The 72,089-nt window shown below is 38.1% G+C and overlaps 2 protein-coding genes across 2 annotated transcripts; both read left to right on the forward strand.

Moving 5' to 3' along the window:
* The first annotated feature begins 11,876 nt into the window (after positions 1-11,876).
* On the forward strand, positions 11,877-12,386 carry LOC138881516 (uncharacterized). Its single transcript, XM_070161749.1, has one exon. The coding sequence runs from the start codon at positions 11,877-11,879 to the stop codon at positions 12,384-12,386; it is 510 nt and encodes a 169-aa protein (XP_070017850.1).
* Positions 12,387-30,144: 17,758 nt separating this feature from the next.
* On the forward strand, positions 30,145-56,405 carry LOC104220671 (aldehyde oxidase 4-like). The gene is made up of 10 exons (XM_009771575.2): positions 30,145-30,465; positions 47,478-49,160; positions 51,248-51,513; positions 51,646-51,855; positions 51,993-52,211; positions 52,838-53,803; positions 54,073-54,168; positions 54,378-54,476; positions 55,397-55,586; positions 55,966-56,405. Exons 1-10 carry the CDS (start codon positions 30,315-30,317, stop codon positions 56,187-56,189), a joined length of 4,104 nt encoding a protein of 1,367 aa, XP_009769877.1. The 5' UTR covers positions 30,145-30,314; the 3' UTR covers positions 56,190-56,405.
* Positions 56,406-72,089: the final 15,684 nt, after the last annotated feature.

Here is a 72,089-nt window from a genome sequence, read left to right on the forward strand (position 1 = left end):
TATAATACATCATTCAATATAAATTTAAAATCTATTCTTAGGAATAGGAGAAAGAGAATAAAAATATTATTAAAATAAAAAGGAGAAGAAAAGTATAGTAGAAATAAAAAGAAAAAATAATAAATTAATAAAGGATAATTTAAAAAATATAAATTTATTGTAAGGTCATTTTTGTCTTGAATAAATTAATTTTTTGCTTCTGCTTATTGGAAGAAGAAGAATTTATAAAAAAAAAAGTTGGGTCAAACACTGTATATTTTCGTCAAACACCTTAAATTACTTTTTCATTTTGGCCAAATACCTTAAATTTTTTAAAAAGAACTTCTTTGATCCAAAAAAAACTTTTTGGCCTTCCAGAAAGCTTGGCCAAACAGGCTCTCAGTCCCATGACTTTGTTTTTTTGGTTATTTATCTTTCTAGACTTGACTATGCTCGTAATCGATTAAGAAATCATATTTTCTTAAACTATTGATAACCTAAAACTTTTTTAATAGTACTTATTTTTCTGTTTTTTGTATTGGTACTTAACGCTAGTTTCAAGAGGAAAAAAACTCTTAAAGCTAAAAAAATTAAAGTCTGTTTTCCAACAAATTAAAGTCACGTTCTTGCTTTTTGTATACGGTTAAAATGGGTTCGTCCCTTGCGTGATAAATCGAGATTGCTATATGATAGATTAAGGTTCGACCTCGAATTATACCGAACAAAGGTGCGAGGTTATATCGTTAAGTTCGACCCCAGGATTGAACAAAATCAAGATCAGGCGAGATCGAGGGAAATTTGTCAAGCCAAATAACAGAAGGATGAGATATCTGCAATCGATTGTAGATCACGGCGAAAATCTCGGCACATATCAAGGATGTGCCGATTAATTAGATAATCATGAGATTTCTTACATGATATAGAACTGTATCAAGAGCAGGACTCTCATACTATATAAAGGGGGTCTGATCATTTGTAAAATCATCATATTTATGCAACATAAAGCAATATACTATCATTTTCTAGCTTTTATTATCTTGTTACTCTGTTCATACGTCAGTTGAAACATCTTTGGTTCAAGGGTCATTGAACTCGAGGGCCAAGGTTATTCGATTCGTGTGGTTTGCATTTATTCTTTTATCGTCGATTTCAATATTAATCTATTCTCTATATTTGTATCAAGTTATATCGTGTATCCTTAAAACCACGTATAAATTAAATTGTTATCTGATTTTAGGGTAAACAGTTTGGCGCCCATACTATATGTGTTGTGACAACTTACCCATTGCGAAATATAATGCATAAGCCCAAACTCTTGGAGAAATTGGCCAAATGGGCCGTAGAAATCAGCGGGTACGATATCAATTATCGACCCCGGAGGACTGTTAAATCTCAAATTTTGGCAGATTTCGTGGCCGACTTCACGCCGGCCCTAATACTCGAGGTCGAAAGAGAGTTAATGGTAAACTCCGGGACGTATTCGGGAATCTGGACCCTTTTTACGGATGGTGCATCGAACGCAAAAGGGTCTGGACTTGGCATCGTACTGAAGCCAACCACGGACAATATTGCCATGACCCAAAACTCTAACTCGTCGTGATGGCGCCTATCGATGGTACTAGGCAAGCCGATTTTCAAAATACTTCAATATTTCGTAAAAAAAAATAAACCAAAAGCTTTTTCATAACAAAGTTTTCATGAAAATAGGAGTTAAACTCAAAATACAGTGCGGAAAGATAATCACAAATATCAGGGTGTCACCAAGTCATGAGGAACTAGACCTCCAATCTAAAAACAGTGTTTACAATAGTCTGTGTCTACATGTCAATATAGAAAAGAAAGATAGCAAAGAAGGAGAACAAGGACTACGAACGCCGGCGGCTACCTCGTAAATCTCCGGTAATCGACCACGCACGAGCTCAATGTCCTCCATGACTGGACATACCTGTATCTGCACATGAAGTGCAGGGTGTAGCATGAGTACAACCAACTCAGTAAGTAACAGAAACAAATAAGGAACTGAGAAGTCGTGACGAGCTATATAAGTACAATTCATTTCAGTAATTTCAGTAAAGAATAGACATGCTTTCAAATCCGGCAGTTTAAGTCAAGTGAGTTTTATACAATTTCAAGTTCAAGTAGACCAGATATAAAATCTTTTAGGAAATTCACAATAATGACAGATATCAACTAAGTACAACAACAAATTAAAGCAAGTACATCCTCTCAGGGCAACAGTCATTCAACTCAGCTCAACAGCTCAATCACACGGCTCTCATCCCTCAGTACTCACACTCAATAGGTACATGCGCTCACTGGGGGTGTGCAGACTCCGGAGGGGCTCCTATAGCCCAAGCGCTATAATACGCATGGATAACTCACGTGCTACACGGATAACTCACATGCTATAATATCAAATCAAGATCCGCACGGATAACTCACGTGCTATAATATCAAATCAAGATCCGCATGGACAACTCACGTGCTATAATATCAAATCAAGATCTGCACGGACAACTCATGTGTTGCACGGACAATTCACGTGCTATGGTATCAATATCTCATCATCAGGCCGTAGGCCTCACTCAATCATAAACCTCCCTAATCTCTCGGGCTCTTAGAAATCATATAAATTAGCACAAACAGAGATAATAACATGTATCAACAAGGAATAAGAAGAGATGGAGGTATGGTATGCAAGTAAAATCATGATTGAGTACAAAACCGCAAATAACAGCTAATTCAACAAGTACGCGATCTCAACGTCTCCCAACAGTGATATCATATGGCCTAAGCATGCTTTCTAACATCAATTTCAGTCAAAACTCCATAAAACAGAGGGAACATGTAGTTAACAGTAAGCTATTCGACATTACAGCCTCACGGGATGGACCAAGTCATAATCCCTTCGGTGCACACCCACATGCCCATTACCTAGCATGTGCGTCACCTCCAAAATATTTATATGACACAAAATTCGAGGTTTCATACCCTCGGGACCAGATTTATAACTATTACTTACCTCAATCCGAGCAAAATGCTACTCCAAAATGCTTTTTCCTCATGAGTCGGCCTCTGAATATCCCGAATCTAGCCACAAGTAGTACAATACAATTAATATAGGCTAAAGAGATCAATTACACAAGAAAACTACTGAATAGAGCCAAAAATCTGAAATCAGCCCGAACCCGGCCCCTGGACCCACGTCTCGAAATTCGATAAAAGTTACAAAACCTAAAAGCCCATTCACTCATGAGTCTAACCATACCAAATTTACTCAAATCCAATAACAAAATCCCATTCAAAACCTCAAAAATTCATCTCAAGAACACTTCCTCTTTTTCCCCAATGTTTCACCCCCAAATCACAAATTAGATGATGAAATTAAAGATATAATCATGGGATTTAGCCAAAACTAATTAAAAATCACTTACTCCAATGTTTTTCCTTGAAAAATCTCTCAAGAATCGCCTCTCCCCAAGCTTCAATTCGTCAAAAATGAAAAATGGGATGAAGTCCCCTTATTTTATAACTTAAAACTTCTATCCAGGTTGCCCTCGGTCCTGCCCTCGATCGCTACCCTCGATTATGCCCTCGATCATGACATTGATCATGCTTCGATCATGACCTCAATTTTGACAGATGAAGGAAACCAAAAGAATCACACCAGCAGATATCAGCCATCAACCAAAGTCCAAAAATAATTCGTTAACCACCCGAAACTCACCCGAGGCCCTCGAGACCTCAACCAAAAATACCAACAAGTCCCAAAACATCATACAAACTTAGTCGAATCCTCAAATCACCTCAAACAACATCAAAACATAAATTACCCATGGATTCAAGCCTAATGAACTTCGAAATTTCCGAATTCTACAAACGACGTCAAAACCTATTAAGTCACGTCTGATTGACCTCAAATTTTGCACAAAGTCACAAATGAAACCACGAACCTACTCCAATTTTCGTAACTCCAATCTGACCCCGATATCAAAAAGTCCACTCTCGATCAAACTCTCCAAAATTCTAACTTTCAGCAATTCAAGCCTTATTCTACTACGGACCTCCAAATCACAATACAGACGCACTCCTAACTCCAAAATTACCTAACGAAGCTAACGGAACCATCAAAATTCAAATGCGAGGTCGTTTACACATAAGTCAACATCCGATCAACTTTTTTAGCTTAAGCTTCTAAATAAGAGACTAAGTGTTTCAATTCATTCCGAAATCACTCCAGACTCAAACCAACTAACCCGATAAGTCGTAATAAAGCTATAGAACACCAAAGAAGTAGAAAATGGGGGAATGGGGCTACAATTCTCGAAACAACTGGATCGGTCGTTATAAATATAGTTAGGCAATCCATTATAACTATGAAATTGACTAACAACGAGGCCGAATATGAGGCCATGATTGCAGGTCTTGAACTGGCCAAGAGCTTAGGGGCAGAGGTGATCGAAGCTAAGTGTGACTCCCTTCTTGTGGTATATCAAGTTAATCGAACGTTTGAAGTCAGAGAAGAACGGATGCAAAGGTACCTGAATAAGCTACATGTAACATTACATCGATTCAAAGAGTGGAATATGCAACACGTACCTTGGGATCAGAACAGTGAGGCCGATGCACTTGCAAACTTAGGCTCTTCAATCGAGGATGATGTGCTCAAATCGAGGCAGTAGTACAGCTCATAAGATCAGTAGTAGAGGAAGGTCACACTGAAATAAACTCTACAAGCATGACTTGGGATTGGAGAAATAAATACATAAAATATTTGAAGACCGACAAAGTACCCTCAGATCCTAAAGAGTCGAGGGCCCTGCGTACAAAAGCAGCCCGATTCAGCTTGTCCAAGGATGGAACCTTGTCTAGAAGAATGTTCGAAGGCCCATTAGCAATATGTCTGGGACGGGGAGATAACGAGTACGTTTTGAGGGAAGTCCACGAAGGTACCTGCGGGAACCACCTAGGCGTCGAATCATTGGTTCGAAAAGTAATTAGAGCCGGCTATTACTGGATCGATATGGAAAAAGATGCAAAGGATTTTGTACAAAAATGTGATAAATGGCAAAGACATGCTCTGATGATTCATCAACCCGGAGAACTGCTGCATTCGGTCTTGTCGCCATGGCCATTCATGCTGTGGGGAATGGACATTGTTAGCCCTCTTCCATGGGCACCATGTAAGACTCAATTTATCTTATTTATGACTAACTATTTTCCTAAGTGGGTTGAAGCCCAGGCATACGAGAAGGACTTCATCGACTTCATTTGGGACCACATCATATGTCGGTTCGGGATGCCATCCAAAATCGTATGTGACAATGGGAAATTGTTTATCGGCAGCAAAGTGACCAAGTTTCTCGAGGATCATAAAATCAAAAAGGATCTTGTCCACACCTTATCACTCCAGTGGGAACGGACAAGCCGAATCAACCAACAAAACCACAATCCAAAACCTGAAAAAAAAGGTTGACAGACGCTAAGGAAAAATGGAGGGAAGTTTTGCTCGAAGTGCTTTGGGCATACCGCACAACCTCGAACTCCAGTACCTAGGCTACCCTGTTCTCGTTGGTTTATGGCCACGAAGCTCTAATATTTGTCGAAGTCGGGGAGCCAAGTATCAGATTCTGATATGCAATAAAGGAATCAAATGACAAGGCGATGAATACGAGCCTGGAACTATTGGATGAAAGGCGTGAAGCCGCCATTTTCCGATTGGCCGCCCAAAACAACGGATTGAGAGGTATTATAATTGAAGGACCAACCTTTGATACTTTAATGCCGGGGACTTAGTACTAAGTAAAGTCACGCTGAACACCCAAAATCCTAACAATAGAAAGTTGGGTCCGAACTTGGAAGGACCGTGCCAGATTCTCAAGATCACCGAGAAAGAACCCTATAAGCTCGAAATGATGATCGGGGAACAACTACCGAGTAATTGGAATGTAACTCACCTAAAACGATATTACTACTAAGGTACGACCCCATTCATTTCCTTTTATTTTTTTACTAACACTTGCAGTTGATCGACAAGAAATAACACGAAGTTTTAGGTCTGAAAGCATGCGTTGCACTCTTTTTTCCTTAGACCGGTTTTGTCCTAAATGGGTTTTCCGGCAAGGTTTTTAACGAGGCAACAGTGGATTGTGCTAACTTAGAATCAAAGGCCGATCACGAATCGGTGTCAAAGATTGTTTTACAGTCTCCGAGGTTTCTCTACAACCAACCTCGAATACTAGGGGGCATTACCCTCGTATATCGAATTGCTTTAGCAAGGAAATTACTTCGTAATGGAAGGGTCTCGATAGGTAGGATTTGTTGTAAGGGTCAAACTATCAAACGAACTGTGCCCACGTAGCTTGCTCGAGCCCTTTCATAAAACATGTATGCATGTATAATTGTTTAGCACAAGAATAAGAAGAAGTATTTTCCTTGCAGTCATCTTATGTTTATAAATTTCCTCATTACATCCCTTAAAGAGTTTCGTACTTTCGATCTCCTAAAAGAAACGAGACTAAGATTCGATTATAACTAGAATTTGAATTACCACTCCCTCACTCGGGGATTGCCGTCCTAAAACAAACTCAAACGGATCAAGCTATTAAAAATCAGAGACATAAGACCTATTAGGCAACCCCCAAATTTTAAAGGCCACAGCCATACCCACTCGGGGAGTATTTTCTTAGGCAAGCCTGGATAACTCGGGAAAGCATGCCCAAAGGGCTACACCCGAATTAAAAGTCTATGACCACATTAACACGGCTCGGAGATGTCCGAGAACCGTAATAAAAAATAGGCCTTCAAAATTTTCAAAACCGATTCTAAAGGCTACCCTCGGCAAACTATAATCTGGCTACCTCGAATTTTAGTCATTATCTCCATTTTGTCTTCACTATCGTGAATCACCCAAAATACCTGATCGGCCATCTCGACATGCTCACTTTGATTCGCTTCTAACTCGGCCTGAAGCATCTCACTCAGAAGCTTGTAAGTATTTGTCTTCTCGGTGAGCTCCCAAACCTCAACTTCGTGCTGGGTCAACTCTTCCCCGATTCGGAGGAAAGCCTCATGATGCAATATTGAGGCCTACAAGCACAAAGAAAGGTGTTGGGATTATTTACAACTTCAAATTTAAATAAGTAATAAAGTGACACTCGAAGTTACCCGATTCAAAGCATGTTGGGCCTCATTAAATAGGCAAGGTGCTTCCACCGCATCCATCACAGCCTGGTCCTCCTCGGTCACCAACCACCTGAGGTAGCTAGTAACCCCCACGAGGGCAGAGAAAACTTGAGCATCCTTCGAGAAAGAAAAAATTATTGACCGCCTACGGTTAGGGTTAATGCTTGGGTCCGGGAATTGATCCACCAGTTTTGGGCTCGAACAAGACCCAATGGCACCCGATGATGGTACCTACCTTGCCACCGGCAAGTCACCAAACCCGGTGACATCTTCCAAAGTGGTGGACTCTAATCCACCTAAGAAGTGGTGGATATCAGTCGCCCCCTAAGGCCCCTCGAAAGAACGGCTTTCTAATATACCTGCCTCGCAAATCATGGCATCTGAAATCTGAGGGGACCCAGTAATGTTGATTACCCTAAGCTCGTCTTTTTGGGAACATTCCTCTACTCGAGAAGCGTCAATCCTGGCCTCTCTCTCGACCCCCCTAGCTTGGGGTGGAGTGGCCTCAACCCCTTCTGGTTTGGGAGCTTTGGCCAAAAATTCCTCATCGACCTCCGGTTTGAAGGGCCCTTGTATCACGACACCTAACCGCATGTGGGCCACTAGCTTGGATTTCTCTTCTTCTTCTTCATACTCGTCCCTCAGCCAGTGGATTGAGTTCGAGGATAGAGCGTCGGTGTTTTCCCAGGGCTTGCACGACCTCTTTTTTAGTTTTTCTTTTCTGAGTCCGGGGAGCTCAAAGCCATATAATCTTCTTTTCATCACCCTGCTTTGGAGCAGGAGACTCGAGAGGATCCTCATAACCAGATGGAGGCCTCATAGCAACATCCTTGGGGAGATCTATAAGAGAAAATAGATAAGAATTCGACAGCAAAAGGAGGAAATCGAATATTATTACTTTAGGAAAAGAAAATTACCATGATTACGGTCCTCCCATTGACCCTTCGATAATTCCATCCAAGCACGCTTGGAATATGGTCTCTCTAACACAAGGCCCTCGACCCATTCCTTGAGTTCAGGAACTATGTTTGGCATCTGGACCACAACTACAATACCAAAAACATCGAAAAGGAAGGAGATAAGAGGTAAAAAACAAGATTAGATCTTCATGGCAAAGTACTACTTACGTTTCATGTTCCATTTCTCGAGAAATGGCATGTCTTCGGCAAGGATTAGGTCCAAAGTCTGTATTCGAACAAATCGACCCATCTAACCACGGTCCCGAGACTCATCTATACACAAGAATGGGGCCCTACTGGCCTGTCGAGCTAGCTTAGAAAACCCTTCACATGGGTAGTGATCGATTCCTCAAGCGAAGGTACCACCATATGCTTGTTGACCCAATAGCAATCCTCTTTAACCTTGGTGAGGAGATCATCGGTATTTTGCATATGTACCTCGAGAACGACTCACATCGACCCGGTACCGAGGAGGTCTTTTCAAACTTATAATCGGCAATGGTAGTGCACCCTGCTGGAATGAAATCCTCAGAATAAGGTTCCTCAACAGCCCCGTTGTCGGTGGGTCATGATGAAGAGGTGGCCTCCTTCTGCGGTACAGTCTTAGAAGTTTTCGCCATTGTATAACAGAATAAAAGGGAATTAGGATGGTATGCGATTTGCTAAAAGTTTAAGAAATTTGGGTGCAAGAGTCGCAAAGCAAAAGGATTTTTGAAAAAAAAAACAAGAATAGGAGGAGCTTTGAAAGTAAAGTTTGAATAAAGGAAAGTTAGGGTACTTATAGCTTGTTGGTGACAATTTAGAACCCGTAGTGGCCGACCAACAATTGACAGGCATTTAATGCCTTAGTAAGTGGACCAACGGGATTTCGGTATCCATTTGTCGTTTACATCATAGTCGGGTGTCTCAGTGACCGTTCGTCGCTTACATTATGGCCCATTGAGACGAGATTTGGAAGTTCATATTGTTTCTCGTCATTTTCTCTCTGAGAAACAAGGGGCCTATCTGTATACGGTCAAAATCGGGCTCGCCCCTTATGTGATTAATCGAGACTTGAATATGATAGGTTAAGATTCGACCTCGAATTATATTGAACCAAGGTGCGAGGTTATATGGTTAAGTTCGACCTCAGGACCGAACAAAATCGAGATCAGGCGAGATCGAGGGAAATTTACCAAGCCAAATAACAAAAGGACAAGATATCCACGATCGGTTGTAGATCACGGCAAAAATTTCGGCACGTATCAAGGATGGGCCGATTAATTAGCTAATCATGAGATTTTTTACCTGATATAGAACTGTATCAAGAGTAGGACTCTCCTACTATATAAAGGGGGTCTAATCATTTGTAAAATCATCATATTTACGCGACGTAAACCAATATACTGTCATTTTCTAGCTTTTATTATCTTGTTACTCTGTTGGTACGTCAGTTGAAACATCTTTGGTTCAAGAGTGATTGAACTCGAGGGCCAAGGCTATTCGATTTGTGTGGTTTGCATTTATTCTTTTATCGTCAATTTCAATATTAGTCTATTATCTTAATTTGTACCAAGTTATATCGTGTATCCTTAAAACCACGTATAAATTCAATTGTTATCCGATTTTAGGATAAACACTTTCTTAATCGTTATGGGAATTTATTTGAGTGGCTAAATGATAGTAGTAAAAAAGTTTCCTTGAATAAAAAATTCTAATTAAATTCAAAATCATATATGAAAAGTTATAAATATTTCAGTTTTATCCAACATGTTTAGAAATATAGTTTAATATTTTGAGGATATTTTGGTCAATCAATATTATATTTATGCTTTTATAATAATATAGATAGATAGAAATAGATTATATTGACAGTATGATATAAATCTTAATCTAAATTCAAAAGACAGAATGCAAAATTAAGAATGTATTTTTCTCCTTTTCCATTCTGAGACTGTAAGTTTAAAGTAGAAAGTTGTGGGGCTTGTTCTTTTGCGTAAAAAAGAGCTGCTAATTTAAATGACAGGATTACTCATTTAATTGACATCTCTTCTCATTGGACTCAATACGTCTAAAAACTCTTACCTTTTTTTTGGGGAAAGTACGAATGACCTCCTTCAGTTTGGGATTGTGACACAAAAACTATTGAAATCGAAAAATTTACACGAAACATCCTCAAAGCTATTGATTAAAATGCAATAATTTTTAATAGAAGATAACAGAGCTTACAAAAATATTTCCAGTTATTTATCTGTTACCTTCGTATCATTTCCATTTCCTCTACCCTTTATTTTTTCCTTCTTTCTCTTCCAGCCTATGAAACGCACAAAGTAGTGGATTAATGAATACTTTTTTTTCATGCCAGCAAGCACTTATCCATACCAGATATTTACTCCAAACCAAAAAATGTAATCTTAGGAGTTAAAATTTCAAGTGACTGTACCCTATTTTACTATTTGATCGAAACAAAGGAGTTGTATTGAGGGTAGCCTCGTAATGGATCAGACCCGAGCTCGAAGATGAGGAATCGAGTCCAAATATCAAAATGTCCATCGAGACTGAGACCAGCAGCAATTGAGACTAAGTATGACAGACTTCAAGTGAAATGCAATAACAGAAAGGCGAGATATCCGTAGTCGGTCGGAGATCACGACGGATATCTTAGAGCAGATCAAATCAAGGGCGGTTATTTGTTTCAATCATGGAATTTACTTTCATAATTAGAATTGTACCGCAATTAGGATTCCTCTAGTATATAAAGAGGGGTCCCCATCATTTGTAAACACCTTACATTCATACAGAAAAGCAATACACTATATCTCTATTGTTCATCAATTTATTATTCTTTGACTATTCTTACTTTACTACTCTCGAGGATTCATCAACTCGAGGACACTATCCAGATATCGGTTTGTTTTATATTCTTGTCAATTTTATCACTTATCTCTAAATTAATAAATTGGTATTAAGTGAAATCACTTATCCTTAAAACTACATTACAAGTTTAATTGATACTCGATTTTTAGGGTAAATAGTTTGGCGCCCACCGTGGGCTAAGGACAATATTTGTTGCTTAATATTTTAACCTTCATAACACACACTATGTTTACGCTTGTTCTTGTGAGTATTTTTTATTTCAGGAATCAACATGTCAAACTCTCAAGTAGTACCCACTCACACTGACACCGGCCTTGGTCTTCATGGTGAAAATGAGCACATAGTCGCCTCGGGAAACGGAATACCTCCAATCAATCCCGATACACCACAGGCCATGAATCTGGTTGATGTAAATTCTCATGTCGTGGAGATTTAGGCGCTTATCCTAAAAATAGCATCCGTAGAGACGCCCGAGCAGCCGATCAGAACACAAAAATGGTGAAGAAGGCGGAATTAACCTTCGAATGATATTTGACATGCTACAAACTCAGCAGGTCGCGATAGCGCAACTTCAAAATCAGAATCGAGCCCCAAGCATAATCAAACTCGATACATCACAGGAAGTTGCTCATAGGGTCGAACCCATGCAGGAAAAATTGAACGATAATGGATCAGGAACTGATCCCGCCATCATGAAAATGGTCGAGGAGCTCACCAAACGGATAAAATCAGGTGAAAGAAAATTGAGGCTAATGACAAAAAGATAGAAACGTACAACTAACGAGTTGACCAAATACTGGGGCACCCCCAATCCTAAAGGGTTTGGATTCAAAAAAGTTCGTGCAGAATCCTTTTCCTCAAAGTGCGGTTCCAAAGCCCATTCCTAAGAAGTTTCGTATGCCAAACATCCCCAAGTACAATGGTACCACCGATCCTAATGAACACATCACTTCGTACACATGCGGAATAAAGGGAAATGACTTAGAAGCTGATGAGATTGAATCTGTTTTGTTGAAAAAATTTGGAGAAACTTTATCAAAAGGGGAAATGAAATGGTACCACAATTTGCCGCCCAATTCCATCAATTCTTTCGTCATGCTCACTAATTCATTCGTAAAGGCGCACGCCGGAGCAATAAAGGCCGCAACTAGGAAGTCGGACCTCTTCAAAGTGAGACAAAAGGACAACGGAATGCTAAGGGAGTTCATAACTCAATTTCAGATGCAACGCATGGACTTACCCCCGATTACAGATGATTGGGCTGTCCAAGCCTTTACTCAGGATTTGAACGAGCGAAATTTGATAACATCACGTCAAGTAAAGCAGAATTTGATTGAATATCCAGTAGTGACCTGGGTCGATGTGGATAATTGGTACCAATCGAAGATTAGGGTCGAGGATGATTAGTTGGGAGCTCCATCCGGTTCTGTTTACCCAAACATGTCCAAAGGCAGGATTCAAAGGGACATCGACAGAGAGCCCCTATAGAACAGAGATCGATACCAACCATATAGCACAAATCGAAGGGATAACGGACTGAGACGTAATCTAGTTCGAAATGATTGAAGGAATGATCGAGGTCAAAATTCTAGAGGGATTATGAGTAAGAATGGTTTTGATAAACACGTTGAGCCTAAGGATGCACCGCGATTATCAGAATATAACTTCAACATCGATGCTTCAGGTATTATGTCAGCCATTGGACGGATCAAGGATACTAGATGGCCCAGACCCTTGCAAACTGACCCAGCTCAAAGGAATCCGAATAAATGTGCAAGTACTATGGAACCCATGGTCACAGAACCGAGGACTGCAGATAATTAAGGGAGGAGGTAGCTCGTTTATTCTACGAAGGTCATCTCCGAGAGTTCTTGAGTGTCTGAGCGAAGAATCACTTCAGCGACAGGGATGCAAATAGGAAAAATGAACAGGAGGAACCATAGCACGTGATTCATATGATCGTCGGTGGGGTTGATATCCCTTAGGGTCCAACATTTAAATGCACCAAAGTCACAATCACAAGGGAGAAGCATACCCAGGACTACTTACCAGAAGATACCTTATCCTTCAATGATGAGAATATAGAAGGGATCGAACAACCTCACAACGACGCACGATTAATATCTATCCTTAAGAATAAAATTCAAGTTAAACGTGTGTTGGTTAATCCAGGTAGCTCGACGAGCATTGTTCGATCCAGGGTCGTGGAGCAACTCGGCCTTCAGATCAAATTGTGCCTGCATCTCGAGTGCTCAATGCTTTTGGCATGGCGAGTGAAACCACTAAAGGGGAAATCATATTGCCAGTGAACGTGGCCAGAACTATCCAGGAAATGAAGTTCCACGTGATCGGAGGAAATATAAGGTACAATGCGCTGCTCGAAAGACCTTGGATCTATAATATGAGGGCAGTACCTTCAACGCTTCATCAAGTTTTGAAATTCCCAACACTGGAGGGAGTCAAAATGGTTTATGGCGAACAACCAGCAGCTAAAGAGATGTTTGGAATCGATGAGGTGATACCAGTGTCGGCTCTCACATCAACAAAGGGACCAGAATCAAAGGAAAAGTAGAAGGTCAAATAGCAACCATAGTCACCGGCTTCGACCAGATCAGAACTGCAGGAAATGATCGAGGACTATGACTGCATGATACCTCGAACCTTCTTAACCCCCGATGACTCTGATGCAACGAAATTAACAATCGAAGAGCTGGAACACGCCATACTGGTCGAGCACCTGCCCGATCGAAAGGTATACCTAGGCACGGGGTTAACCCCCGAGCTTAGGGAAAAACTCATTAAATTACTTATTAAAAATATGGATTGTTTTGCTTGGTTCCACCTTGACATGACAGGGATCCCACCGGAGATCACTACTCACCGATTGAGCTTGGACCCAAAGTTCAAACCAGTAAAGCAAAGGAGGAGGCCACTGTTCAAGGCAAAGCATGTATTTATCAAGGACCAGGTAACCAAACTTCTCAAAATAGGATCCATCCCGGAAGTAAAATATCCCGAATGGTTAGCAAACATAGTTGTAGTCCCCAAGAAGGGGAATAAACTTAGAATGTGTGTAGATTACAAAGACTTAAACAAAGCATGCCCTAAGGACTCTTTTCCACTACCGAATATCGATCACATGATCGTTGCCATGACCGGCCACGAGATCCTCAGCTTTCTCAATGCCTACTCTAGGTACAACCAAATACAAATGAACCCGGAGGATTAGGAAAAGACCTTATTTATCACTAAGTACGATACTTATTGCTATAATGTAATGTCGTTTGGGCTAAAAATGCCGGTGCTACTTATCAATGCCTAGTAAACCGTATGTTCAAAGAACAAATAAGTAAATCAATGGAGGTCTATATTGATGACATGCTAGATAAGTCTCTGCGCGCAGAGGACCATTTGACACATTTTCAGGAAATTTTTGACATATTGAGAGTTTGAGACAGTACAACATGAAGCTCAACCCCGAGAAATGTGCATTCGGGGTTGGTTCAGGCAAGTTCTTTGGCTTTATGGTATCAAATCTGGGAATTGAGATCAACCCTAATAAAATCAAGGCAATCAAAGACATCACAATTGTGGATAGCGTTAAGGTCGTACAAAGGCTAACATGATGGATAGCTTCTTTAGGTCGCTTCATCTCTAGATCTTCTGATCGAAGCCACAAGTTCTTCTCACTTCTCAAAAAGAAGAACAATTTTACTTGGACCTCGAAATGCCAACAGGCATTGGAAGAATTAAAGTGGTACCTTTCGAGCCCACAATTACTTCATACCTCGAAAGCGGGTGAGCAACTCTACTTATATTTGGCAGTCTCGGAGGTCATGGTAAGTGGTGTCTTCATTCGAGAAGAACAAGGTACTCAATTTCCTATTTACTGTGTTAGTCGAACTTTAGGTGAAGCAGAGACCCGGTACCCATACTTGGAAAAATTAGCGCTTGCTCTAATAAGCACCTCTAAGAAATTAAAACCATATTTTCAATGTCACCCAATCTTGTGTTGTAACCACTTATCCCCTTCGTAACATTTTGCACAAGCTCGAGCTCTTGGGCTGACTGGCCAAATGGGCCGTCGAAATCAGCAAGTACGATATCGAGTATCAACCCCAAACGGCCATCAAGTCTCAAATCTTAGCAGACTTCGTGGCCGACTTCATACTAGACCTCGTGCCCGAGGTCGAAAAGGAGCTATTGCTAAAATCGAGCACATCCTCGGTGGTGTAGACCGTTTTCACAAATGGTGCTTCGAATGTGAAGGGGCTTGGGCTAGGCGTCGTTTTGAAGCCACCCAAAGGCAATACAATTAGACAATCTATCAAAACCCCTAAGTTGACTAACAATGAGGCCGAGTATGAGGCCATGATTGTAGGTCTCGAGTTGGATAAAAGTTTGGGAGCTGAGGTCATCGAGGCCAAGTGTGATTCCTAGCTTATGGTTAACCAGGTCAATAAAACCTTCAAAGTCCGAGAAGATCGAATGCAAATGTACTTGGATAAATTGCAGGTGACCTTACACCGGTTCATAGAATGGACCCTACAACATGTACCTCGATAACAGAATGGTGAGGCTGACGCCCTTGCAAACTTAGGGTCATCAGTCGAAGATGATGAAATTAGCTTGAGGACTGTAGTATAGCTTTCAAAATTGGTGGTCGAAGAAGGCCACGCCAAAATAAACTCCACAAGACTAACGTAGGATTGGAGAAACAAATATATCGATTATCTGAAGAACAGGAAACTTCCCTCGGACTCTAAGGAATCGAGGACTCTTCGAACGAAAGTTGCACGATATACATTGGCCGAAGATGGAACATTATACAGAAGGATGTTCAATGGGCCGTTGGCAATATGCTTGGGTCCGGGAGACACCAACTACGTCCTACGAGAAATTCACAAGGGCACTTGTGGGAACTATTCCAACGCCGAATCATTGGTTCACAAAGTCATCAGAGCAAGATATTATTGGGATAGTATGGAAAAAGATACTAAGGAGTTCGTTCAAAAATGTGACAAATTCCAAAGGCATGCACCGATGATCCACCAACCCCAAAAGCAACTTCATTCAGTCTTATCCCCATGGACATTCATAAAATGGGGGATGGACATCATTGGTCCTCTACTATTGGCCCCAGGTAAAGCTAAGTTCATTTTATTTATGACTGACTATTTCTCTAAATGGGTTGAAGTATAGGCTTTCGAGAAAGTCAGAGAGAAAGAAGTTATAGACTTCATCTAGGATCACATCGTCTGCCGATTCGGGATACCCACTGAGATAGTGTGAAATAATGAAAATAATTTATCGGCAGCAAAGTAACAAAGTTCCTCGAAGATCACAAAATAAAAAGGATATTATCGACGTTGTGTCATCCTAGTTGGAACGGACAGGCCGAATCAACGAACAAGACCATCATCAAAACTTAAAGAAAAGGTTGAACGATGCTAAGGGGAAATGGGGATAAATTTTGCTCGAAGTCCTTTGGGCATACCGGACAACGACAAAATCCAGTACGGGGGCAACGCCATTCTCCTTTGTATATGGCACCAAAGCTTCGATCCTGGTCGAAGTCGGGGAACCAAGCGTCAGGTTTTGATACACAACGGAAGAATCAAATTACGATGGTATGAGAATAAGCCTCGAATTGTTAGACAAAAAATGGGAAGCCGCTCTCATTCGAATGGCCGCCCAGAAATAGCGAATCGAAAGATATTATAATCAAAGGGCCAATCTTCAACACTTCAAAATAAGGGACTTAGTTCTAAGGAAAGTCACCCTCAATACTCGAGACCCAAACGAAGGGAAACTCGGCCCAAATTAGGAAGGGCCATATCAGGTCCTAGGAAAGGATCTTACAAACTTGGCATAATGGAGGGCGAACAATTGCCAAACAATTGGAACATACCACTCCTCAAACGATATTATTGCTGAGGTATGATAACAACTAGGTCGGGAATCCAAATTAGAGTAAGAATTTGAGAAGTAAATGCGGAAGCAATAACAACAAGGAATTGAACAAATAGAATTAAAGAGACGAAAATAAAGGATATGAGACGAATTCAAGGAAAGAATTCCAAGAACTTCCAAGAACGTAAGTTCTATAGCCTTGACAAGATCAAAGTAACAACGTCTTGATTTATGAAAGAAATCAAACGCCTTTACTTAAAAAGCAAATCAAAACAATAGATTCGGATCTTGACCACTTTACGAGTAACTTGAGACAACAATTAATAACTAGTATTAATCGCCTTCTAAGAATACCACAAAGGAATCAAAGATATCATAAAAGAGAAGTAATCTTACTACCTTGAACTAAGAACTAGTAAAGGTTGAAAGATAAATCTCAAAGCACAAGTAACAAAGGTTCAAAAGAACTCTCAAAGTATGATATACTTAATCAATAAATGTTGTGTCTTATGAATGAGAAGAACTCCTTATTTATAGGAGTTAAAAGCACTTAAAATAATGTAGGGGGTTGCTAAAAAGTCATCTAAATTAGGTAGGGGGCTGCTAGGGGTCACAATAGCCATCAAACTTAGGTAGGTGGCTCCTAAGGGGTAACAAAAGCCATCAAAATTAAGTGGGGGCGGCCAAATCCTTTTGGGGCAGATTTGGGCCTTAAAACTATTAGTTTGGGCCATTGGTTTGGACTCCAATTGGGCTCCTTTTGAAACACCCCCTTTTGGACCTCTTTTAAGGTCATTTTGAGCCTTGTTGGTGGACTTCAAGGGCTGATTTGGTAACCCAATCTTCCTCCTCTTGGACTTCAATTTGGACTACCAAATAATTGTAAAACTTGGACAATTCATCTCCTTTGAGCTTGAGCTCTTCCTCTACAATTAAAAGCTTCTTTATTTGCCATTGAAGTCTAGCAACCTTAGCTTGCAACTCTTTAGCTTGAGATCTTGTAAATGGCCTTGGAGCTTCCAAAACTCTATCATCTCTAACATTGTCCTTAACTATATCCTTGTTCTTGATGCTATCATTCCCCCCTTCTTGAAAAGAATTCGTCCTCGAATTCGATCCTACATCAAACAAAGATAAGTCAGCAACATTAAATGTGGCACTTACTTGGAACTCACCAGGAAGGTCCAACTTGTAAGCATTGTCTCCAATCCTTTCAAGGACTTGAAATGGGCCATCTCCTCTAGGATGCAACTTTGACTTCCTTTTGGAAGGAAATCTCTCCTTTCTAAAGTGAACCCAAACTAAATCTCCAGGTTTAAAAATAACTTGCTTTCGTCCCTTATTCTTTCTCAAGGCAGTTTGCTCATTTTTCTTCTCAATTGCAAGCCTTGTTTGTTCATGAATTTTTTTCATCATCTCAGCCTTTGTCCTACCATCAAGATTAGCAATATCATTAGTTTGTAATGGTAATAAATCAAGGGGAGTGAAGGGATTAAAACCATAAACAACCTCAAAAGGAGACATACCTGTAGAAGAATGAATTGTTCTATTGTAAGCAAATTCAATCATAGGTAAGTGATCTTCCCATGAAGTTAATTTACCTTTCAAAACAGCCCTCAACATGTTTCCTAAGGTTCTATTAACTACTTCAGTTTGTCCATCAGTTTGTGGGTGACAAGAAGTAGAAAACAACAATTTAGTACCTAACTTCCCCCAAAACACACGCCAAAAGTGGCTCAAAAACTTAGCATCCCTATCACTAACAATAGTTCTAGGTATACCATGAAATTTGACAACCTCTTTTACAAAAAGATCAGCAACATGTGAGGCATCATTAGTCTTTAAACAAGGAATAAAATGAGCCATTTTGGAGAACCTATCTACCACAACAAATATACTATCCTTACCATATCTTGTTCTAGGCAAACCTAACACAAAATCCATGGAAATATCAATCCAAGGCGAAGTAGGAACAGGTAATGGCGTGTAAAGACCATGTGGTAACACTTTAGATTTAGCTTGTTTACATTCCAAACACTGTGCGCACATTCTTTCAACATCTTTTCTCATTCCAGGCCAAAAGAAATTTTCGGCCAGTATGTCTAGTGTCTTTGGGACTCCAAAGTGTCCCATAAGCCCTCCACAATGTGCTTCCCTTACAAATACTTCACGTAAAGAGCAATTAGGAATACACAACTTATTTTCCTTAAAGAGAAAGCCATCTTGGAGGTTAAACCTCTCAAAAGGACTCAACTTACAATCTGCAAAAATTTTGCCAAAATCAACATCATTAGCATAAAGTCCCTTGATTTGATCAAAACCCATTAATTTAGAAGTCAGGGTAGAAACTAAGACATACCTCCTTGAAAGTGCATCAGCAACAACATTTTCTTTCCCTTGTTTGTAAGAAATTACATAAGGAAACGTTTCAATGAATTCAACCCACTTAGCATGCCTTCTACTAAGCTTACCTTGACTCTTCAAGTATTTCAAGGATTCATGATCAGTTTTAATGACAAACTCTCTTGGCCACAAGTAATGTTGCCATGTGGCTAAAGCCCTTACCAAAGCATATAGCTCTTTGTCATAAGTGGAATAGTTCAATGTGGCTCCACTTAACTTTTCACTAAAGTAGGCAATAGGTTTAGAATCTTGCATCAAAACAGCACCTATTCCTTTGCCCGAAGCATCACATTCAATTTCAAAAGATTTAGAAAAATCAGGCAATTGTAACAATGGAGCAGAACATAACTTTTCTTTCAACAAGTTAAAAGCATCATCTTGTTCTTTTCCCCATTTAAAAATCTTATCCTTTTTAATAACTTCAGTTAAAGGAGAAGCAATGGTACTAAAGTCTCTCACAAACCTCCTATAAAAACTAGCAAGTCCATGAAAACTCCTAACTTCAGTTACACTCTTAGGTTTAGGCCATTCTTTTATTGCTTTGATTTTCTCTTCATCAACCTCAACTCCTTTAGAACTAACTACAAAACCCAAGAAAATCACACGATCCACATAAAAAGTACACTTTTTAAGATTAGCAAATAAAAATTGCTTTCTAAGAACTTCAAAAACTTGTTTTAGGTGTTCTACATGCTCTTCTAAAGTGTTAGAAAAGACCAAGATATCATCGAAGTACACCACAACAAATTTTCCATGAAAATCCTTAAAAACATGATTCATTAATCTCATGAAAGTACTAGGTGCATTAGTCAAGCCGAAAGGCATAACTAACCACTCATAAAGCCCATATTTGGTCTTAAAAGCAGTTTTCCATTCATCTCCAGGATTCATTCGAATCTGATGGTAACCACTTTTTAGATCAATTTTAGAAAAGATTTTGGATCCATGTAATTGATCCAACATGTCATCAAGACGAGGAATAGGGTGGCGATACTTTACCGTAATCTTGTTGATTGCTCTACAATCCACGCACATCCTCCAAGTTCCATCCTTTTTTGGTACCAATAGGACGGGAACCGAGCAAGGGCTCATGCTCTCTCTCACAAAACCTTTCTCAAGCAACTCCTCAACTTGCCTTTGAAGTTCTTTTGTCTCTTCTGGATTACTCCTATAGGCTGGCCTATTTGGGATTTGTGATCCAGGTACAAAATCAATTTGATGCTCAATGCCACGTAAAGGTGGCAATCCATTAGGAATATCTTCTGGAAAGACATCTTCAAAATCCTGCAAAAGAGAAGAAATACTACTTGGCAAAGAAGAAGTTAGCAACTCAGAATTAATCAAAGTCTCTTTGTAAGTAAGTAGTATTATGGGCAGCCCCTCTTTTCTTGCATTTAAACACTCTTTGATTTTTATATAAAAACTCTCTTTTTTTCTTTCCTTAACCTCTTTCCTCTCACCAAGACTGTCTATTTTTTCATTCAAACCCTTTTTTATCTCTTCTCTCAAATTGCTGCCCTCTCTCTCTTTCTCTCGGCCATCTCTCTTTTTTTCTAATTCTTGGCCTTCTTTCTTTTCTTTTTCCTCAAGCTCACTTTTTATCTCTCCCCTTGGTTTTCCCATTGTTTCTCTTAATCTCTTTTGATCTTCAAACACTTGAGAAGGAGATAAAGGTGCAAGAGTAAATTTCCTGCCATTTAGTTCAAGAGAATATCTATTCTTTCTTCCATCATGAAAAACATTCCTGTCATACTGCCAAGGACGACCCAGTAAGATATGACAAGCTTGCATAGGTATTATGTCACAAAGAATATCATCCTTATATCTACCAACATTAAATGAAATCATGCACTGTTTGTTTACCTTTAGTTCACCACTATCATTTAACCATTGGAGTCTATATGGAGTAGGGTGTTTCATGCATGCAAGTCCCAATTTTTCCACAAAGTATGAACTCACCACATTAGCACAACTACCACTATCAATGATCATAGAGCAAGTTTTTCCCTTTATCCCACACCTAGTATGGAATATATTCTCCCTTTGTTCTTCACTATTGCTTGCCAAATTGATAGTCATAATCCTTCTAACTACCCCAATCATGCCCTCATTAGGTAGTTCTACATCATCTTCATCACTCACATCTCCCTCTTCTTCTCCCTCACCTTTTTCACTCTCATATCCTCCATCTTCTCTAAGAATGATGTTTCTTCTACTTGGACATTCATGCATCATATGTCCCCTTCCTTTACATTTATGACATTGAATAGAACTAGAAGGTGTAAAAGGTTTAGGGTTAAAGGTTTTACCTCCCTCTTTGTTCTCAAATTTACCTTTACCCTTGTCTTCTTGAGGTCTAGAAGAACTCTTCATTTCATTATATGGCCATGGCTTCTTGGAGATGGTGCTTGTCCGACCTTTCCACGAGCTAGTCTGCTTTCTTTTATTTTGATTTTCTATCTTTACAGACAAATCAACTAACTCATCTATTGTTACATATTGCTGTAATTCTACTACATCAGCTATTTCCTTATTTAAACCATTTAAAAACCTAGCCATTGTAGCCTCTTCTTCCTCTGTACAATTAGCTTGGATCATAGCCATATCCATAGCCTTAAAGTACTCATCCACAGACATGGACCCTTGCTTCAATGTTTGAAGACGTTGTTGTAGCTCTCTTTGAAAGTGTGATGGCACGAATCTCTTCCTCATCACCCTCTTCATCTCAGCCCAAGTAGCAACTGGTGCTTGTCCTTCTTGCAATCTGTCCCTAGCAAGCTTTTTCCACCAAATAGCAGCATAGTCAGAAAACTCAACAACAGCAAGTTTAACTTTCTTACCCTCAGAGTAGTTATGACAATCAAAGATGGCTTCAACCTTTCTCTCCCAATCAAGGTACAAGTCTGGGTCCCTTGCTCCCTTGAATGATGGCATCTTCATCTTTATACTACTTATATTATCATCTTCTACTCTACCTCTTTGTCCCCTCCTATCTCTTCCCACCCTATCAAAATCAATATCATTAAAATCATCTATAGGGTTTTCTTGATTTACAATGGGAGCATGGGGTACATTTCTCCTAGCTTGGGGTCTAACATTATTTTCCCTCCTAAGTTCAGCTATTGTATCATTTTGATCAGCAATGGTATCCCTCATCTCTTGGAGTTGCAAATTCAACCTTTCAAATTGTTGATGCATAGCTTGCAAGGTAAAATCATTTCTTGCTTTGATTTCAGCTTCTTGGAGAACCCTTCGTTCATCATCACTACCTGTACGCGACATCTTTAAAAAAAGTGTAAATTGTATCACAAAACTTAGCTCTCTTTTTTTTTTCTCGGAATAACCTTTGAACAAAATACTTTGTAGATTTATAATTAAACCCAACTCGTATGAAATTCTTAGTAGTAAAATTCAGATTTTTGGGGAACTAATGAAAGAAAAACCAAATCCTAGAACTATTAGGCTCGGTTGAAACATGACGCGAACAAAAAGGAAAGGATTATATGTTTAGATTAGAAAGAGTAAGAAAATCTAGGATCCCCTCTTCTTGTTTCCTTTGTTAATTTTTGGTAACAAATTAGATACAAAAGAAATATCCCGGAGAGCACGCAATTCTATTTTTTGTTCTAAAAACTGATTTTCGTTTTTTTTTAATTTTTTTTCTTTTCTTTTCTTTGCTCTTAGTATTCAAGAAATTCTAAGACTTACCAAGAACGAAATCTTGATAAAAACCGCTCTGATACCACTTGATACCAACTAGGTCGGGAATCCAAATTAGAGTAAGAATTTGAGAAGTAAATGCGGAAGCAATAACAACAAGGAATTGAACAACTAGAATTAAAGAGACGAAAATAAAGGATATGGGACGAATTCAAGGAAAGAATTCCAAGAACTTCCAAGAACGTAAGTTCTATAGCCTTGACAAGATCAAAGTAACAACGTCTTGATTTATGGAAGAAATCAAACGCCTTTACTTAAAAAGCAAATCAAAACAATAGATTCGGATCTTGACCACTTTACGAGTAACTTGAGACAACAATTAATAACTAGTATTAATCGCCTTCTAAGAATACCACAAAGGAATCAAAGATATCATAAAAGAGAAGTAATCTTACTACCTTGAACTAAGAACTAGTAAAGGTTGAAAGATAAATCTCAAAGCACAAGTAACAAAGGTTCAAAAGAACTCTCAAAGTATGATATACTTAATCAATAAATGTTGTGTCTTATGAATGAGAAGAACTCCTTATTTATAGGAGTTAAAAGCACTTAAAATAATGTAGGGGGTTGCTAAAAAGTCATCTAAATTAGGTAGGGGGCTGCTAGGGGTCACAATAGCCATCAAACTTAGGTAGGTGGCTCCTAAGGGGTAACAAAAGCCATCAAAATTAAGTGGGGGCGGCCAAATCCTTTTGGGGCAGATTTGGGCCTTAAAACTATTAGTTTGGGCCATTGGTTTGGACTCCAATTGGGCTCCTTTTGAAACACCCCCTTTTGGACCTCTTTTAAGGTCATTTTGAGCCTTGTTGGTGGACTTCAAGGGCTGATTTGGTAACCCAATCTTCCTCCTCTTGGACTTCAATTTGGACTACCAAATAATTGTAAAACTTGGACAATTCATCTCCTTTGAGCTTGAGCTCTTCCTCTACAATTAAAAGCTTCTTTATTTGCCATTGAAGTCTAGCAACCTTAGCTTGCAACTCTTTAGCTTGAGATCTTGTAAATGGCCTTGGAGCTTCCAAAACTCTATCATCTCTAACATTGTCCTTAACTATATCCTTGTTCTTGATGCTATCAAGGTATGACTTTCTCCCTTTTCATTTGTATTTGATACTAGCTTATTGCATATGTTCGATCGAAGACGTCGAGAAGCTCTTCAACACGAAGACCTTAGTTTTTAAAGCACGTGTTGCACTCTTTTTCCCTTAGATCAGTTTTTATCCCAAATGGGCTTTTTCGACGAGGTTTTTAACGAGGCAACAATTATATGTGCTACCTGGGGACAATTTAATAGTATCCAAGGATTCTTTACAATCAGCCTCGAATACTAGGGGCATCACCCTCGAATGTTATGTCTTTAAGGAAGATGCTTCGTGTCAACAAGGTCTCGATAGAAATTTTTTGTAAAGGACCAAACAGTCAAACGAACTGTTCCATGTAGATTGCCCCATCCCTAATGACAAAATATGTACGCATGAATTATCTATTGAAAGAACTACTTTTTCCTTATCAGATGTTCCATGCCTTAGTGAAATTTGTACTTTAAAATTTTGTACTTACGATATTTTACAGAAACCGGCTTAAGAGACAATCACAACTAAAGCTCGAGCAATTAACTACGTACTCGGGGACTGTTGTCCGGAAATTGACACGTTCAAATTATTAAACTTCAAAATCTTAAGACCCTAAAAAGGCAATCCTCGATTTTATGGACCATAGCCATCCCACATGGGGACTAATACTTCGAACAAGTTTGAAGTATAATCGATAAACAAGCCCAATAGGTAAATATAAAGTTAAAGGATATGGCCAAACTAACACCGTTCGGAGACGTCCAAATTCCGTAATCAAATAGGCCTTCAAATATTTTCATAAAACCGGTTTAAAAAAGGGCTACCCTTGGCAAATTTACATAGGGTTTCGATCAAGTCGACCCTCGAAAACCTTAATAGGTACCAAATTGAACAAACTTTTGCTAAGGCATAATAAAGTTTCTTGACAACACTAAATCCTAATGGGTACAGATTTATCTCATGCTAAGGCATAACAAATTAAACTTTTAAGCCGAAAAAGGGAAAAAGACACTATTTCGAGGCCATATCGGCTCGATTAAAGAGCCTAAGGGCCATTACATTATTAAGCTCGAGGACTCGCTCTCGCTTAACCACTTAACCAAAACCCAAGGGTTTTTACCATTCCGAGTTCGAGCAAAGTGCCCACTCGATTATAGAAATTATAGCAATCTGATTTCAACAAAATTTTCACGGGGCAACGAAGTGAGTTAAATTCCTCACAAGGCCTAAAGTATATCGGAATTATCATAAGGAGAAAGCAAAATAAAGTTTTCACAAAGCACAAATCAGAGACAAATCGGAAAGAAAAAGGATCTTTCATATATACGAAAGTATTTACAAAGATCACTTAGGGTCTTACACAAAAATCCAAAAAGAAGAAAAAAGTTCTAAGTGCCTAATATTCCCCGGGAGCTTCATCTTTATCTTCTCCACTCTCGGACCTGCTCGCACTCCCGAAATCATCATCATTAGAGAGCAAAGCTTCGGCTTCAGTTTCTAGCAATTTCGCATTCACGATATTAGCCGTGAGGTCAAAGCCACGAGCATGAATCTCCTCGAGAGTCAATCTCCAAGATTGGCGATTAGCATGATCGGCAACGCAGGATAATCGAACCTCAGCAGCATCAAAAATTCCGGCTTCAGCATCTGCTCGGTACACGGCCATGACCGCCTCTGCCTCGGCCTTCATTTTTTCCACCTCACATGTGGCTTTTGCAAGCTCAACAGTCAACTGAGCCTCGAGCTCTTCAATTTTCTTGGCTCGGGCCAAGCTCTTCTCCTTCACACTTTGGAGTTGACGTTCAACCGAAAATAGCTGAGCTCGATCCATATCATTCTCCGAGGCGAGGCGGTCCATGTTTTTCTTCCACCCTAAAGTCTCTGCCTCTTTTATCTATGCCTCCTCATGAAGCATCTCAATATTTTTGGCCTTTTAGCGAACCTGTAAGATCTAAGTGTTATTCGCCAATATCAAATTGATATGTCAAGCTCCCAAAAATTTACATTACCTACTCGATGAGATCGGTCTGATCTTTATGAGCTCTTGCCAATTCAGCTCGGAGGTCCCTGATCTCCTCTTCTTTTTGCACATAGAGGAGTTTGAGGGCATTTCTCTCTTTTGTAAGCCTTTTGAGATCGGCCTTACATCGGTTCAACTCAGCTTGAGATTTGGAAAACGCTTCCCGATGAAGCGTCACAACATATGGAGAAAGGAAGGAAATTAGACAAAAGGAAATAAAAACAAATATAAACCTAATAACCGGAGCTGAAATTTACCTGGTTCAGGAGTCTCTAAGCTTCATCGAAAATGATCAATGCATCCAGGGCAGAAACATCATCTACCCCCATGAAATAGCCACGGAATAAGTCATGTCCTTCATGGGTTGTTCCCACATCGGGGGTCTCCATATCCCGGGCCTCCCGAATTTACCCCGTAGAAAACAAAGGGAGGGGAGGCAAATCATCAATATTGATTACCCCAAGCATGACATTTGGGGCGCTCTCTCCTTCCCGAAGGGCCTTGGAACCGAACCCTTCAGGCACACCCGCCGATTATTCATCATAGCGGACAGGCACGCTCGCCGATTGTTCATCATGGCGGGAGACATCTTCAGCTTCTGATGATTCGGGGACTGCGCTTGGGGCATCTTCCAAACCCTCCTCATCCTGATGCTGAATGTCTTCGATTATAGCCAGCTTAGCGGCTTTTAGGACCTCGGCGCTCTTCTTTCGAGCCACTAGTTTGAAGGTGCCATCCTTTTCTCCCTCCCCTTCATCTCATAGTTTTTGGGCTACGGTAACAGATAGAAGGGTAGAGTCATTCTTTGACTTGCGAGCCTTGATCTTCTTAGACTTCGGAGTATCTAAAGGCGAGGCCATTCTCCTCTTCTTATCCTTAACCGATTCGGAGACTCCTCTTCCCCAAGCGGGGCCAACCTCATTTCAGCAACATCCCCGAGACCTGCATAAGAGGGAATCAAGTAAAAATAAAAATAAATGTTTCGGAAAAAAGCATTAGAAGCGTATAGGATAAGCTTACCATGATTCTTGGCCTCCCATCGGCCCCTTGCTAAATCGCGCCACGAGCGCTCAGCATATGCGGAAGTCGAAGCCAACTTCTGAACCCAACTTTTGAGGTACGGAATTGCATTGGGAAACCAGGGAACTGCTACATCATAAGAAAAGACATTGGTGAGAAAAGATGTGGGTGAAGGAAGATAAAAGAAACAAAGCAACCAACATAAGATGTTGATGGGTTTGCTTACGCTTCATGTTCCATTCCTCGGGGAATGGCATTTTCTCGGCTGGGATTATATCGGAGGTCATCACTCGGACAAACCGACCCATCCATCCCCGTTCATTTCCTCGTATGTACTCGAGAACAACACCTTTGTGGCTCGGCGATGGAGACTTATTAATTTGCCCCGATAAAGATGGGGCTACACAGTCTCATGAGGCGGTCGAGGGTAAATGGCATCCTTTCGACCTTGCTCACGAAGAATCGAAGCAAGATAACAATGCGCTAAAATGAGGGGTGTATTTGGCCAAGAGTTATTTGTTATTGGCAGTAGAAGTTGATAATAATGAGATCAACGGGACCCTGTATGAAAGGTAAGTGTAAACACTTAAAAACTCTTCCATGTAAGTAGTAATATCCTCCTCGGGGGTAGGAATCACCACCTATGTATTTTCCCAATGGCAGTCCTTTTTCACCTGCTCGAGATCGCCTTCGGTTATCGAGCATATATACCTCGACATGGACTCACATCGGCCAGGACCGAAGAGGGTTTTTTAATTTTGAAATCAAAAGTAAGGTCGCATGACCCGGGAATGCACTCTTCGATGCGTGGCTCCACAGGCATTTTATCACTGGTTGACCGCGATAAAAAGGCTTTTTCCTTTTGGGGAACGATTTTAGATGTTTTCGTCATTTCTATGTGGGTTCAGAGAAAAGAAGAAGATGAAGTTTGTTGTTTTAAGAGAGGATTGGCAAACATGATGTAAATAATTTGCAGAATTAAGGAACTTGAAGGAAGTAGGAGTGCTTTGAAGATTAGAAGAGATTTTGGAAGTAGAGTTTGGCAAAATTGTGAAGATGGTCTATTTATAATGTTTGCCATGACGGTTCAAGGCACTAGTGGCCGACCATCAACTGACACTAATTAATGATCTTGAGAACAGTGCAAACGCGATGCTTCAATCACCTTCGTCGCTTACATCACGAGGGTGACATCATAATTGATCGAGGTGCTAAATCGAAGGCTCAGTTCGTTTCTTCTCATTACATTCTAAGAAACGAGGGGACTATTTATATACGGTCAAAATCAGGCGCTATTTGATCGAAACAAAGGAGCTGTATCGGGGGTAACCTCGTAATGGATCAGACCCGAGCTCGAAGACGAGGCATCGAGTCCAAAGATCGAAGTGTCCGTCGAGACCGAGGCCAGCAACAATCGAGACTAAGTATGACCGACTTCGAGTGAAATACAATAATAGAAAGGCGAGATATTCATAATCGGTCGGAGATCAAGGCGGAAATCTCGGAGCAGATCAAACCAAGGGCGGTTATTTGTATCAACCATGGGATTTACTTCCGTAATTAGAATTGTACCACAATTAGGATTCCTCTAGTATATAAAGAGGGGTCCCCATGATTTGTAAACACCTTACATTCATACAGAAAAGCAATACAATATATCTCTATTGTTCATCAATTTATTGTTATTTGATTGTTCTTACTTTACTCTTCTTGAGGGTTCATCAGCTCGAGGACACTGTTCCGATATCGGTTTGTTTTATATTCTTGTCAATTTCAGCACTTATCTCTAAATTAATTAATTTGTATTAAGTGAAATCACGTATCCTTAAAATCACATTACAAGTTTAATTGTTACTCGATTTTTAGGGTAAACAGTAAGAATACATATAAATTAACAATAGTTAGGAGATAAATGAATATATGAAACACAGGTCTTGGAATCATTGATTTTATGTATATACTTGGTGCAAATAAATTTTTACCGTAGCACAATACCTAAATTTGAGGAGGTTGTTATAATTTAACCCACTCTAGTTATTTATTTATTTATTTATTTATTTATGTATTTCTATTTTCATTTAATGGAAAAGGTAAGATATAGGTTAAGATAAACTTATGATAGCAAATTTAAGCTAAAGATTTTCCTCATCTCTCTCTCTAGCTGAAAATTAAAGGAAAAGGATGTGTTTAAATTATTGAACTAGTTTTTCAACTCAATAATACTTTTAAAACATTTTTTCACTATCGGATATTGGTGGTAAGTAAGCACAATACGACTTCAGTTTGACAACCATTTTCAACTTGATACTCCATCACTTTTCTACTCCATCACTTTTCGGGCTTAATCTTGTGTATTTTTCAAGCTAATAGAAAAGAATGTAAGCTATCATAATTTTCAAGTATTGGTAAAATGTATTTCAAACTACTTTAGTTATGTCTTTAGACCTCACAACTTGTTTGCATATTTTTGAATCACATTTAGCTCTAAATATTTTTTTTATCCATCTATTAGAAACATATTGTCTCGACTAATACATATGTGGGCGCAAGGCTTGTTTAGGGGAAAAATCACTCCTAGTAGGAATTTCACCATACAAAAAATATATATTTTGTCGGTTATTATCTTTGAAAACGGCTATATATATATTTCTAAAAAATTATTGGGTAACACCCTATGCTTGATGCTAACGTTTTACCCTATGCTTCTCCATAACTTTTCTTTTTTTATACAATTAGGGTGATTAATATATAACACTTCCGCTTTTTAAGTTTTACTTTTTCGATAGTTACAATCTTACCGAAAAAGAGTTTCTAAATTAAGAAAAATAAAGTAGACAATTACTCCTTTGTTTAGGAATTTCAAATTAGTAAGCCAAAAACTCTTTCTGTTGTCAAACTTCCAATAACTTAGTAAAGAAAGCCGTGTTTAACTTGTACAAGAAAGAGAGAAATAGAAAGGTATAGATAAACAAACTTATGGAAAAAAGATTACCTAATACGAGGCTCTTACAAGAATTTCATAGCTTTCCTCTTGCGGAAACTAATTAAAGTCTCATCACACTTTATAAATTATCTGAAGATTGTGCATGCATTTTTGAAAGAAAATTGAATATCCAATTTAAATTTATAGGATTGGTGTTTCTGCTTAGGAACAAAGTGAAGCATAATAGTAATAACTTTATATTAATGGAGGGGTCATCAGAGAGAAATGGGAACTTGGTTTTTGCAGTTAATGGGGAGAGGATTGAGTTAACTTCTGTTGATCCTTCTACTACTTTGCTTCAGTATTTGCGCTATCATGCTTGTTTCAAGAGTCCAAAGCTTGGCTGTGGCGAAGGTAATTTTCCTTCCCTTACCTCTGTCTATTAGTAAAAGGAAAGTCTTGGAGCAACGATAAAGTTGTTTCCATGTGACCTATATGTCATGGGGTTCGAGCACGCATGAGATCAACTACTGATACTTGTATTAGGGTAGATCATTTACATCATACATATAAGTGCGGTATTTCCTCGGACCCGCGGGGATACTTCGTGCATTGGGCTCCCACATTTGTGTATTAGTAATAAAGTTCAAGTAATATACATTGTCGCACCATCAGGTAAATTATTTACAGTGACATTTTTATACTAGTATTTTGTTGTTTTCCCATATTTTCGGATAGTCCATAAAACTTGTTTAAACTATTATTTATGTACTAATAGTTTTCGGGGTTCAAAAAATGAAGGTAACGTTTTTCTACTGATACAGTGTACCGGCTTGTATATATTATACATAAGTCTTATCTAAAATTGACTTTTGAGTGATCTGATTATATATATACCGTCGATGAGTAAATTTAAATTTTAAAAAATATTTTATCCTCTCAAGTTTAAGGCTTCGTGCAGATCAATTTATCACGTGAGAGATAAATTGCTGAAGCAAATGCATTCTGTTTGTGTTTAATGGTCATGGATATTGGATTGGCAGATTTGGAGTGTATTTCTTTTGCGCTTTGGTCAATTGCTCATACAATCCAAACTGATTAAAGTGCAATTTTGTATTTTTTCTGCTTGAATTATATTACTAATTTTGGCTCTAACTTTTCCACATTTATATAGTCTTTTGTCAACTTGCTCTAATTGAGCACACATTCACTCGATTCACACATGCACAACAAACTTCAATCTGTGGTATAGAATTCCAGAAGAAACAAGAAGAGAGAGGAGAAAAGCTAATCTTCATTTTCTGTTATCTACAGTAGTGTAGATAACCGACTTAGTCTCTTTTATAGACTAAGTTGGTTATCCTTCTTTGTTGCACCTCTAAGTTCTTCTATTTACACTTTAGTCCTACTAACTAATTAACAACTAGTTTTTTATTTCCACATTCACCCTCAAGCTGGAGGGTGAAAAATATTGAACACTCCCAGCTTGGATATCAAGATTTTGTGCTGCTCAGCTCCCAGTCTTTTTGTCATCACATCTGCGAGCTGTTCTTTAGTGGAAATATATTGAGGTGTGATCAATCCATCCTTAATTTTTTCTCTCACAAAATTATGGCAGTCAATCTCTATATGCTTCGTTCTCTCATGATAAACTAGATTAGCTGCTATTTGCATAGGTGCTTTGCTGTCACAATGTAGTATTACTGGTTCCTTCACAGTTAAGCCCAACTACGTTAGTAATCCTACCCACCACACCAATTCTGAAGTTATTGATGCCATGCTTCTATATTCTGCCTCAATAGAACTCCTGCTCATAGTTGGCTGCTTCTTGGATTTCCATAAGATCAGTGAGTCTCGTAGTTTTATCACATATCTAGTTACAAACCTCCTTGTGTTTGGGTAAGCTGCCTAATTTGCATCACAATAGGCTGTAATATCTTCCAATGATCCTCTCTTCAATAATATCCACATTCCTGGTGAACCTTTAATGTACCTCACAACTCGTACTGCATCATCTAAATGTGATTGCTTTGGATGCTGCATGAATTGATTTAGAACTTGAACTGTAAACATATGTCTGGTCTAGTAATAGTGAGGTAAATGAGTTTCCCTATTAGTTTCTGATAGCTTACAATGTCTTGCAACTCTTCATCTCCTTTAGTTACTGCATGTTTATCATATTCAACAGTTGTTAACTTTAGGTTTTGTTCCAATGGTGAGCTAACTGGTTTTGCCCCACTTAGCCCAACTTCTAAAATTAGCTGAAGAGAATACTTCCTTTGATTAAGTATGACTCATGTTGCTGACCTCATGAGCTCAATTCCCAGGAAATATCTAAGTTCACCTAGATCCTTCAACTAGAAATGTTTGTGTAGGGTTTATTTTGCTTCTTCCACCAATGTATTGTTGCTGCCAATAATTAACAGATCATCTCCATACACAAGGATGATCACCAGTTCTGCATTTGTCTTCTTTGCGAATAGGGAATGATCATAGGCACTTTGAGAATATCCTGCACCTATCAGTGCATCAGGCAATTTTATGTTCCACTATTTTGATGCATGTTTGAGACCATAAAGAGACTTAAGTATTTTGCAAACCTTATACTCCCCCTGCCTATGGAATCCCTAAGGCAAGTCTATGTAAACCTCCTCATACAAATCACCTTGTAAGAAGGCATTGTTTACATCCATTTGAGATAGAACCCATCCTATAGAGACTGTTAGGTTTATCTTAGTTCTAACTGTTACCATCTGGGCAACAGGTGAAAAAGTTTCATGATAGTCTAACCCCTCCTGTTGAGTATATCCTTTTACAACAATCCAGTCTTTGAATCTATCTACTTCACCATTGGCTTTGTATTTGATCTTGTATACCTACTTTGAGCCAATAGTTTGCATTCCTGGAGGCAAATCCATTATTTCCCAAGTCTTGTTTTCTTCAAGTGCCAAAATCTCTTGCTTCATTATTTCTATCCACATGTCATCTTGAGAAGCTTCCTGAAAAGACTTTGGTTCCATCTGAGCTGAGAATGACCCTAGATATAGGTGATCATAACTCACATAATTTGAAACTGAATAGAGGCTAGTTCCTTTTGGTTTGCATAAAGTCACATAATCTTTGTGTCATACTACTGGTTTTGTTTGTTCTTGTTGACTTTCTGCTCCCTGTAGGCTGTTGCACAACTAATCGTATTTGTTCAAGTGTGGCCTCTTCATGTTCTTGTTGTTGTGGTGTATCTTGTTCACTCTTGTTCACTGGTTCACTTGTTCCATGTTCCTCTATGTCATTTACGGTCTCATCTAGTGGCATATCTGGTGCTACAGAGAGGCTGGAATCAACTGCTTTAGTGTTGTGGATCTGATCATTTGGATTCTGAGAGGCTATCCCCAAATCGTCATCTGCTTCTGCTGCTGAAGTAGTCTAATTCCTTGCAGTTGTTGGGCAATCAGTGTCAGAAGTGAATAGATTCTCGGGTTAATTGGGAAGTGCCTTGAAAGGAAAGATATCATCCCTAAAGATCACATCCCTACTTACAAGAAATCTATTGGATTCCAGATCATATAGCATATATCCCTTCTGTAACTCTGAATATCCAATGAATACTGATTTTATTGCCCTTGCTGCAAATTTGTCTTCTTTTGGCAGTGTGTTGGCATAACAACGACACCTAAATACTCTAAGATGATCTATTTTAGGTTGTTTGCCATAGATCTTTTCATATGGGGACTTTCCAATCAACATTGTTATGGGAAACTTATTGATTAAATAAACTGCAGTTTTGACACATTCTCCCCAAAATTTGGTAGGTATGTAGCTTTGATATTTCAATGCTCTTGCCACCTCCAATATGTGTCTATGTTTCCTTTCTATTACTCTATTTTGCTATGGAGTATGAGGGCACTAGTTTGGTGTACTACACCCAAGGATGATAGCAACTCATTGCAATTTTTATTGAAAAATTCTTTACCATTATCATTCTTAGCACTTTAATAGTAGCATTAAACTGATTCTTCACAAGAGAAAAGAAATCCTTCAACACTACTATTACTTCACATTTAGATTGAAGCAAACATATCCAAATATACCTACTATAGTCATCTACTATGGTTACAAAGTAATGATTCTTGTCATAAGTAGCTACTTTGTATTGTCACCACACATTTATGTGTACAAGTTGAAAAATGCAATCATATTGATGGTACTAGTAGGAAACTTCAGTCTGCTCTGCTTGACTAATGGACAAATCTCACAGTTTTTCTACACATCTTGATTCACTTTATTCTTTAAATCTGGCAAGCATTGTAATGAACCTGTGGATGCATGTCCCATCCTTTGGTGCCACAATGCTGCATTTATTTCTTCCTTCCTGATTGATCCAACTACTATTTCATACTATTCACTTCTAATTATATATAACCCTTCATATTCTCTACTAATCCCTAGTACCTTGCCATTGTAAAGTCCCTGAAACACACAAAAACTAGGGTAGAAACAAGCTGAACAACATAAATCTCTAGTCAGCTTGGATACTAAAATGAGATTGAACTTAAAGTCATGCACATATAAAACATTCCTAATCTTCTGCCCTCCTAGTATTGTTGCATATCCTGTGTACTATTTATGACCTTCCTCCTATAGGTATTTGAACTCCACTACTGTTTCCTTTATTGAATCTTCTTAATTTTTCTAAAACTTCCTTGCTAAAGGTGATATGGTGTGATGCTCCTCAATCTGCTATCCAATCATATGATCGTGCATTAGATAATAGTGACTTTATGCTTGCCATGTTTGCTGAGCCTGTTGTATTGTTGGAACTTCCTTCCATAGATGACTTTGTCAACAGACTTACCAATGCTTGTACTGATCCTCAGTCATATAATTCCCTTGTGGTTGATTGTTCACTGACTCTTCCTTTTCTCCATTGACATTGTTAGCATAAGATTTGGCAGGAAGTTGACCTTTCTTCTTGCTTTTGAAGTTTGTTGGATACCCTATGATATTGTAGCAATTTTCTTTCAAATGCCCTTTGTACCCACAGTGTTCACAGACAAGTCTTGGCTTCTTCCCTTTTAGAAATTGATTTTCTTTTCCTGCTAACATAGTCATTGGCTCCCTATTTGTGTCAACTACTCCTAATTCCCTTTGACTCTCCTCTTGCACTACAACTACATAGGCTTGGTTCACAGTAAGGACTGGCGTCTTTAGTAACACTGCACTTTTTACATGGCTATAACTCTCATTCAGCCCCATCAAGAATTATAAAAGCCTTTGCCTCACTAAATGATCTACATATGTGCGTGATTCTTCACATTCACATGAGGGAAATGATGCTAGGATGTCTAATTCATTCCATAAGTCTTTCAATTTTTAAAAGTAAGAGGTCACAAATTTTGTACCTTCCTTTAGGGTTGCAATGTCAGCAGAAATTTGATAAATTCTGGTCAGGTCATCTTTGTCAAACCTTTCCTTGAACTCGTCCCAAATTTTTCTCGCACTTGATGCGTACACGATGCTTGGCACCAACTCTGCCGCTACAGTGCTACTAAGCTATAAGACGATCACTGCATTACACCTTTCCCATTGAGCCGCTAATTCACCTCTGTATGAAGTTTTGAGACAGATTCCATCCACAAAACCTAACTTGTTCTTCACTAGGAGAGCTACTCTCATAGATCTACTCCACATGGCATAATTTTCTGACCCTGTGAGTTTGAGAGCTATCAACGCTGTTCCCGGTGAATCTGAATCCTTAAGGTATAATGGATGATTATGAGGAAGCTGTCCAATTTCATCGACCGTCATTGTTATACCTCTGCAAGCTTCGGGCTTAGCTAAGTTCTTAAATTTAAGACGAATAACAACACAAATCAATCGATTTCTACTCTGATACCATGTCAACTTGTTCTAATTGAGCACGCACTCACTCGATTCACATATGCACAACAAACTTCAATCTGTGGTATAGAATTTCAAAAGAAAGAAGAAAAGAGATGAGAAGAGCTAATCTTCATTTTTTGTTATCTACAGTGATAACCGACTTAGTCTCTTTTACATACTAAGTTGGTTATCATTCTTTGTTGAACCTCTAAGTTCTTATATTTACACTTTAGTCCTACACATTAATTAACAACTGACTTCTTATTTCCACATCTTTTGACCCTTATTTTGCTTTACTTTAGCTTCTCATGGAACTAGAGGTGCAGTTACTGTACTTCCAGTTCATCTATGTAATAATCTAACCTAGCTTTTACAATTCAATAATATTTCCTTTCATTAGGAAAAAAAAAATTGCTAACTTTGAGTTAGAAAGCGATATCATATGAGAGTTGGAATACTTCGGGATCCCACTAATTAAACTTGAAACGTTTCATTTAATAAAGGAGAATACTTTGGGATCACTTAGTCTTAATTACCCCTATGCAGGAGCAGCTCAACAATGTCTGAGGCCTAAACCAAAGTCTTAATAAGAGGCCTTAACGTATATACTTTTTTTTTGAAAAATTAGACAAGTGAGGATGTGAAATGAAAAAAAATGAGAACTTGGTTTTATAAAGTACAAAAATTGAATATTGATTGCTTCACAACTGAATGGGAGAACACAGAAAACATACTTCTTCTATCCCAACTTATGTGACTCCTTTTTTTTAGTCAGCCCCTTTTTATATTTGGTAGCAATTCAACTTTAGGTTTTCCTTTTTACCTTTAATGAGATGATTTCTAGCCCACAAATTTTTATGATTTATTTTAGATTACAAGTTTCAGAATTCTTCCTTTATTTCATAAACTCCATGTACCCAGCCAAACACTTTCATATAAATTGGGACAAAGAGAGAATAATTTATATAAGAAAAATAAATAATAAGTTAGATTATTAGATATAGTTATGTGATTAACTAATGAATAGAAATATAATTAAGTAAAAACATAAAATAAGATTGACAGAAAAGTATTTTGGTTATATTAATTAGAAGAAGAAATTGAGTTTTTAAAAATTAATACGACAAAAGAAATAAAGTTATCAATACTAAGAAATAATTATATAAATAATACACTTTGGGGCCCTTAAAGTTTTGGGGCCTCACTTGCTTTAAGGTCTGGCCGCCCCCTATGAATTTGGTATTTTGATATCCTCAATCCTCCTAACCGATCTAACCTGATGGGGATGAAACATATGTGTCGTTGTGTGGTATTTTTTTATAGTAAAATATTTTTATTACCTTTTTAATTTGTCAACTTTTTTATCATTTTTTCCTAGCCTACTTTTTAAACAACTTAGCTGGATCTCCATTATTTGAACTGAATTTTTTATTTGGCAAAAAATAATGGTATTTCAGCCAATTTTCTTCTTTACAAATTTTGCTCAAATAGGAAGAAACACACAGTTTTTTTGGTGCAAAAAAACTATTTTATAGCATATTAAGGTGGAACATTACAAGTAGCAGGAGGCAGCAAACACAACATTTCAGGGGGACGACCTCGGGATGGATCGTGACAAAAATGGGGTGCTAGGGGTAAGCTAGTAGTTGTAGAAGCCGTTCCTAAAGGATAACAAAAAACCCCGGCAGGGGTGCTAGTCGGACAGTTCAGTGGTAGATTCCTAACAAAAGAGGTTCCCATGCAGTCGTCTTCAAGCATCTTCTGTACAAAGTGCGGTGGTTGAGCAAAAACAGTGATGTTTGGGGAAGTCTCCATCTGCAATCCATGTTTAGCTAAAGAGTCTGCTACCTGGTTTTGTTCTCTGTACGTGTGTAGGATAATGGGGTCGTGCAACTGGGCGATCAAGGACCTGCAATCAAAGATAATGTTAGCATAAAGTGGATGGGAAGTATTAAGTAGAGGAATAATAGCCTTGGCATCTAACTTAACTTCAACGGGTGCATATCCGTGAGTGAAGGCCAATCTGAGGCCATGGTATAGTGCTAGTAGCTCAGCTTCCAAGCTTCCATGGATGAGTCGATGACCCGCGAAACCTCGAAGCCATTTTCCCGTGGGGTCACGAATGACTCCACCAATTCCCCCATGCATAGAGTGGTGGGAGGCGGATCCATCTATATTAAGTTTATAGTAACCTGGTCTATGAGGGTGCCACTTGACCTGCATAGGGATACGTGTAGACGTGCGAGAAGGGGGAAACGATATAGTAGAATTCCGCAGCCATACGAAGAATAAGTGATGCGGAGGGGGTTAAGGGTGGGAGAGAAACAGTTTCCCATTACGGGCCAGCCAAATATGCCATAGGGCGAAAGGGATAAGAATGTCGTTGGGGATATGTAGGCAATTCGGCGTAGTAGTATGCAAAAGGAAATGTTTAAGCCATATGAGCGGGGTGTCAACAGTGGTGTGGAGGGCCATAATGGCTGGTAGCATGGATAAAGCTGACCAAAGGTGGACTGCAACTAGGCAGTGGAGGAATAAATGAGTGATTGTTTCAGGGCGTGGGTGTGGCAGAGGGCGCAAGTGTCATTAGCTAGAAAGCCTAGGTAGTGGTAATGGCTAGCAGTAGGGAGACATTTGTGGCTAAGCAACCAGAGAAAATGTTTGATTTTTGGCGGGAGTTGGAGTTTTCAAAGACAAGTAAAAGACGGTCCGGAGTAGTTAGGTAGTAAGCGTTGATAGAGGAATTTTGTGGTGAAAGGAAGAAAACACACAGTTGAAACAAATTCATTTCATCTAAAGGAGAAAATTAAAAATATATATATATATATTTGAAGCTCCATTATTTTGGATAAAACCTTTTTATTTAGCTAATCTAAAATTATTTTAGAGCAAACTTGCTACTAATTAATACTAGTCAATTCATAATCTAGAAAATTAAGATTTATGACATTTGATGGACTTTACTTCTATCCAGCTTTTTTCTCTTAGTCAAGTAACTCTCATCACCTCAGCCTTCAGTCGCTTTCCAGTAACCTTGAGTATTTTCTTATTATTAAGTACAATATTCAATGCTTAATTTTTTCATAAAAAGATCTTCAATATTATACTACTGCGGAAGATGTATCTTAACTTTTTAGTACATTAGTGCCATTTTCTACAAGTTTAATTTCCTAGGTTGTTAATAATTAACCTAGGAAATACCTCTTGCAGAAATGCAGGGTAAAGCTACATACAATAAACTCTTGTGGTCCGACTCTTCTTTGAACCTCGCGTATAACGGGGGCTTCGTGCACTGGGCTGCCTTTTTTCTATTGTTATAATTAACTATGAATGATAAGCACGTGTTTAATACGCCATATATCATGGTTAACGATTACTTACTCTCCCATTTATTAACAATTGACAAGTATCACAAGTTTCGTGCATAGAACACTATTTGATTGATTTGAAAAGTAAAATAAAAATAAAAATAAGAAGAGCTAAAACTCCATTAGAATCCATTAAAGCTTGCTAATGCTTGAGCTCAAAAATTCGGGTTTTCAAAATTGGATTTATTTCGAGTAGATATTTTTGGAATAATTGTGTACATTTTAATGAGTTTGAATCTCAATTTTGGGATGATTTGGTGGAGTTTTGAGGTGGTCTTAATTTAAAATTCGAAGCGGAAGATGAAATGTGTATCTCGTGTATCATTTGTATATCACATATGTATCAAATATGTATGCATTCCTTGTATATCCATGTATACTTGTGTGTGAGATACATTTTAGATACACTCTAAACCAGTTTAAATATCCTTCAATCTTCCTCAAAGTTTAATTGCCTCATTTATGTGTTTTTGACAACTCCAACTATACTCATTAAGAAAAATCTTTTTTCTTTGTCTAGGTTTTTTTAAAATATTATTATAGTTGATAACGAATTTTGATCCAAATTAATTTAAATCACCTCCAATCTCCCTCAAATTTTGTATATTGCATATTTGTGTATTTTCAATAAATTTCAATCATACCCGTTGGAGAAAACAATGCCTAATTTTTTTAAATGTTGTATAGTATTAGTAGCCTTTTATGCCTTTTTGATGGCATGACTTAAATGCATAATGACAGAAAAATAGCACGGGTTAGCCAGTTTTCGGATCGGTCATTCAAAAAAGCTAGCGTTTGCAAAGTCATTAAAAAATAGCCACTATTTTGCTGCAACAGGGATCGGTCCAGCATAATATACTTGTTTACCTCGAAATATGAGTAACAATTAAATTTGATTTGTGGTTTTAAAGATATGTGATTTAGTTCAATACCAACTAATAATCAAGAAAATGAAGTAGAAATGAAAGAGACAAGTGAATCAAACCAATGTTACTCAGCAGTGGTGACCTCGAACTTAGTGACCTCGAGGTAGGCTTAGAACAATAAGAACAATTAAGTAAGAAAAATAAAGTACGAACAGTAGAGCCAAAGGATGATTTTGATGAACGGTAGGCAAAAAGTAGAGAGTATATTCTTTCTTCAATGATTAGATGATGTTACAAAATGATTGGGGTCCCCTTTATATAATAGGGGAACCCTAAATAAGATATATTTCTATTTACAGTAAGGAATATTCTTGATATATTTGTCTAACTGGCTAGTATGGAATCGTACAATCATATTCCGGGATTTGCGCCATGATCTTGGGCACGTGGTAGTAATCTAGCTTATTCTATTACAAATCTATAACAATACTATTCCGGGGTCGAGCATATTTGGCTTCGGTATGCCTCGTACTCCTATCTCCGGGCATTGCATTCTGTCTTCGAGCTCGAGTCTGGTCCATCGGGCTCGAACTCGACCTCGCCCTCGAGCCCACAGAATTGGGTAGCCCCGATTTCTACCGTATACAGATAGTCCCCGCATTTCTTAGAGTATAACGATAAGAAACGAATTGAGTCCTTGATCTTTATCTCAATTTGCCACGACATCATCATCGTGTCGTAAGCGACTGAGGAAATAAGAGCTTGGAAGTTGGCCTTTCTCGAGAAAAACTTCGAGAACTTTTAGCGAGTCCGGCGGCGGGAAAGGTTATGAGGGCGAAGACACTTTTATCGATAAGGACCGTGTCGTTTGGGTTTCGTGCTCTTAGTAATTTTTTGCTTTTGAGACTGATCGACCCTTGCGAGGAACTCTTGATCATGACCTATAGCTCTTGTAAAAAGGTTTATACAAAGCCTTTTTCCATCCATGGCTTCTGAATCTGCTACCCTTTTGTGCGGGTCAAAGCGCCTTATCATAAAATTCCTTTTGAATGTTCAAAGTTTGAGATGGTAATGACCGATAATAAGTTCTTCCCTCGAACGTTTCTGATCAATGGTCCCCGAATGACCATTCGAACTTGAGTATGAGTAGCTCTTAGGATCAACAGTCGATAAGGTAAGGTAGCCCTTGGGCTTGGTAGTTGAGTAAGTGCACGCTCGAACTTGAAATGTAAAATATCCCTTAGGCCTTATGGCCAAGTGAGGACATGCTCGAACTTGAGATGGGGTGGCCCTTGGGCTCAAAATATAGTCCCCGAGTGAGAATTTTCTCAAACTCGGGTAGCCCTTGGGCTTAGTAGTCAAGTGAGTACTTGCTCGAACTCGAAATGAAGTTAGCCCATAGGGTTTATGGATAGTCCCCGAGTGAGAGTTTGCTCGAACTCGGGTTAAGATAGCCCTTGGGCTTTTATGATCGAGTGAGGACTTGCTCAAACTCGAAATAGAGTTAGCCCTTAGGCTTCATATATAGTCCCCAAGTGAGAATTTTCTCGAACTCGGGTAGCCCTTGGGCTTAGTAGTCGAGTGAATACTTGCTCGAACTCAAAATGAAAATAGCCCTTAGGCTTTATAGTCGAGTGAGGATTTGCTCGAACTCGGGCTCTTTTAGATCTGCCCTTAGGCTCTTTTAGATCGACCCTTAGGCTCTTTAAGTTGGGCCAATTCGGCCACTAAGACGACCATAATTTTTCCCTTTTTTCGGTTAAAAGACTTTAGTGAAAATTTCTTTATGACTTAGCATGTATTTTTTGTACCCGCTAGGTTTTTTGAGGGTTCAATCGATCAGAACCCGTTCGTATTAATGCCTCTTGAGGCTTTATCAAAGGTTGATGTTATCGAAACCTTTAAATTATTCGAGGGCTGATTTTATCAAAGCCCTTTTTGCTTTTGCCGAGGGTAGCCGAGTTTAATCGGTTTTTCAAAGTATTTGAAGGCCTTTAATTTATGTCGGACGTCTCTGAGCCGTATTATTTTGGCCGTAGCCTTTTACATGACTGTAGTCTTTAATATGGTCGTAGCCTTTTAATATGGTCGTAGCCTTCAGGTATGTCTCTTGGACTTGTTTCCTGATAGCCTTTCGAACTTGCCCGAAAGGTTAGTCTCTGAGTATGATAGCCTTGTCCTGTATATCGGGGGATGCCTCTTTGAGGTCTTATGATTTCGAACTTGGATAGCTCGAGTAGGTAATCCCCGAGTGTTTGAGGTATGCTCGCACTAGGCTTAAGATAGCCCTTGGGCTTTTATGATCGAGTGAGGATTTGCTCGAACTCGAAGTAAAGCTAGCCCTTAGGCTTCGTAGATAGTCCCGGAATAAAAGTTTTCTCGAACTCGGGTTAAGATAGCCCTTGGGCTTTTGTATTTGTTACGAATTTCGAACACCCCGTTCCGCATTAATTTGACCTTAGACTTTTTAGTTTAGAACTTGCCCTTTGGGCTTATCTTCCTTTTTACTTCGAGCTTGACCGAAGAATCAGTCCCCGAGTGGGGTGGCCGTGGCCAGTAAAATCGAGGATTGCCTTTAAGGTCTTATGGTCCCGAAATGTTAGTAGTTTGAACCTCCGTTGTGATCGGACCTTAAGCCTATTTACATAATAAAGCAAGAGTACAAAATAGAAATTTTTTCTAGAAGCATGAGATATCGACAAGGAAATATACTTCTCTCAATAGGCGATTATACATACACGCATGTTTGATGTTAGGGCTCGAGTAACCTATATGGGCATAGCTCTTCTGACCGTTTGACCCTTACAACATTTTCCTATCGAGGCCCCATTGTCATGAAATAATTTCCTTGCAACAAAGCAGACATTCGAGGGTAATGCCTCCCACATCTCGAGGCTTATCTCAGGGAACCTCGGATACCGTTGAACTACCCTAAGTCAGTACGAACAATAATTGCCTCGTTAAAACCCTTGTCGAAAAAACCCATTTGGGATAAAAACCGGTCTAAGTGAAAAAGGGTGCAATGCATACTTTAAGATTCAAAGCTTCGTGCCGATCCTTGTTGATAGCCTACAAGTGTTAGTTGGAAAAATAGAGAGAATCGGGATAGGATCGTACCTTTATTAGAATTTTGGATATTTAATGTGATCTTCCTCGGCATCTGGCCCTCATGAGTTTTGACCTCGACCATTTCTCCTCTCATTTTGTGTGAAGCTTCGCCCAGACCCGCTGCCTCTATAGTCTCCGTTGTACGGTTGATATCGATCTCTATTCGACCTCGACTCTCGGTCGACGTCCCCTTTGATCCTACCCATGGGCCTGCTAGGATAAATGGACCGTGAAGGAGTCCCCAATTGATCATCTTCGGCTCTAATCTTCGACTGGTACCGATTATGTACGTCGGCCCAAGTGACAGCCCGGTACTCGAGCAAACTTTGCTTCAACTGATGTGAAGCTATAGAACTCCGAGTGTTGAGACCTTGAGTGAAAGTTTGAACGGCCCAGTCATCGGTGACCAAAGGCAAATCCATTCTCTTTGCTTGGAACCGAGATACGAATTCCCTAAGCATCTCATTTTCTTTCTGCCTTACCTTGAAAAGGTCTGACTTCCTCGTTGCAATTCTAATGGCTCCGGTGTGTGCTTTCATAAAAGGATCTGCAAGCATAGAAAACGAATCAATAGAATTAGGGGGTAAGTTATGATGCCTTATCAAGGCACCCTTGGATAGCGTCTCCCCGAACTTCTTCAGCAGTACGAATTCGATTTCGTCATCTTCCAAGTCGTTTCCTTTGATGGAGCACGTATATGAGGTGACGTATTCATTCAGATCGGTCGTCCCGTTATACTTGGGAATCTCGGGGATATGGAACTTCTTGGGAATTGGCTTTGGAGACGCACTAGGGGGAAGGGTCTTTGCACGAACTATTTAGAATCTAGTCCTTCTAAGATCGGGGGTACCCCCGGTATTTGATCAACACGGGAGTTATAAGTCTTCATTTTTTTGTTATTATCCTCGATCTTCTTCTCCCCGGACTCAATTCTCTTGGTGAGTTCCTCGAGCATTCTTATAATTGTGGGGTCAGTCCCCGAGCCATTACCGTTTGATCCATCTGGCACCGGCTCAGTACATCGAGTGTTCCTTGGTTCGACCACACTTGGAGTTTTATTCTGACTTTGAAGTTGAACGATGACAATCTGTTGAGCTTGTAGTATCTCGAATATTACTTGGAGGCTGATTCCCCTGTCTTCTATACCCTGTGTTCCCTGGCCACCATATCTGACTTCACTACGTACACTTCCCCCGGGGTCTACGCCTAAATCTACATTTAAAGCAATGTCTGAACTAACATCGATTAGTTCTACATTTGGCACTTCTCCATGGTTAATCGGTGGTACACCGGCTCCCAGAGCAGCTACATTTTTGTTTTTCCCATGAAATCCAAGACCGTCATCGCCGTGCACGAGAGCGTTTTGTGAGTTTGACATGTTTTAACCTGAAAACAAAGAATCTTTGACAAGAACAAGTGTAAAAATAACGTGTGTTATCAGAATCAGTACTGAAATAACCACTATCATCTTTGCCCCACGGTGGGCGCCAAACTGTTTAGCTCGAAAATACGAGTAACAATTAAATTTGATTTGTGATTTTAAAGATATATGATTTAGTTCAATACCAACTAATAATCAAGAAATATAAAGTAGAAATGAAAGAGACAAGTGAATCAAACCAATGTTACTTAGCAGTGGTGACCTCGAGCTTAGTGACCTCGAGGTGGGCTTAGAACAGTAAGAAAAGTAAAGTATGAACAGTAGAGCCAAAGGATGATTCTGATGAACGGTAGGCAAAAAGTAGAGATAGTCCCGATCGGGCTCTAACTCGCCCTCGCCCTCGAGCCCACAGAATTGGGTAGCCCCGATTTCTACCGTATACAGATAGTCCCCGCGTTTCTTAGAGTATAACGACATGAAACGAATTGAGTCATTGATCTTTATCCCGATTTGCCACGATATCATCATCGTGACGTAAGCGACTAAGAAAACGAGATCTTGGAAGTTGGCCTTTCTCGAGGAAAACTCCGAGAACTTTTAGTGAGTCCGACGGCGGGAAACGTTCTGAGGGCGAAGACACTTCTGGCGATAAGGTCCGTGTCGTTTGGGTTTCGTGCCCTTAGTAATTTTTTGCTTTTGAGACTTATCGGCCCTTGCGAGGAACTCTTGATCGTGACCTATAGCTCTTGTAAAAAAGGTTTATACAAAGCCTTTTTCCGTCCATGGCTTCTGAATGTGTTACCCTTTTGTGCGGGTCAAAGCGCCTTATCATAAAATTCCTTTTGAATGTCCAAACTTTGAGATGGTAATGTCCGATAATAAGTTCTGCCCTCGAACGTTTCTGGTCAATGGTCCCCGAATGATCATTCGAATTTGAGTATGGGTAGCTCTTAGTCTCAATAGTCGATGTGGTAAGATAGCCCTTGGGCTTGATAGTTGAGTGAGTGCACGCTCGAACTTGAAATGAAAAATAGCCCTTAGGCCTTATGGCCAAGTGAGGACATGCTCGAACTTGAGATGAGGTGGCCCTTGGGCTCGAAAGATAGTCCCCGAGTGAGAATTTTCTCGAACTCGGGTAGCCCTTGGGCTCGAAAGATAGCCAGTATATTATGCCGGAGTATTTCCCGGATTTTGAAGAGTGTTTTTATTCAAATTTATTTTTACATGAAAATGGCTAAATTTCGATTACTTTTGAAACTATGACTATTTTTGAATGACCATTTGTAAATCTGGCTATTTTTGAATTTCTCCCATAATTATTGGCAAGTCGTGTCTATTTGTGCCTATTCCTGTAATTTTCTCTTATTTGTTTGTGTTGTTGGTCCTCTCTCTTCCGTTTAGTCTTGAGGCATATTTGATAAAAAAATATAGCGGCATGGTCAGTCCCCTTTCCCTGTTTGTTCAAGGGAAAAAGTCTAAATCGATGGACTCGAACTATTAACTATTGTTTACTTTTGCCCTTCGTCATTGGCAACAAAAATGCACAATCACTCTTGCCATTTCAATTTCTGCTGCTTCTATAAACTTTTTCGACCAATGCGGACATATAGAAAGTTCCCCCATTATCAATTTATCGGAGGTGGCGGGGGAAAGGGACGCCTGGGATTTGAAGTTCCTTGAACAGGAAACAAAGACCGGGATTAAAAACAGGTGAGTTTGAGTTAATGACTTTGAAATCTGTTTAAATGTGGGGTTGCTAGGTTTTGTCTTTTTCTCTTTCTATTCATTTACAGTAATTGAGTGTTCAAACACCGTCCTAACTTAGATTTTAATGTTTATTCGAGTCTTGGAAGAAAATACTAACCTAATAATTAAATGACTTATTTGATAAAGAAAAGCCCACATTTTGATTAGTTAAATTAATTTAAACTTTTCAAAATTTATGAAAAGTTGTATGGACTCCTAAAATGAATAGCAGAGGTGAAGTGAAGAAAATATCATTTAATAGTTAGTGCGACATTAAGAACTTGTTAGTCGCTCTTATTCAATTTGCATCAATTCAGTAAATGCATGACCTTTTGCCTTTGTATTAATTGTTGTCACTTAATCATGATGAATTAATGTGTTTTCCTACATCAAATTATAACTTAACCATAGTAAATCAATGTGGTTTGATACAAACAGGTGCAGGTAAGTTTTTTCCATGTTGCCATTTTGACAGCTAGATCAAAGTTCAGTTCGCTAAAAGATAGGCTTCATAATCATACATCAAAGTATTTAAAGAAATCTGGAATAAAAGTACTGATAGTTATAATTATTATTATTAGTTCTTTTTTAAAGTTAGAGCTTGAAGTAGTCGCACTAAAGAAAAGCTCATGGAATCACATTTAACTAAAGGTAACAGAAGGAGGATAATACTTATAATTGCTTTTTAGCTTTCTAAATGGGTTCATAATGTTCTTGGAATGTAGAGAGGAGGAAAATACTTACCTACTAGAGGAGTATATTTTGTTTGGTTTCTTTCCTACTCCTTATGATTTATGGGAATGAAAAGGATATAGTGAATGAAGTTTTCCATTATATGGATTATTGACACATTTGGTTAACTAATTAAATGTTTGTATCACAAATTGTGATTTTTATATTTAATTTTATTTTGTATAATATTGGATTGCAATGATCTTAAATGGAGTGACATGGTCATAGAGGATTAGTATAGCCGGCCCTAACTTTCTTGAAATTGAAGAGTAGTTGTTTTTGTGACAAATTGAGATTTCGGTCAGGATAAGGCTCAACAAGGTTCATAATTTTTTGTGATTGCAGGTGGTTGTGGAGCTTGTGTTGTTCTAGTCTCAAGGTATGATCCCAAGCTAAACAGAGTTGACGATTTTAGTGTGAGTTCATGCCTTACACTTCTTTGTAGTTTAAATGGTTGTGCAATTACTACAAGTGATGGCCTTGGTAACACCAAAGATGGGTTTCACCCAATTCACCAAAGATTTGCTGGTTTCCATGCTTCTCAATGTGGCTTTTGCACTCCTGGAATGTGCATGTCATTATTCTCAGCTCTTGTCAATGCTGATAAAGGGAACCATCAAGATTCTCCACAAGGATTTTCCAACCTAACTTCATTTGAAGCTGAAAAATCCATACAAGGGAACCTTTGTCGCTGCACTGGATACCGGCCCATTGCTGATGTCTGCAAGAGTTTTGCTTCTGATGTTGATATAGAGGATTTGGGACTCAATACCTTTTGGCAAAATGGAGATACCAGGGAAACAAAAGTAAGTAAATTGCCTCCCTATGATCCAAGTAAGAATCTTGTTACATATCCTGAATTCTTGGAAGGTGAATCCATCACACGTTTGGACCCCACAAGGTATTCTTGGTTCAGTCCTGTTTCTATAGAGGAGCTACAGAGCTTGTTGAAATTCAGCGTGGCTGAAAATGTTGGGAGCGTTAAAATAGTTGTTGGCAATACCGGCACTGGTTATTACAAGGAAACACAGCGATATGACCAATACATCGATCTGAGGTATATTCCTGAACTTTCGATCCTCAATAGGGATCGCAAAGGAATTGAGATTGGAGCAACTGTGACCATCTCTAAACTTATTTCATTCCTGAATGAGGGAACCAAAGCCAACTTGGGTTCATATGGAAAGATGGTGTCCCAAAAGTTGGCTCAACACTTGGAAAAGGTTGCTAACCCGTTTGTTAGAAACACTGCTAGTGTTGGGGGAAATTTGGTTATGGCACAGAAATATGGATTTCCTTCTGATATCTCTACATTATTTCTAGGAATGGATGCGACAGTTAGTATATTGACCATTCGTGGACAAGAAAAACTTAAATGGGAGGAGCTGTTATCGAGGCCAGCGCTAGACTCAAGGACTGTGCTTCTATGTGTATGGATCCCATTTAAAAGGAATGGGAATTTTCTTCAAAATTTTTCAAAGTATTTGTTTGTAACATATAGAGCTGCACCACGACCTCTTGGAAGTGCATTGGCATATGTAAATGCTGCTTTCTTAGCTGATGTTTCTCCACGCAGGAACGGGGTTGTGATACATTCTCTCAGGTTGGCTTTTGGCGCTTTTGGCACAAGACATGCAATAAGGGCCAAAACAGCAGAGAAATATTTAACTGGGAAAATATTGAACATCAAAATTCTGTATGAAGCAATTAAATTTGTCAAACTAGATGTTGTCCCTGAACCTGGGATTTCATACCCTGAGTATAGGTCAAGCTTGGCTGTCAGTTTCCTATTCAAGTTTTTTAATCCCTTGACGGATGTAGATTCCGTATTTTCTAGCGGTTTATTCGAGGGAATTGGTGAAACCTTTGTAGAGGAGGGTTCCAAAAGTACTAATGATGATGGTGATACTAGCCAAGGAAAAATACAGACAATACTATCATCCGCTGAGCAGGTTGTGGAATCAAGTACCGAGTATTATCCAGTGGGTGAACCAATGCAAAAGTATGGAGCTGCCATGCAAGCCTCTGGTTTGTTCTCTCTCTCTCTGTATGTGTATAGTTCATCTTGTGCATTTTAAGCCCAATTATCAATTACTGTATTATCCTCTGTTCCTACTTCCCTGGCTTTGACAATGTTTAAGTTTGGAGATGTAGTGGTTATGACAAAGGCCTAGAGTATTAGAATCGTTACATTTTCTCATGCACTAGAAATAGTTGAATACTTTTCTTATTCTCTATATTTGAGATGTTTGGGACTGAGGCATAGTAGTAGTTGTTGTATATTCTAGGCAAAATACATACTTAACCCATCAACCTTGTAGCGAAATTCCTGTTACACATCTCTCATTCACGAGAAATCTTTTACACACTCAACCTTTCAAAAGTGTGTCTAAGACACACTACTTTTGACCAGGTAGCACTCACGTGTTTACGCACAAAAAACACGCGTGAAGCCCATAAAAATCCCATATTTTGTCTCCCCTCCCCACAGGAACCCCTCCGCTGGTCTTCTTCCTCAGACCACTCTCCCCCTCATCTTCTTTCCCACGTAAATTTTTTGAAAGAACATAAAATTTTCAGATCTAAAAATTGAGTGCTTTTTGTTAGTGTATTATCCAAATATTGTGAAAATTATTTATTTGTGATAGATTTAAAAGCTTTAACAATAGTATTGAAGGTTTGGTAAAAAAAATCTAGAATTCATCATTGTTGGGGTATTGAAAAAGCTTGAAAATTTAATTGGGTCTTGTTGATTATTTGGGGGTTGAACTCAATTTGTTGCTCGGTTTTTTTCGGTTAGTTGTTTAGATTGTATGGTTAAATTTTGGTGATGTTGGAAAATTTCTCACAAACAACCATGGTGGCGGCAACAATGGTGCTTAAGATAGAAAATGGGAAGATGGGGTTTAATTGTAATTTCTAATGTTTCTTTTTCCTTTCTAAAGTCAATGACATACGTCACGATTCTATTAGGGCGTGACTTTCTCGTTATCTGAAAAATTGGTCAAGCACAAAAGTGGTGTGTCTTAGACACACTTTTGAAAGGTTGAGTGGGTAAAAAGTTTCCCGTGAACGAGAAATGTGTAGCAGAGATTTCGCTGCAAGATAGATGGGTAAACTATGTATTTTGCCTATATTCTACAATACAAATCAATAGAAATCTGTATTTTGAGATGGTGCCAAGTCTCTGATAATAACACGACGTTAATGACCAATGTCTATGGATAGATGGCTTTAAGTTTCTCCAATAAATGAAAATGTTGCTGGCACGTCCTTGACACGTACAAACTAAAAAAAAGGGAAGCTTCCTGTCTCTTTGTTTCTTCATAAATGTCCATTGTATTCCATTCTACAATCATTGAGCATATTGTTCTCAAATTTGAAAACTAACGCTAAATGACTATCTCCAATATTCCGGATGGAATCTAGAAGAACTTGTTCAAAGTAAATCTTCAAAAGGATAAAGGAAATATGTTATTATGTCTCTGGTATTTGCATAAAACTACTGTTAGTTAATGTTAGTGTTCGTTGGCCTTAGGTACAACTATAACGCTGCATGGAGACATTCTTTGGTACTAATACATATTCATCAGAACTTGTTTCTGGTTATTAATGTCATCATTTCTCTGTCCTTTATTTACTTTCATATTTGAAACACGGCTTAAACTGCTATGTTTCGAGATGACTGTTATTTTCTTGATCAGCAGTTGTTCTCATTGTTTCTCTTTTTTCTAGTGCCCCATCTGCGTTGTTGTCCTTTTACATTCTTTTGTTAATATACGGCTTGGTTTTTTGTAAAATTTAGAGACTTAGTTGTTATTACACCTACTTAGGTCTAATGTTTGCCACGTGTCTTTTAGTCAGATTAGAGACTTGTAGGTCAGTGCAGGGATACATGTGAAATCTAGAGATGATCTTTGGAGGAAAACTTATCTAGTATTGGAATGACGTTACCCCGAAGAGAGTAGTAATGAATATAGAGGATTTATATATCTGAACCCAACAAGTTCAGACTTGACGTATAGCCGATGATTGATATGTGTTTTGCATATTTTTCAGTTGAATTTTGTCTTAGATATAACTTTAATTTTGTTGGCTAACATTGTTCTTTTCAGGTGAAGCTGTTTATGTAGATGACATTCCATCACCACCAAACTGCCTACATGGAGCATTTATATATAGTACAAAACCATTAGCAAGGGTAAAGAGCATTAGTCTCCAGCTTGAGTCTAATTCATTAGCAGATAGAGTTATTGCCATTTTTACATTTAAAGATATCCCAAGTGAAGGGGAAAATATAGGAGTTCTGAGCCAGTTTGGTCCTGAAACTCTATTTGCAGAGGATCATGTCCAATATGCTGGCGACCGAATTGCTCTTGTGGTAAGCCATCATTTCAATGTTCTATCTGCAGGATTGGTTTTATGCAGATGCAGTGTTAATTATTCATATACTTGGTACAGAAAACTTTGAACTAGTTTATTAAGCATGTTCAGTTTTGTGATGGAATGACAGATTGCTAACAGCCAGAGGTCTGCTGATGTGGCTGCTAGAAAAGCCATTGTTGAATATGATCCAGAAAATGTAGGTTCCCCGATATTAACTGTTGAGGAGGCTGTCGAGAACTCAAGTTATCTTCAAGGGCCCGTGTTTCTGAACACAAAGCCGGTTGGTGATTTCTCGAAAGGAATGTCTGAAGCTGACCACAAGATTCTCTCTGCTGAGGTACTTTGATTAATTATCCACTTCTACATTTTTTCTTCCTGAATATTGGTCCATGCCTTTTTGAATATAGTATATTCAATTTGTAAATGCATGCTAACTGTTCAAAAGTTTAATTATTTGGTAATAATCAATCACAGTTGAGACTTCCATCAGAATACTATTTTTATATGGAGCCACAGACTAGCTTAGCAGTTCCGGATGAGGACAATACCATGGTTGTTTATGCTTCTACTCAGTTCCCCGAGTATACGCATAGTTTGATTGCTCGTTGTCTTGGTGTTCCTGAGCATAACATCAGCGTGAAAACAAGAAGGGCAGGAGGTGGCTTCGGCGGCAAGGCAATAAGATCAATGCCAGTGAGTATCTATTATTAAACGAAAAAGAACCGAAGCTTGGTTTTAATTAAATAAGTCTTGAAACATTATCAGTGGTTTTTCCTGAAGTAGTATTGTGTTCCTTAATTCTTTGCTAAAAGGAAAAAGAGAAAGTTCTATAGGGAAAAGACTATTTTTAATTGCAGGCAACGACAAGTTTTTTTATAAAAAATTGTTTGATATTATTTCTACAGATATGTTATTCTTTTGAATAGAATGTCATAAAATGTAGCAGTGATTTGCAGAACGAATTAGGAAGTAATTTCCTCAGAACCAGAGACCCATTTTGCCAGGCATTACTAAAAGGGGACATGACTCCATTGTTCTAAAAGTTCACTCCCAATTTGCTTTTTCATTATTCTGTTTCCACCTTTCATAAAATAGCTTGACCAAAGTAGTTCATCTTCCTTTTTTGACTATTTCCTTTTTACTTTTCTTAATGCCGATTATAATTATTAATTTTTAATATGTTTTACCGTCACACATGTTTAATGAAATGACATTGATTAGCCTTAGAATTGTAATAGCAGATTGAAAGAGTGCCCTTTTTGCTTTTTCTTGCTACTACAATGCTCTGATTATATTTTGCATTTTGTGTGATACTTTAGGTTTCCGCAGCCTGTGCACTTGCAGCATACAAGTTACGACGCCCTGTCAAGATATACGTCAACAGAAATACCGACATGGTAATAACAGGAGGAAGACACCCCCTGAAAGTGACATACAGTGTTGGATTCAAGTCAAATGGGAAGATCACAGCCTTACATGCTGATATCTTGGTAAATGGAGGGATATCAGAAGATATAACCCCTATCATAGCATCACATATAATTGCAGCACTCAAGAAATACAATTGGGGTGCCTTTTCATTTGACATAAAGAATTGCAAGACAAACCTTACCAGCAAATCATCTATGCGGGCACTTGGTGATGTCCAAGGATCTTATATTGCAGATGCTATAATGGAACATGTAGCAAGTGTACTGGAAATGGAGGTGGACTCTGTCATTAGCAAAAATATTCACACTTATGAAAGCCTTAAATTATTCTATGAGGATAGTGCAGGCGAATCAGGAGAATATACTTTGCCTAGTATCATGGATCAAGTGGCCACATCCTCGAGATTTGTCGATAGAAGAAAGATGATAGATGAATTTAACCAGAAAAACACGTGGAAGAAAAGAGGTATTTCTCGATTGCCAATTGTGCATGAAGTTAGGCAACATGCAACCCCTGCAAAAGTAAGCATTCTGCGGGATGGATCAATAGTTTGTGAAGTTGGAGGAGTTGAAATCGGCCAAGGGCTATGGACAAAGGTTAAACAGGTGATTGCCTATGCTCTTGGTTCAATTGAAAGTAGTTGGAGTGAAGAACTTGTGGAGAAGGTACGAATCATAGAAATAAACACCTTAAGGTTAGTGCAAACAGGGTTTACTGCTGAAAGCACTAAATCTGAATCAAGCTGTGAAGCGGCTAGACTTTGCTGTAATATCCTGGTTGAAAGACTGACTCCTCTGAAGAAAAAACTGCAAGAACAAAATGGTTCTGTTGATTGGACCACACTGATTGGCCAGGTTTTTCTTCTCTTTCTAATTAAAGTTCCAGCTTCCAAAGATGATGAAAACTTTAAACAGTAATAATTTCTGGAATAGACCAGCTCAATTCTGGTCCTGTCTATCACTCTTGGAATATTTGTCTGTTGTATGCTACTTTTGAAAATCATGATGAATTGGTTAAAGAGAATTACTCAATGAGTAGCTTGGGAACTATTTGTTATACATCGTCTTGCAAATGTCGAATATTTTAATGGTTCAAATTCTTAAAACGGCCTCCTTCTTTGCAGGCAGAAGCTCAATCAATAAATCTACAGGCAAATGAATATTTTGTTCCAGGATCAAGTTCTGGGCAGTATTTAAACTATGGTGCTGCTGTTAGCGAGGTAAAGCTTGTTTCTTTACTTATTTTTCTGATCAATGTGTTTGCATGATTCACTGCTTCAGATCTCTTCAAGGATTACATTTGTTCTCAATATTCATGAGTTTAAAAGAATGGCAGGACATTTCACCTCTTGGAGCTTTTAGCAACCAAGTAACCAGCTGTAACACTTACTTATGGCAAACTAACGATAAAGGTGCTGATTTCTTGCAGGTTGAGATAGATGTTTTGACTGGACAACATAGAATATTGCAGTCAGATATTATATATGACTGTGGTCAGAGCTTGAATCCAGCTATTGACTTGGGACAGGTTCATCTTTTACAAGATTATTCTACCTTTTCTCTAGATATTAGCATTTATAATGAAAAAAGTGTGTCCATAACAAAGTTGTTATATGCTTTTAAGCTGCTTTTCTCTAGATTTCATATTCTTAGGACAATATGTGGTTTAGGAGTGTCAAATGGGCGGGTTGGCCTGATTTTGGGCGGGTCAAAATGGGCTGAGTCAATAAATGAGCGGGCCAATGACCCGCCCAAAAGTTGCTTCGGCTGAGATGGGCAGGGTCAAAATGGGCTAAATTTTGGGTCATAGCCTAACCCACCCAACTTTTATCAAGCTTAATGTGTGCTGTTTTCATATGAGTTGTTTAATTACCAAAATAATACTATTTTTCTTTTGTTGTGGTCATATATAACATATCAAACAAAAAAGAATTATTTTAAAGATATTTTAGCAAACTTGCGCATGGATCAATTTGGGCTAAAAATCAGTCTAACTTTAGATGGGCTAGGTCAAGATTGGCTGAGTTCAGCAATGGGCGGGTCAATGAGGGGCCCAACCTTGGGTGGGTTGAATGAGTTTGGGCTTAAATTGCCACCCCTAATTTGGTTTAAGTTGAAAAAAAATAATACTAGTATTTTTGAGTGTTGCAGTTGCAAAAGAGTACTTCGAAAGTTGTGTTTGGGCATGAATGTCACGTGGGAAAAAAGTTAATGTTTTGTGAGTGAAATCATTAACTTCACTTGAAATATTTCTCAAACAAAATTTTCAATGTTCACCAGTACTGATGGCCAAACCGTTTTGCAAATACTGAACTTAAGTATTTGCTAATAATGAAATAATATGTATGGTCTTATTCCTTCTTGCCAGACTATGTGCTTAGAATTAACATTCTAATGCATCGCCAATACTACTTTCTTCTGTCTCTTATTTTATTTTTATTTTTGCAGATTGAAGGGGCTTTTTTAAAAGGAATTGGATATTTTATGCTTGAAGAATATCTTACAAATGAAGATGGATTAATGGTTTCAAATAGCACTTGGACATACCATATCCCGACAATTGACACCATACCAGAAAGGCTCAACATTCGTGTGCTAAACAGTGGAGATCACAAAAACCGTATTCTCTCATCTAAAGGTACAATTCTTTCTTCATTTCATCTTCTTTGCTTATTATACTGACTGCATCAGTGACTTATGAGGGATTTCTTCAACTCATTCTCCACTTGGTATAGCAGAGAAAGTTATCAACTATTTTGTGGATTATGGTCCGAATCAGCATTGCAACAGCCAACGTATAATTTCTGAATATTAGGTGAAAGAATATGTAAATGCTGATGATTAGAGTTGGAGAAAATTTCATAAGGACTTAAGACACTCGAAAACAAAAAGAACAAAATTTCCTGGATTTTGAGAAACTTAATCAACTTGAAGAATTTCTTGATAGCGCTTGAAATACTAAAGTAAACAGTCCGCTTTATATGGATTGTTGAACCTAACATGATTACTTTTTTCAGCTTCTGGTGAACCACCATTACTTCTAGCAGCTACAGTCCATTGTGCAACAAGAGCAGCCATTAAAGAAGCTAGAAAACAGCTTAAAAGTTGGGGCAAGCTTGACGAGTCCGATTCAGAATTCTATCTGGACGTTCCTGCCATAATGCCTGTTGTGAAGACAACTTGTGGCCTGGACTATGGGGAGAAATACTTGGAAACTTTGATCAGCAAACGATCCGCCTAAATGCCCCATTACCATGCATCTGAAAGGTGTCCGTGTCCTGAAGTTTAAAAGTTCAAAGAAGCTTTGTTAATTTCACACTTGTAGCTGCTTATGAGATTGCATTAGAGTACAATTTACAATACAAGAGTTACTCTTGAGTTAGTATATGAAAGCAGAACTGTATACACGGTTATTTCAAATTTAAAGCTAAATTATCATATCTTGGTTATCCTTAAATTACCAGATGCCCTTGCGAGATCAGTAAACAACCTTTTTGGAAGTGACTTTGTGAAGACATCTGCAACCTGATTGTTTGTGGATTGGTTTGCAAAAATTTGATTTCTATCAACTTGATCTTGAACTAAATGGAAGTCTATTGCAACGTGTTTCATCCTGTTGTGGAAGATATGATTTTGTCTTGAGACAGATTGCTCCAATTAATGTTGTCACATAGCACCTAGAGTTTGGTATTTCTCGATGAATTACTGACTACAATTAGTGTTGAAGACCAACTCTCCGGTAGGGATAATAACAGAATTAGCGCCCTGACTTTGTCATCAAATATTATGTCAACAGAATTCAACAAAGTTAAAATCACATTAAATCCATTAATATGTTTTATATAAGCTCCACCTTTTGTCATCTTAACAATTGACGCATCGATATTCATTTAGAACATATAGCTTTTCACACATATTTGATAATTCCGTAATCAGGCATGTGATTAGAGATGACAATGTGGCAGGGCAGTTGCGGTGCGGGTTTAGCCTTAACCCACAAGACTTCAACCCGCCCTGCATAGTAAAATTTTCTGTTTTCAACCCGTCCCCACAAAGCAAAATTTCCCCTTTTTCCTTTTTAAGAAATAAATGAACTAGCACAAGTTTTAATTTCTTTTCTTCTCCAGATTCTTAAATCCTTCCTATGATAGGACTCAACTCTTTATTTATTTGAAGGTAAATTTTCTTTTGTCTTATGATACAGCAGTCAGCATGATTCTTCTTCTCCTTTTTTCTACTTTCAGTGGACTTCTTTTTATACGAAGGAAACCAAACAAAAACTTGTGCTGACAAATTACAAATTTGTGTCATATAGTGCTAACTCATAAATCTGAATGCTGCACCTTTTACAACTAAGATATACTATTTTTTATTTATTTTCTTATTATAAAGATCTTCGATTTTCTCGGTATCAAAATACTTTATAGGTTAAAGTCTTTCAGTATCTTTGTTTTTTTTTGAATAAGATAAATCTATGATATAGTGCACTAGTATAACTTTGACTATTAATAACACATTATGACTGAAAAAAATTTAAATAGTGTAATTATGGGTTAATGATATAAAGAAATCTTTACTTAAAAAGATTTTAAAATAAATGAGTACAATTAAACAAGAAAATGCTTTGCAAGTTGTAACTGAAAAGTAAAAGCAGAAAAATAGAAGTAAGATGAATAATTGCTTTGTACATACTACAGTCCGGAGGAAACCCGTCGAAACCCGCCTCGCCCCGCCCTGCACCTACACCGTCCCATTGTCATCCCTACTAATGATAGTCTTCTCGTTAATAATGTTGTATGTTGCATTTTGTGTCAGCATCAACTGAATCACACCAAAAGCTTAACAATTTAATAGATCTCATTCCTCTTTAGTCATATTCTCCGATTTTATCCAGTCAGGGTTTTATGCAACTTTTTCTAGCACATGTAATCCTTTATTTATGTAACTTTTTCTAATACGTGTAGTCCTCTATCTGCATCTTTTAGAATCCAAAGTATTCGCGATTGAACTTGTCAATAATAACATTCTCTTCTTTTGACGCCATTTCGTCAAAGAAATTCTCCTATGTGAATAGTAACCATGAAAAGTATTATATGTATGAACAATATCTCAACCATATAAGATAATCAACATTCACTATTATTGGTGAACAATACTTTTAATATTATTAAATAATATTTTCACTATTAAACAATACTTTCACTATTTTGATAGTGTTAGTTTTGATTAACAATAGTATTGAACTTTCCTTATAAATAATACGCTGCAATGATATCCTTTGTCTACCAAAATCACATTACTAGGGCTCTGATACTAGTGTGACATTATTTCAATATTTTTGTATACAAATGGCTACATAAATAGTTATGTAGCTTGATCTCCTTGATGCTATGGTCAAGTGTGTAGAGCACCTACCAAATGTCTCTTTGCATGAAAAGTTTTTGATAAGTAGAAGAACACTTGTCACTTTCTTACACAATTCTTATAACTATAAATACCCACTTCCTATACCATCCAAAGATACACTAATAAATATTTTGTTCTCTCATGATTGCTAATGATTAGTAATCATCACTACAAGCCTTCTCATTTTCAATTACGCCTAGCCTTTTTTTGTCTCCAATTTCTTTTATAACTTTTGTCTTTTCTTTATCCTTATTTCAAACTTGTTGGTATTATTTAATTTTGTTGATTCCTGTATCCTCTAAATAAATAGAGGTAGTCTTGTTTAATCCTGAAAAAATATTTCACATTGCTGGAATAGTTTCTTAGGACAATGCCAATCACGACTCAAGTCAATTCGTGTTTTTCTGCTCACAAATAATATTATTACACTATTGTTGTTATTTTTTTCATGCTATTTTCCGACAATTTAAGAAGGCCAGATACATGTACGGACCCTTACAACACTTGAACTTAACTTTGTTCCAATTGAACACAAAACTATATTAATAACCATACTTATTAGGCACAACTAGCTCATAACTCGGCAGATTTTATATTAAGTGAAGCGCGTGTTATTAAGCGCAACCGACGTGGAAAGCTAACTAATTAAAAGACGCCAACTATTTTCATACGCCTCATCAAATTTTAAATTAGTCACCCCATTTAAATTAAAAGACCCGTTCATTATTTCACTCACTTTTTCTCCCCGTTAACCCCAATTGAAGAATGACGATTAGAGGTTCGAACAATCTCATAAATTCCATCAATTTCCTTTGATTCTTACTGTATTTCCAGTTTATTCTCTTCGATTTATCACTGAAATCATCTCTTGTTTCGTATGCTGTATGTTCTATGGTTATTTACGGTTGATTTGCGGAAGTTATCAATTGGGATTTGAAGATTCGAGTTGTTTTTTTTGGGGAAGACTGTCAACGACTAATGTTATTGGATTGTTTATGACTCAAGATGTATTATTTTTCCCTTTATGTAGCGTGCATTGATCAATTTTAGGGTTTTCAAAATTCTCTGTAAAGTTAGGATTTTTTTGGGGTTTCCTTTGAAATATTCTGTCAGCTTTTGGTGCTATATTTTTGGGGGTTTCTTTGAGGGAATCTTATGGATGGTTATATTATAACACACTTTCACTATAGGGGTGCATTTACCAATGATGGGGATCTATCATATATCGGTTAAAAGGAACCCGACATAGTTTTTCTTATTGATAAAGATCATTTTTAATGATGGAACTGCTATTTTATACTAAAACGTTAGGGTATCCCACTGTGAAAGGATTTTAGTATAGAACCTCACTAAGTGATGACTTTTCAAGGTTGAATCTAATTCACATCTGTTAGACATTGTAAAAGACTTAATACATTGTGATTTTTTGGATTTGTATGTGCTGCATGTGGTTAATGAGCCAGAGGTGGTTGAAACTGTAGGCTAGGCAGCTTTACTAACTGGGCCAGAAGTAGGGTGAGACAAATAATATTTCAAGTGGTGCTAGAACAACAAATGATGGTGATATTAATACTCAAAGTACTACTGAGAAAGACCTAGGTAGTGAGAATGAAAACTTAGCAAATATTAATATAGAGGTAGATGAAGGATTAACTAAAGAAAATGAAAGGGTTGATGTTGATATAATTGATGAGAGTAATCAACTTGCTTAGGAAAATGTGGATGGGTCTGAAATAGATCTGGATAATAGCTCTAACTCACAAGAAGATGATATTCCTAAAGAAGATAATTCAGAGGTTAATGAAGAGTTGAGATATGTTAGAAAATAAAGAAGGAGTAAATAAAGAGTAAGGTCCAAAGAAAAAATACTGTTGCAAATAATGAAATACCTTTAGGAGAAGCTGGAATTTATAGAGGCTTTGAAGACATTGAAAGGAACAAGGTTGCTAGATATATAGGAAGGTTAGGGGGTGATGATCAGTTTATTGATAGTTCAGAGGTAGATATTGATGACAACAGAGATGAGTTAGATCCTGAAGCTGTTAGGGGTGTTGATCTACCTGCTAGAAGAAAGAGTAGTAACCTGAGGTATGATGATGATTGTGTGGTGGCTATATTTGAAGTTGAGATGATATTTGAGAATGTTGAGGAATTTAGAAAGGTTGTGTCAAAGTATGCTATTCAATACAAAGTCTAGTTGAAACTAAAACCTAATGAAAAGGAAAGAGTGAGGAAAACATGCAAAGAAAAGAGATGTAACTGGTTGTTGTATGCTGCACTTAGCAGAAATTCAGGTGACTTTATGGTGAAAAATTATCACTGTCACGACCTAATTCTCGTGATGGCACCCAACGCCGTTGCTAGGCAAGCCAATACTGAACAATCTAGTGATTTTCCGTTTTTAATAAGTTTGCTACGTAAATAACTTTCCTCATTTTAAAAGATTTAGGAAATGACAGATGTAAAATAATTAAACGAAAGCAACTGAGTGCAAATCGTAATCATAAAAATGAACCCAAAATCATAAGTCTACTAGTGTATGCCAAGACCTGGTGTCACAAGTATATGAGCATTCTAGTAGAATATATAAAAGAATACTGGTCTACTGTCTAAAATGAAATAGATAGAAAAATATGACAAAAGAAAGACTCCAGCTGCTGCAGAACGGCTCGGAAGGCAGCTCACCGTGAAGTCTTGAAGTGTAAGTCAAGCGTGCGTGCCAGACTGATATCCAGATGCACCTGCCTTAGATCTTGCATATTTAAGTGCAGAAGTGTAGCGTGAGTACATAAGCAACATGTACCTAGTAAGTATCTAGTCTAATCTCAAAGAAGTAGTGATGAGGGGTCGACTCCGACACTTACTAAGGGCCAATAATATAATAATATGAAATTCTAATTAAAGTATGATATATAGAAATGACAATAAAACTCAGAGTAAGAAATAAACGAACAATCCTTTCACCATTATCAAGAAACGAATCATTTCCCTCATTTAAAGCAAGTAATTTTTCAAGCCAATGAATTTACATCAAATATAAAGGGATTTCCAATTTTATTATTACGCACGAATTATACCGAGGACGTACGGTCTGATCCAAATATACATATACATAACTGTGTGCACTGTCGAGGGTCGAACAACATGGACCATAGATGCATCTATTAACCTTCCACGGCGAATGACCCGCTCCCATTAGAGTAGTGGAAAAGTCACCCCACTTGCGAAATATACTTGCAACACGGTTAAATATAAATTTATCAAGTTAATCATAATATCCCTCAATTATTTTCAAAATAAAGAAATTCAACCTGAAACCTTTGAAATCTTAAAATCCTAAATTAGCCATATTCGATATAATTAACAAATATAACCAGATAATGGTGTCCACAAAGCATGGTGTAAACCTAAAACTACCCGGACATAAGTAGGAATAGTAGCTACGTACGGACTCTCGTCACCTCGTGCATACGTAGACCCCACAAATAGCAGAACATATTAATTAAGTTCACATATGGGGTTATTTCCCTTTTACAAGGTTAGAAAAGAGACTTACTTCGCCTTAAAGCCCACTTTTCGGTCTAACGTTATGCTCAAATTCCCTATTCGATGCCAAACAACTCGAAACTAGTCAATTATTATATAAAATAATTAATACATATTCAAAAGTTTATATCCTAACTACTCAAGTGATTTCACAAGCCTATTTGAAGAATCCCTAAAATTCACCCCCAGGCCCACGTGCCCGTATTCCGAAAATTTTCGAAGAAAGTTGTTACCCATAACCTCATGAACTCAAATGTATGATCTTTACTAAATTCCATAACAAATTTCGTGGTTAAATCTCGTTTTTTATCAACACTTAGGTTTTCACCTAAACCCATGATTTTCACTAATTTACATGCTATAATCTACCCATAAACTATGTATTTAACACACATTATATAGAAATTACTTACCTCAAAGTGCTAGGTAAATACCTTCTCTAAGAGCTCCAAAAATCGCCCAACAATGGAAATAAATGAGCCAAAATGACTAAGTCCCATTTTTAAAAGAAACCTCACTACCTCTAGCGATTCCGCAACTGCGGTCGCAGGGCCGCACCTGCATCATCGCTTCTATGAAAGTTCCCAAGCAAGCTAGCTCCGATTTTGCGGACGGGGTACCGCTTTTGCTATTCTACTTCTGTAGGCGTGGGGCGCACATGCGGATCCTGGGCTGCCCTTCCTTGGCCACTTTTTCGGGGCCTTTCTCGCTTCTGTGAGCTCGCACCTGAGGCTGGCCAAACGCAGGGGCGATTATGATAGCAGCTGGGAGCTTCAGCTGTTGCTCCCAATTTCCAACTTGGTCCAAGCTTCATCCGATTGACATTCAGGGCTCCCAGGGCCCCGCTCAAAGATACAAATAAGTTTGAAATCATAAAACGGATTCGTTCGAACTCTCGGAACGCCCGAAACAATATTAAAACTAAGAATCACACCCCAAAACTAATTGAATCAGACTTATGAACTTCAAGTTCTTCATTTTACTCCCAATGCGCCAAAAAGTACTTAAACTACTCGGAATGACACCAAATTTTGCGTGGAACTCTTAAATGATATTATGGAACTATTCCTGATCTCGAAATCCCATTTGGACCTCAATATCACCAAAATATGCTCCTAATCAAGTTTAAAGAACTTCTAAAACCTTCAAAGAACCAACTCTCACTATTAGGTGCCAAAACGCTCCTGGGTCATCCAAAACCCGGTTCGAATATATGCCCAAGTCCGATATCATCTTACAAAACTATTGGAATCGTCAAATCCTGATTCCGAGGTCGTTTACTCAAAATGTTGGCCAGAGTCAAACTAGCCTTTTAAGGCCAACTTAAGGAATCAAGTGTTCTGATTTCAACCCGAACCCTTTCAAATCCCGAACTCACCATCCCCTCAAGTCATAAAATAGTAAAAGCACGTCCGTGAAATGTTATTTAGGAGACCGGATTCTAGAAAGTAAAACGATCGGTCGGGTCATTCCAATCACCCTATGCACAAATGCAACGCTTCAAACAAGAACAAGTTGTGTACCTCTAAGTTTGTTGCAACTAAATTCAAGGATGAGATTACTAAACAACCTTATATGAAGATCTGGGAACTTCAGGAGCTATGTAGATATAAATTAGTCTTGTGTGTTGGTAGGACAATTTGTCATAGGGAAAAGAAAAAGCTTATGACAGAGTTTATATAGAAATTACTTACCTTAAAGTGCTAGGTAAAATACCTTCTCTAAGAGCTCCAAAAATCGCCCAACAATGGAATAAATGAGCCAAAATGACTAAGTACAATTTTAAAAGAAACCTCACTGCATCTAGCGATTCCGCAACTGCGGTCGCAGGGTCGTACCTGCATCATTGCTTCTATGAAAGTTCCCAAGCAGGCTGGCTCCGCTTTTGCGGACGGGGTCCGGTTTCTACTATTCTGCTTCTGCAAAGCGTGGGGCGCACATGCGGATCCTGGGCTGCCCTTCCTTGGCCATGTTTTCGGGGCCTTTCTCGCTTCTGTGAGCTCGCACCTGAGGCTAGCCAAATGCAGGTGCGATTATGATAGTAGCTGGGAGCTTCAGCTGTTGCTCCCAATTTCTAACTTGGTCCGAGCTTCGTCCGATTGACATTCAGGGCTCTCATGGCCCCGTTCGAAGGTACCAATAAGTTTGAAATCATAAAACAGATTCGTTCAAACTCTCGGAATGCCCGAAACAACATTAAAACTAAGAATCACACCCCAAAACTAATTGATACAAACTTATGAACTTCAAGTTCTTCAATTTACTCCCAATGCGCCAAAATGTACTTAAACTACTCGGAATGACACAAATTTTGCGTGCAAGTCTTAAATGACATTATGGAACTATTCCTGATCTCGAAATCCCATTTGGACCTCAATATCACCAAAATCTGCTCCTAACCAAATTTAAAGAACTTCTAAAACCTTCAAAGAACCAACTCTCACTATTAGGTGCCAAAATGCTCCTGGATCATCCAAAATCCGGTTCGAATATACACCCAAGTCCGAAATTATCTTACAAAACTATTGGAATCATCAAATCCTGATTCCGAGGTCGTTTACTCAAAATGTTGACCAGAGTCAAACTTGGTCTTTTAAGGCCAACTTAAGGAATTAAGTGTTCTGATTTTAACCCGAACCCTTTCAAATCCCGAACTCACCATCCCCGCAAGTCATAAAATAGTAAAAGCACGTACGTGAAATGTTATTTAGGGGAACAGGATTCTAGAAAGTAAAATGACCGGCCGGGTCATTCCAATCACCCTGTGCACAAATGCAATGCTTCAAACAAAAACAAGTTGTGTACCTCTAAGTTTGTTGCAAATAAATTCAAGGATGAGATTACTACACAACCTTATATGAAGATCTGGGAACTTCAGGAGCTATGTAGATATAAATTAGTCTTGTATGTTGGTAGGACAATCTGTCATAGGGAAAAGAAAAAGCTTATGACAGAGTTTATGGGTGACTGGAAACAAGAATTTGCTAGGTTGTGTGATCATGATGATCAAATCAAACTAACTAATCCTTGCAACTCATGTTGGGTAAGGACTGATAGAGAATCTGAGCCTGAAAAAACTTTGTTTGTTTATTTCTATGTGTTCTTTGATGCTTTGAGGAGGGGATGTTTAGAAGGATGTAGAAGAATAATTGATTTTGATGGCTTTTTTTAAATGGTACTTGTAAGGGTGAGTTGTTAGCTGCAGTTGGCAAGAATGGAAACCAACAAATATTTCCAATTGCTTGTGTTGTTGTAGACCAGGAGACCAAGCATATCTGGTCATTTTTCATTAATTACCTGATAGAAGATTTTCAATTAGGAAGTGGACAAGGGCTTACTATAATGTCAGATATGCAGAAGGTAATGAGATGTTTATTCTATCTTAAGTTTAACTGTTGTTTTGTATGTTATTCACTAAATATCTTATTCTTTTTTGTAGGGGCTTGTGCCAACTATACTTGAATTTATACCTGACTATGAGTACAATATGTGTGCAAGACACATCTGGTCCAACTTGCAGCAACACTAGAAAGGAGAGGAGAAAGTAATTTTGGAAATGTGCTAAATCAAGTTATGAAGTGAAATTAAAAGAGGAGATGAGAAAATGTGATAAGCTTGGTAAGCATATTTGTGAAGACTTGTTAAAATATAGAAAAGAAACATGGTGTAGGGCATACTTTAAAGAGCATGCCAAGTGTGACATTGTTGAAAATAATATGTGTGAGACTTTTAACTCCTGGATTTTAGCTCCTACGCACAAATCAATTATCGTTATGTTGGAGGAAATTAGAAGAAAAATAATGACTAGAAATGTTGAAATGTTAAAATTTGCTGAAACCTAGATATCAAACATATCTATTATGGCTAGGTTGATATTAGAATATAGCAAAGAACTTTCCAAGAGATGCCAGTTTATGTGGAATAGTCAGTATGGATGTGAAATATATGGAGGTGTGGAAAGGTTTATTGTTGATCTGAGAAGGAAAACATGTACTTATAGATTATAGTAGCTTAGAGGCATTCCATGTTAACATATGCTATGTACATTATATAACCTAAACCAAGAGCCTGGAGATTATGTGGAGCATTTGTATAGGAAGGATACCTTCTTAAAGGCCTACCAACACTTTTTGCAACTAATTCCCACAAAGAATATGTGGCCTGAAACCACAAATTTAAAAATTGAGTCTCTTATTGCTTAACCAATGCCAGGCAGACCAAAGAGATGTAGAAAAAAGGCAAAAGATGAACCAAAGAAGAAGTATGGAAATCTTTCAAGAAAAGGGGTGAAAATGACTTATTCCAAATGTCATCAACAAGGCCATAACAGAAGAGTTTGTAAGGTAAGTAATTGTTGATTCTTTTCAACTTAGCAAACTGTATTTTTTGTATGCTGAATCCTTATAATTTTTCAATTTTTGTAGGATGGAATAAGCATGCCTTCACAGCAAAATAGAAGTTCTAGGCAACCTGCAAGTTCAATTCAACCACCTACAATACCTTCTTCTGTTTGTGCAAATAGTTCAAGAGTTAGAAGGGTTGAACCTCTAATTTCAAGCTAGCCTCTAAGTTCAAGTCAGTCTCTAAGTTCATGTCAGCCTACAAGTTCAAGCCAACATGCAGCTTCTAGCCAACCACCTTCTTCTCTTTGTGCAGATAATTTAAGAGTTAGAAGGGTTCAAGCATCTAAACGTTCAAGCCAACAACCACCATCACCTATTGGCTTCAATTCAACTTCAAAAAATCTTGAAACATGCAGGGAGAATAGGCAGGGAAGCAGGGGAAAAGGAATTTCTGGGCAGAAGAGGGGCAGGGGACCACCCGATGTTACTACAAGAGGACAAACGGGGCCTAACAATGTTGGATTTGGTCTCTATCAGGATAGCAGAACTGGAACTCAAATACTAAATGTAAGTTTATATGCACCATAATATCTTAATTATTCTAGTTTCACAAAGATATCAATGCCGATTTGGGAATATTTTTCAGCCAGTAACATCATTAGAAAAACTAGTAAATGCTGGTTCAAATGTCTTAAGTACAAATCCAACAAAGATTGACATTGGTTTTAAGCCTCGAGAATTGAGATGGAAGGGTAGAGATGCCATTACCACTCGCCAATTGCAGCAGATGAGGCACTCCAACAACAACCATTAGTTTGTTTTAGTTTTAGGCTTTTGTGTGGCAATGTAATTTGCAGCAGCAAACACATGTTATTGATTGCTTCTTATGTATTTTGATGCATTTAAGTACATTAATATGGTCGTGTTATGTGGATGATTAACATCATTTTGAAGCTCTAAATCTATAATCTAATTTGAATTTGTACCAAATTGTGATCAGTTCTCTTAAATGTTGCATTTGTTTTTGGCCAATATCACACGATGGCTATAGAAACAAGGCAGCAGTTGAACTAACAAGGCAGAAAATTTCTTACATACAAATTCAAACTTTGCCATTGAACTAATTCAAACAAAATTACATAACCTTATACTAGGCCAACCATTATACTAATTGAAACAAGTCTACAGCTTCCTTCTAAATAAAATGACACCAGACAATACAATCACCCTTACTAATACAAACCAACAAAAAGAACAGCCAACTACAACCACTAATTTGAACAAACACAACAAGTATCACTCCATAGCTATATCCATAAAATCAGCACCAACAAAGCTGTAAGAAGTACGATGGTCCATTTTTTTCTTGCCCGATCTCTCTCTAAAATCTTGACTTTTTTCAACAAACCACAAATAACCCTATTTTCTTGAGAAGAGAAGTCTTCATCATACCATCTAAAGTAATTGCATCCACCCCTTTTCTACAAATATAACCAAGGAACGGAAGATGAGAATTTAAGAAGAATCACCAAAATGAATAGATTAGAGCAAAATTACTATGAACTAAGCTCACCTTTCCAATTTTGCAACTGTAAAACCTTCGACCTGGGCTACGATCAGTCAATAATGTCTTAAAGTTTGCTAATTAATCGCGATTAGAGTACACAATATCAGTGGGAAGTGCCTTCGACTAATTCAACGAATTCGACATTAAAACTATTTTGACAAAGAAAAGAGACAAGAATTAGAAAGAAATTAAGAAGAATTACAAATAACGAAGAAGAATTGGAAAGAAATGAAGAAGAATTGGAAACGAAAAGATGTCTCTCGACCTAATTTGGAAGCAATTGGGGGAACTAAACGAAGGAGATTGGAAATAGGGTTTATATAAAATCGGGTGGGTGTAAATAGGTATATATTTATTTTGTTTAAAATATTACCATTAGAGTCCACTTGTAATAACATTCACGTGCTCAAATGTTGTGTAACCCACGTTATGTGCCAAGTCAGCTAGTTGTGTCTAATAAGTATGGTTATGAACACAGTTTTGTGTTCAATTGGAACAAAGCTAAGTTCAAGTGTTCAGATTGGGATTTTTTGGCAACTTTAAGGGTCCGTACATGTATTTAGCCATTTAAAAAAATTATGGCAAGTAATACCACTACGGAATTTTTTGATGGTGCTACCAATTTTGGTATTGTCCTTGCTGCTATTATTTCAGTTTTCTTGCCAGATATCCATGATGTTTCAAATACATTATTGCATTCATAACTTTGGCAGACACTAATGTCACAATACAGGTATGTAAATAGACATGGTTACATATACAATGCTAATATTAAAACTTTCAATAAAAATGCATCTCAATGCAAGAGAAGAGTTGGGATAAATGGCAACCTCGCTAAGTCAAAATTAAATTTGACTAAAACGGATAATATAATTGTTGCGGTCATTTTTTAAATAAATAATATTTCAATGTGATAGACTCTGGTGCTACTAGGCACATTTGTGCAAACAAAAATAATTTTTTGTCTTAAACCAAGTTGAGGATGGAGAAGAAAGTATTTATCTTGTTGACTCAAGAATAACTTGTGTTCTTGGGAAAGGAAAAATTCTTCTCAAACTCACATCTAGTAAAAATCTAGCATTGAGTAATGTGTTGCATGTTTCTAATAACCAAAAATTTGGTTTCTGTGGTATTATTAAGAAAAGTTGGAGTGAAGGTTTCTTTCGAGAATGATGAGGTCGTATTGACCAAAAAATTAATATTTTTGTGGGCAATGGATATTACAACTATATCTTATTTGTGCTTAATATTTTTGATACTAGTAATAAAAATGCATCTTCTTCTATTTATATGGTTGAGTCAATTTCTTTATGGTATACTTGTCACGACCTAAAATCCAACTAGTCGTGATGACACCTAACCCCAACCCGCTAGGTAAGCCAATTAACAACTATACAATTTAATGAGATTTATTGAGACAAATGAATAATAAAATAATTAAACCTTTATACATTTTCCAAGGATGGTAGTACAAATCATGAGCTTTTAAGATTTAGACATTTACAAAGCCGGTATGAAATAAAATACATCTTTTTGAAATATATACGAACAAATTAAAATTCTACAACTACCAAGATCAAGAGGCAACTATGATCGGAACGCAGATACATCTTCAAATTCAACTCCCGTCGTACACAACAACATCAACATCAAAAATCTGCATGCAAGGTATAAAAGTGTAGTATGAGTACAACCAATTCCATGTACTCAATAAGTAACAAACCAAACCTCAGGTTGAATGTAGAGACGAGCTGGAACAAAGGTCGGAGTCCAACACCAATAGCCAACAACAGTTCATAACAACATAATAAAAGTGATAAAAGAAGTAACTCAGAGATATAATGCTCAGCTTGTTCACAATTCTAGAAAATGGGCATGCTTTTCAAGTATATCAATGAAAATCCAAATCTTTTACTGAAACACCAAATATGAGTAAGTTTGTGATACTATGATTTTCCCAAAACTTTCAACGGGTAAATGTTTCATTTTCAAATGACATGAGAAAATACGTCTCTATGTCTACATGTCAATGTGTATATGAAGTCATAAATGACGCAATACCGTACAATATGAGAAAAATATATCTCTATGCCTATATGTCAAATGTGCATGTCGAATGCAATGCAACACTGTGATAAAACAATGTGCATACTCTCAGAGTAGCAATTCAACTCAGTCCTCCCGGTCACTCAGTACTTATAGCCACTCAGTCCTCACAGTCACTCAGTCCTCCCAATGCCTCAGCACTCGCTCTTGATGCTCACACTCACACTTGCCACTCGCACTCAGTAGGTACCTGCGCTCACTGTGGGTGTGCAGACTCCGGAGGGAAAGATCCAGCCCAAGCGCTATAATAAGCCAATCATGGTGTGAATCAATAATATCTGCCGCGGCGTGCAGCCCGATCCAATCATGAATCAATAATACCTGATGCGGCGTGCAACCCGATCCTATCAATATCCTCACAATCAGACATGGTTTCTAACATGGATTACAGCTCAATTACTCTAGCACGTAGAGATTTCATAGATACAAATAAGATTAGGTAACTATATAGTACCACAAATATAACCGAGTCACAATTCACATGGTGCACGCCCACACGCCCATAACCTAGCATGTGCGTCACCTTAACACCAAACACATATCATGTATATTCAGGAGTTCATACCCTCAACACCAAGTTAGAAGTGTTACTTGCTCGAACAAGCCAAATCCAATACCGAACAAGCCAAACAATACTCCAAAAATTCCATCCCACTCCGAATGGCTTGAAACTAGCCAAAAGAAACTCAAATACATCAAATAATGCCTAAAGAAATAATTCCAAATGATAAATGTCGAATCTTTAATCAAAATACCAAAGTCAACCATAAAGTCAAACTTGGGCTCGCACCTCAGAACTCGACAAAACTCACAAAATCCGATAACCCATTCAATTACGAGTTCAACCATACAAGTTTCATTCAAATCCGACTCCAAATGAATGTTGAAAACTCGAAATTTCACTCTATGAAACTTTAGATAAAATCCCAAATTTTTCTTTCTAAAATTCACAATCCAATTAACAAAAACGAAGATAGGTTCTCGAAATATAACCAAAACCAAGTAGAGAACACTTAGCCCAATCTATATGGTGAAAATCACTTCAAAAATCGCTTCAATCCGAGCTCCATAGCTCCAAATATATAAAAATGGCCAAAACCTCCAAATAGAGTACTTTAATGAATCGCAATCGCGAAGAATAAAATGCACAGCCCGTGAAAATGCCCTACGCGATCGCGAAACAAGCTTTACGATCGTGAAGCACAAATAAGCTCACCCTCAAAAAATCACTACACTAACGCGGCCCCAGGCTCGCGAACGCAATGAAGAAGCCATGATTTATGAAGATCTGCCAAGCTCAGCTCTACACTGCGAATGCGTGCACATCTGTACGAACGCGATGCTCAATCTGCCTCAACCTATGTGAATGCGGACTACCATTCATGAACGCGAAGAGGAAATACCTAGCTTCATTTTTTCCCTTACGCGATCACATCACACACTTCACGATTGCGAAGACCAATCGAGGCACCAGAAACCAGAACACACCAACAAGCAAACATGAAGGAAAAATGCTCCGATTCCACTCCGAAACTTACTAGAGCCCCTCGGGGCCCCATCCAAACATGCCAACAAATATCATAACATTACACGGACCTACTCGAGGCCTCAATTCATGCATAATATCATCAAAATGTGAATCACACCTCAAATCAAACTTAAATGAACTTTGAACTTTGAACTTCCAAAACTCGCGCTGAAACATATCAAATTAATTCGGAATGAACTCAAATTTTGTACACAAGTCCCAAATGATATAACAAAGCTATTAAAATTCCCGGAACAAATTTCCGAATCCAATATCTTCAACGTCGACTCTCACTCAAACATATGAACTTTTCAAACCTTTAAATTTTCAAACTTTCGCCAATTAGCGCCGAAACCTTCTAGAGATATCCAAATGTGAATCCGGGCATACGCCAGAGTCTATAATCACCATCCAGACAACGAAACCATCAAAACTCCAATCCGAGGTCAAATACTAAAAAGTCAAACTTAGTCAACTCTTCCAACTTTAAAGCTTCAATCATAAAATTCATTCTTCCAAATTAATTTCGAATAACCTGAAAACCAAAACCGACGATTTACACAAGTCATAATACATCATATGATGCTTCTCAAGACTTCAAATAGATGAAAGAAATGCAAATACTCAAAATGATCGGGTGATACA

This window comes from Nicotiana sylvestris, chromosome 11 (genome assembly GCF_000393655.2).
Source record: "Nicotiana sylvestris chromosome 11, ASM39365v2, whole genome shotgun sequence".
Taxonomy (NCBI): domain Eukaryota; kingdom Viridiplantae; phylum Streptophyta; class Magnoliopsida; order Solanales; family Solanaceae; genus Nicotiana; species Nicotiana sylvestris.

Coding starts and splice junctions, on each gene's coding strand:
- LOC138881516 (XM_070161749.1), top strand. CDS start 11,877: ATGCCAAACATCCCCAAGTACAATGGTACCACCGATCCTAATGAACAC.
- LOC104220671 (XM_009771575.2), top strand. CDS start 30,315: ATGGAGGGGTCATCAGAGAGAAATGGGAACTTGGTTTTTGCAGTTAAT. Junction 30,466..47,477: donor AAAGCTTGGCTGTGGCGAAG/GTAATTTTCCTT, acceptor TTGTGATTGCAG/GTGGTTGTGGAGCTTGTGTT. Junction 51,856..51,992: donor ACAAGATTCTCTCTGCTGAG/GTACTTTGATTA, acceptor AATCAATCACAG/TTGAGACTTCCATCAGAATA.